Source organism: Coregonus lavaretus (genome assembly GCF_964263955.1).
Source record: "Coregonus lavaretus genome assembly, chromosome: 10".
Classification (NCBI taxonomy): Eukaryota; Metazoa; Chordata; class Actinopteri; order Salmoniformes; family Salmonidae; genus Coregonus; species Coregonus lavaretus.
In genome coordinates this window covers 8,538,619-8,610,707 of record NC_139997.1, presented here as the reverse complement: position 1 = coordinate 8,610,707, position 72,089 = coordinate 8,538,619, and the positions used below count along the sequence as shown (strand labels likewise).

Below are 72,089 nucleotides of genomic sequence, written 5' to 3'. Positions count from 1 at the left end.
TGCTTCACAGTAGGTATGGTGTTCTTTGGATGCAACTCAGCATTCTTTGTCCTCCAAACACGACGAGTTGAGTTTTTACCAAAAAGTTATATTTTGGTTTCATCTGACCATATGACATTCTCCCAATCCTCTTCTGGATCATCCAAATGCACTCTAGCAAAGTTCAGACGGGCCTGGACATGTACTGGCTTAAGCAGGGGGATACGTCTGGCACTGCAGGATTTGAGTCCCTGGCGGCGTAGTGTGTTACTGATGGTAGGCTTTGTTACTTTGGTCCCAGCTCTCTGCAGGTCATTCACTAGGTCCGTGTGGTTCAGGTATTTACCTTTCCATGGTAGCAAGATCTTATCTATTTTTGCTAAATTTCTATTAAAATGCATTGGAGTGAGATCATTTATTTCATTTGGGATATGTATTCCGAGTATATCCACATCACCATCGGACCATTTTATTGGTAAACTACATGGTAATGTAAAAATGTTATTTTTTAGTGATCCAATACGTAATATAGTACATTTATCATAATTTGGTTGTAATCCAGAGAGGTTAGAAAATGTATCTATGAGGCTGTGGAGGGATTCAAGTTGTGGATTTAAAAGAAAACATGAATCATCAGCGTACAATGACACCTTTGTTTTTAAACCCTGGATTTCTAATCCCTTGATATTATTGTTGGATCTGATTTGAATAGCTAACATCTCAATGGCAATAATAAATAGATATGCCGATAGTGGACATTCCTTGTTTCACTCCTCTTGAAAGTTTAAAACGTTCTGAGAAATAGCCATTATTTACTATTTTACACCAAGGGTTACTATACATAATTTTAACCCAATTCATAAGAGATTGTCCAAAATTGAAATGCTCCAGGCATTTATACATTGAGGGGAAAAAGTATTTAAGCTGATTTTGTACGTTTGCCCACTGACAAAGAAATGATCAGTCTATAATTTTAATGGTAAGTTTATTTGAACAGTGAGAGACAGAATAACAACAAAAAAATCTAGAAAAACACATCAAAAATGTTATAAATTGATTAGCATTTTAATGAGGGAAATAAGAATTTAAGTACCTCTCAATCAGAAAGATTTCTGGCACCCAGGTATCTTTTATACAGGTAACGAGCTGAGATTAGGAGCACACTCTTAAAGGGAGTGCTCCTAATCTCAGCTTGTTACCTGTATAAAAGACACCTGTCCACAGAAGCAATCAATCAATCAGATTCCAAACTCTCCACCATGGCCAAGATCAAAGAGCTCTCTAAGGATGTCAGGGACAAGATTGTAGACCTCACAAGGCTGGAATGGGCTACAAGACCATCGCCAAGCAGCTTGGTGAGAAGGTCACAACAGTTGGTGCGATTGTTCGCAAATGGAAGAAACACAAAAGAACTGTCAATCTCCCTCGGCCTGGGGCTCCATGCAAGCCCACCTCGTGGAGTTGCAATGATCATGAGAACGGTGAGGAATCAGCCCAGAACTACACGGGAGGATCTTGTCAATGATCTCAAGGCAGCTGGGACCATAGTCACCAAGAAAACAATTGGTAACACACTACGCCGTGAAGGACTGAAATCCTGCAGTGCCCGCAAGGTCCCCCTGCTCAAGAAAGCACATATATAGGCCCGTCTGAAGTTTGCCAATGAACATCTGAATGATTCAGAGGAGAACTGGGTGAACGTGTTGTGGTCAGATGAGACCAAAATCGAGCTCTTTGGCATCAACTCAACTCGCCGTGTTTGGAGGAGGAGGAATGCTGCCTATAACCCCAAGAACACCATCCCCACCGTCAAACATGGAGGTGGAAACATTATGCTTTGGGGGTGTTTTTCTGCTAAGGGGACAGGACGACTTCACTGCATCAAAGGGACGAGGCCATGTACCATCATATCTTGGGTGAGAACCTCCTTCCCTCAGCCAGGGCATTGAAAATGGGTCATGGGTGGGTATTCCAGCATGACAATGACCCAAAACACACGGCCAAGGCAACAAAATAGTGGCTCAAGAAGAAGCACATTAAGGTACTGGAGTGGCCTAGCCAGTCTCCAGACCTTAATCCCATAGAAAATCTGTGGAGGGAGCTGAAGGTTTGAGTTGCCAAACGTCAGCCTCGACACCTTAATGACTTGGAGAAGATCTACAAAGAGGAGTGGAACAAAATCCCTCCTGAGATGTGTGCAAACCTGGTGGCCAACTACAAGAAACGTCTGACCTATGTGATTGCCAACAAGGGTTTTGCCACCAAGGACTAAGTCATGTTTTGCAGAGGGGTCAAATATTTATTTCCCTCATTAAAATGCAAATCAATGTATACAATTTTTGACATGTGTTTTTCTGGATTTTTTTGTTGTTATTCTGTCTCTCACTGTTCAAATAAACCTACCATTAAAATTATAGACTGATCATGTCTTTATCAGTGGGCAAACGTACAAAATCAGCAGTGTATATTCTCCCTAACATCCTTACCCCCTTGCAACAAATGTGGGATAAACATACACCCACATACTCTAACACACTCAACCCCTTTCCTCCACAATCAACCATAAGATCAGATGCTCAACGGTTGTTACATCCCAGAGCCCAACTCAAGAAAGGACCTGATTTACGAATGCATATACAGTTACAGCTGTTTGAGAAAGCATGCAAGATTGAGCAAAAATTGACAACAATGTGAGATTTGATTAATCTATTTAATCTATGTCAAGTCCTAGGTGATCGAGATCAGATCCACCCTCTTCACAAACACTCTGGTACCCCGTTGTAACCATTTTCCCCAAGCATCTCCGTGCAGACAGACCTTTGATTATTTTGTGCCACTTGGGCCACAATAATAAGCCCCCTCTCTGATTGTCCGAGTGTGACCCCCTCCCCATGGGTTACTCATTAGCAGCTTTGAGAATTTCCTTGTATATTATGCTCTCCCATCAGGGGGCTCTGGCTTTGTAGGACCAACCCTGCCAGGCAGGCTCAGAATCTTGAGGGGGCGGTGCTGCTCAAGTAGGTCTCTGACCACATTTATTTTTCTGTTTAGGCTGCATATAGGCAAGTCACAGCAGGTTCATAAAACAGATGGGGACTTCTCTTTGGTGTATGGGTCACTCAGGTGGGTGTCTAGGATATTTACATTTTTAGTCATTTAGCAGACGCTCTTATCCAGAGCGACTTACAGTTAGCACATACATTATTTTATCGAACCCACAACCCTGGCGTTGCAAACGCCATGCTCTACCAACTGAGCTACATCCCCTGCCGGCCATTCCCTCCCCTACCCTGGACGACTTGTGCGCCGCCCCATGGGTCTCCCGGTCGCAGCCGGCTACAACAGAGCCTGGATTCGAACCAGGATCTCTAGTGGCACAGCTAGCACTGCGATGCAGTGCCTTAGACCACTGCGCCACTCAGGAGAGTATATATGGTTGGGGATCGTTACATCATGATAGGACAAGCCTTATAATTTGTTTTGTGTTTTTAGCCATATTGAATGTTATTACCCTCGAATGTATGAAGTGCTAATATTTAGTCTAACTTACTGATATTGAATATTATGTTTTTATCTTGAGGTGATTTTTACCGCTGTGTATTCAATACGCCATCTAGTCTACCGGAAGCCTCCTTTGTAGGCCTCCTTGCTCGCACACGCTTTTTCAGTTCTGCCCACACATTTTCTATAGGATTGAAGTCAGGGCTTTGTGATGGCCACTCCAATACCTTGACTTTGTTGTCCTTAAGCCATTTTTGCCACAACTTTGGAAGTATGCTTGTGGTGATTGTCCATTTGGAAGACCCATTTGCGACCAAGCTTTAACTTCCTGACTGATGTCTTGAGATGTTGCTTCAATATATCCACATAATTTTCCTTCCTCATGATGCCATCTATTTGTGAAGTGCACCAGTCCCTCCTGCAGCAAAGCACCCCCACAGCATGATGCTGCCACCCCGTGCTTCACGGTTGGTATTTTTCTTTCATCAGACCAGAGGATATTTCTCCAAAAAGTACGATCTTTGTCCCCATGTGCAGTTGCAAACCGTAGTCTGGCTTTTTAATAGCAGTTTTGGAGCAGTGGCTTCTTCCTTGCTGAGCGGACTTTCAGGTTAGGTCGATATAGGACTCGTTTTACTGTGGATATAGATACTTTTGTACCTGTTTCTTCCAGCAGCTTCACAGGGTCCTTTGCTGTTGTTCTGGGATTGATTTGCACTTTTCGCACCAAAATACGTTCATCTCTAGGAGACAGAACGCGTCTCCTTCCTGAGTGGTATGACGGCTGCGTGGTCCCATGGTGTTTATACTTGCGTACTATTGTTTGTACAGATGAACGTGTTACCTTCAGGCATTTGGAAATTGCTCCCAAGGATGAACCAGAATTGTGGAGGTCTACAGTTTCCTTTCTGAGGTCTTGGCTGATTTCTTTTGATTTTCCTATGATGTCAAGCAAAGAGGCACTGAGTTTGAAAGTAGGCCTTGAAATACATTGTCACACCCTGGTTCTGGGACTCTATATGTTGAGCCAGGGTGTGTTCATTCTGTGGTGTTCATTCTAGTTTGTTGTATTCTATGTTTGCCTGAGTGACTCCCAATCAGAGGCAATGAGTGTCAGCTGTTGGCTGGTTGTCTCTGATTGGGAGCCATATTTAAACTGTCTGTTTTCCCTTTGTGTTTGTGGGTTTTTGTTCCGTGTTCGGTCATTGATACCGTTGGACGTCACGAGTCGTTTCTTGTTTTGTGTTTAAACTTTAACTAATTAAAGTATGTTTGTTCATCACGCTGCGCCTTGGTCTGTTCCATATGACGATCGTGACATACATCCACAGGTGCGCCTCCAATTGACTCAAATGATGTCAATTAGCCTATCAGAAGCTTCTAAAGCCATGACATCATTTTCTGGAATTTTCCAAGCTGATTAAAGCCACAGTCAATTTAGTGTATGTAAACTTCTGACCCACTGGAATTGTGATACAGTGAATTATAAGTGAAATAATCTGTCTGTAAACAATTGTTGGAAAAATTATTTGTGTCATGCACAAAATAGATGTCCTAACCGACTTGCCAAAACTATAGTTTGTCAACAAGAAATGTGTGGAGTGGTTGGAAAAACGAGTTTTAAAGACTCCAACCTAAGTGTATGTGAACTTCCGACTTCAACTGTACATCTTGTTCTTGCTTTCTCAAGGGATGCCATTTACGAGGCTCTCCAACCGAATCTTTGTCTAAAGTTACTTCCACCGTACTCCTGGTTCGCACCAGGGGAGTCTGGCATCGCTACCTTTCTCTCAATTTTCTTATTTTGTTTTTGGCTAACTCGTCCGAAAAGTTCTCGCTTCACCACGACGAACGTACAGTACACACTACGTATTTTTCCACATTATGAATTTGATGGTCATTCAGGTTAAATAGGGTGTCCTATCATAATTAAGTAGCTAGCTACGGCCATTAGCTAGCTAGCCATTTTCTGTGCTAATATCTATGGTTGTGGTAAAGTTAGCTAACGTTAGCCTCGGGACCATTCTCGCGATGCTAGCTTACTGAAGTGTTGTCGCGGAATATAACTAAATGTATGTTTTTTGTCTACGTTTGGCTTGTGTCTGTAACGGTACTGTAGCTAGCTAAAGTTAGCTAGCTAGCTACCTCAGCTAGCTAAGTCTGACACGTCTTATGGACTGTCTCGGACACTGTTTCACTCGTTAGCAAACATTAGCTAAGTTACCATAGCTAGATATGACTAATTCTCCACCTGGGTTAATTTAACCAAGTTATTTGGCAGGCTTATCTCATGCTTGCATGGTGATTGAGTTAGCTAGCGTTACTGTACTGGTTTTCAATGCTTTCTGACAGTGGCAGCTTTAGTTGGACTTGTGAAGTTGAGGAGGATGGATGCAAATTCTGCTAGCTAGCAAACATTAGAGTTTACCTTAAATTTGATGTAGCCAAGGTAGTTTAGCTAGCTATGTTTCTAACATGTTTTAATTTCTGTACTTTAATGCTGAGGTTAAGGCCAATGAATGGACAGCTTTGTAAAGATACGCTGAATGAGTGGAACCTGGCCTCTTTGATTCCAAAGTTTGAGGGTAAGTAAAACTGAAATATTCATTGTTGAGAGTGGGGACAGAGCTTTGAGGGGGGGGGGACACTGATCTTCATTGACCCTGTGTGAAACAGAATCTACGTCTTCCACATTGTCGTCGATAACCAATAGTACAACCTTCATTTATTTATTTATTTGTATTTAACTAGGCAAGTCAGTTAAGAACAAATTATTATTTACAATGATGGCCTACACCGGCCAAACCCGGACGACGCTGGGCCAATTGTGTGCCGCCCTATGGGACTCCCAATCACGGCCGGTTGTGATACAGCCTGGAACCATGCAACCACTTTGGGACTAGAAACATTATATGCACAGCTACCATAGATAGTCTGGCCTTCATTTTACCATACTTGCTTTATTGGTCATTTGCACAGATATTCTGTCACAGTGACCAACCTTACAGATAACACACACATCACAGGCTGGGAGCAGCTCATGGGTACTTAGGGGTAAAGTGCCTTGCTGAAGGGCACCACTGCAATAGGTAGTATACAGAGATATTGTAGATAGTAACCCTCTGGCTGACGGATGACTCCCTGCAGATTTCCCCGCAGGCAGCTCAGGGTTTCGAATATCGGCCTGCATTTCTAAGCTTGAAGCTATGGCCGCCCCTGTTCATTTTGCTATTTCCTCCCTAACTTGCATTTGTTCAACCCTTCCCTCCAAGTACATAATTTAGAAATGTGGGTGAAACTATACCTTAATCTCCACCCTAGCGGTTAAGCCTAGCGGTTAAGAGCGTTGGACCAGTAACTGATAGGTCGCTGGTTCGAATCCCAGAGCCAGCAAGGTTGAAAAATCTACCGTTCTGCCATTGAGCAAGGCAGTTAACCCCCAACAACAACTGCATTCCGGGCGCCGAAGATGTCGAACGAACAAATTATCTGTAGCTATTTATAAAAAGAAATTCATACGTGAGGTAATTAATCAGAATGAAATGGTTGGCTGGAAACGTGGTTAGAGTTGTGTAAATGAACCTATGAGCCCCAGCCCCAAATGAACGGAAGATGTAGACATCAAACAGGGATTGGGTGTTGATTGATGTAAACAGATAAAATATACAAAATAAATTGTGTGATGGCATTGTCAGTGTGCTTTGCACAAGTCCTCATATTCTAAAATCAAATGATTTCTCTAACAGGTTGGGACCAACATAGTTGAGTACCTGCACCAGGCGGAGGTGACAAGACCCTACCCATTTGTGTTGGCTCTTGGGGACTGCTCACAGGTGTTTAGTCATTAGCGGACCAGCATTGGAGCAAGGTACACTGCTTGGGACACTGGATGTGTGCTTCAAGTCCTATTATGTTTGATGTCAACTTTCCCACTGTGCCCCAGCATGGGAATTTCTACAGACCATAGTGTATCAGCTGCCAGGAACAGAATCCCCCGCAGTAAGACTGTTGCAAGTGTCTTTTTTTCCACTGAACAATAGTTGATAAGTATCTGCTCTTGTATGTAGTGTGAGAAGTGACAAGGGGAAGCACAGCCCTCCCACTAATGTGTTCCTGTGAATTAATAGAGGAATGGATGGATGAGCCATGAGTGTCTCATTCCAATGCTAATATGCTCTTAAGGCACTATTTATAACTCTGTTAAATTGACTTTTAGTTTTTTAAAGCATTTTAGCCTGCTTTTTGCCTACAGTATGGTATGTGGCTCGTTTGCCTTTAGTTCAACTACTGAAACGCGTTCTGTTATGCTTTCATTCCATCACAACAATTTATTTTAAATACAAATGTTACATTTTGGTGATTGTGAATAGTGCTTTATGAATGAAATGCAGTTAAGTAATGAGTCATTAGTCCATGTCCTTAGTAGTGACCTTCAAATGTAATATTTTATACTTGTTCTGTGTAATAATGTTTTAACTTCACCCAAATGTAGACCATTATTGTATGGCAAAACAGCAGTGTGTGTGTGTGCTGTCACCTAAGATAGCTGAAGTGTGTCAGTGAATGTGAATATCTATTGATTAGCTCTGGCACTGTCTGGTAGACAGATCTGTGTTAATACCACTTAAGACAGACCGTGTCGCACGCATGCTTAGTTTTTTTCATATAGCAATCTGAGTGTGCACATCAAGTTCAACTGAAGCTTTAGTCTGATGTTTGGACTGTTTGGTTCATGAAATAATATAAATACATTTCAGTAATCAATCCAATCTTATGAAATGTTTTCTTGTGAAATAATACATATTTAGACAATAGGGCTTTGTTTCAATGTGCTATTTAAATATATATATATATATATATATATATATATTGTACATTCTCTGAAGTATGTTCTGAAATGCAGGCAATATAAATTATTTGGATTCAACATTAATATCTTGATTGTGTGTATAGGAAAGGGAGGGGGTGCAAGCTAAATTTAAATTAGGATGACACCGTAAATAACCTAAGGATTAAATAAATTACGCAGCTGCTGGGTCAATCCCCCAAACCAATGTGCTGGGTTTGTCACAACCCAACACACTGGGTTGTTTTAACCCAGCAATATAGTTTAATTTACCTAGCAGTTCGGTCAAAAGCTCAACCCAAAGCACTGGGTTAGAAGCACAACCCAAACCCACTGAGTTGAATTAACCCAATGCTGTGTTTGCCAATATTGACACAGTGCTGGGTTGTCAAAATTATCCAAATTGGGTTATTTTTAACCCAGCATTTTTTAGAGTAACATTTTACATTTTACATTTACATAATTTAGCAGACGTTCTTATCCAGAGCGACTTACAAATTAGTGACAGCCAGTGAGACAACCACTTTTTTTTTTTATATATATATACAGTGGGGAAAAAAAGTATTTAGTCAGCCACCAATTGTGCAAGTTCTCCCACTTAAAAAGATGAGTGAGGCCTGTAATTTTCATCATAGGTACACGTCAACTATGACAGACAAAATGAGAAAAAAAAATCCAGAAAATCACATTGTAGGATTTTTAATGAATTTATTTGCAAATTATGGTGGAAAATAAGTATTTGGTCAATAACAAAAGTTTCTCAATACTTTGTTATATACCCTTTGTTGGCAATGACACAGGTCAAACGTTTTCTGTAAGTCTTCACAAGGTTTTCACACACTGTTGCTGGTATTTTGGCCCATTCCTCCATGCAGATCTCCTCTAGAGCAGTGATGTTTTGGGGCTGTCGCTGGGCAACACGGACTTTCAACTCCCTCCAAAGATTTTCTATGGGGTTGAGATCTGGAGACTGGCTAGGCCACTCCAGGACCTTGAAATGCTTCTTACGAAGCCACTCCTTCGTTGCCCGGGCGGTGTGTTTGGGATCATTGTCATGCTGAAAGACCCAGCCACGTTTCATCTTCAATGCCCTTGCTGATGGAAGGAGGTTTTCACTCAAAATCTCACAATACATGGCCCCATTCATTCTTTCCTTTACACGGATCAGTCGTCCTGGTCCCTTTGCAGAAAAACAGGCCCAAAGCATGATGTTTCCACCCCCATGCTTCACAGTAGGTATGGTGTTCTTTGGATGCAACTCAGCATTCTTTGTCCTCTAAACACGACGAGTTGAGATTTTACCAAAAAGTTATATTTTGGTTTCATCTGACCATATGACATTCTCCCAATCCTCTTCTGGATCATCCAAATGCACTCTAGCAAACTTCAGACGGGCCTGGACATGTACTGGCTTAAGCAGGGGGACACGTCTGGCACTGCAGGATTTGAGTCCCTGGCGGCGTAGTGTGTTACTGATGGTAGGCTTTGTTACTTTGGTCACAGCTCTCTGCAGGTCATTCACTAGGTCCCCCCGTGTGGTTCTGGGATTTTTGCTCACCGTTCTTGTGATCATTTTGACCCCACGGGGTGAGATCTTGCATGGAGCCCCAGATCGAGGGAGATTATCAGTGGTCTTGTATGTCTTCCATTTCCTAATAATTGCTCCCACAGTTGATTTCTTCAAACCAAGCTGCTTACCTATTGCAGATTCAGTCTTCCCAGCCTGGTGCAGGTCTACAATTTTGTTTCTGGTGTCCTTTGACAGCTCTTTGGTCTTGGCCATAGTGGAGTTTGGAGTGTGACTGTTTGAGGTTGTGGACAGGTGTCTTTTATACTGATAACAAGTTCAAACAGGTGCCATTAATACAGGTAACGAGTGGAGGACAGAGGAGCCTCCTAAAGAAGAAGTTACAGGTCTGTGAGAGCCAGAAATCTTGCTTGTTTGTAGGTGACCAAATACTTATTTTCCACCATAATTTGCAAATAAATTCATTAAAAATCCAAATATGTGATATTCTGGATTTTTTTTCTTCAATTTGTCTGTCATAGTTGACGTGTACCTATGATGAAAATTACAGGCCTCTCTCATCTTTTTAAGTGGGAGAACTTGCACAATTGGTGGCTGACTAAATACTTTTTTTCCCCACTGTATATATGGGGGGTGGGGGGGGGGGGTAGAAGGATTACTTTATACTTTATACTATTCTAGTAACAATAATACATTTTGGAAAAATAATGAACTGGGTTTGATTTAGTTTTAGTTTAAATTACAAAAATGTTAATTATCTTTTTAAACTTCCATTAGTTAATCTATTGCTCAGTTATTACTTGGCTCATGTAAATAATTATGAAGTCCTTTTAAACATCCTAAGTTCAATATCCCCATAGTGGTCACATTTCTCTCATGTAAATATTGCAGCTACATAAAAATATTAAATAAAAAATGTATTTGGGAAACACCCAGTCTTTGCTCTTTTCTTCATTACCTTGCTGATGATTTCAAGTTGTATTGGATTTATTGTTCTGTTAAAGAGATTGAATACATGTTGTTTAGTATATTTAATACATTTAGGTTTTTTTCTCTGTGAAGTGAGTTCATTTAAAGTTATGTGATTTGGTTTATGGAGACACACAGTAACCAAAAACCTGATCTAATTTACATATTTATACTGAGTTTGCAGAAAACTGAATGTTCGCAACAAGTTTCCCAGAATTGTTTGCCAGAAGTTCACAAGTTGCTGCAAATGTACCACAACAGTTTGCCACAAAACAAAATTGCATGTGAAAATGAACTTTTCGCAAATTTGGCAAAGGTTTGCCACAACTGCACAACTGTTTGCCAGAAGCCTGTTCTTTGGGTAAGGGGAAAAGCTTATTTCTCTCAAGTTTTGTGCACAAATTTGTTTACATCCCTGTTAGTGAGCATTTCTCCTTTGCCAAGATAATCCATCCACTTGACAGGTGTGGCATATCAAGAAGCTGATTAAACAGCATGATCATTACACATGTGCACCTTGTGCTGGGGACACTTAAAGGCCTCTCTAAAATGTGCGGTTTTGTCACCAAACACAATGCCACAGATGTCGCAAGTTTTGAGGGAGAGTGCAATTGGCATGCTGACTGCAGGAATGTCCACCAGAGCTGTTGCCAGAGAATTGAATGTTAATTTGTCTACCATAAGCCACATCCAACCTCATTTTAGAGAATTTGTCAGTACTTCCAACCGGTCTCACAACCACAGACCATGTGTGACAACGCCAGCCCAGGACCTCCACATCCGGATACTGACTGGTTTTCTGATCCACGCCCCTACCTTTTTTTTAAGGTATCTGTGACCAACAGACGCATATCTGTATTCCCAGTCATGTGAAATACATAGATTAGGGCCTAATGAATTTATTTCAATTGACTGATTTCCTTAAATCTTTGAAATTGTTGCATGTTGCATTTATATTTTTGTTCATTGTAGATCACATATTCATTGACTTTGTTGAGTTGTGAAAATGTGGGTTGAATGCTGTAACAAAACAGAATAAAACAATCAAAAGTCCCATGATGGTAGTGATTGCCCATTACTGCTTATCACTTATTAACCATCATTTATTCACATTACTTTAATAAACTATTTCAGTTATGTGTATTACATTTGTTTTATTTGATGACATTATTATTTCATTCCAAGTCATCATCTCATCTCTATAGAGTTGCTGTCTCTGCTATCTGACAAAATCACTATTTTAGTAGTTCTTCAAAGAAAATAAGGCATATTTTTAGGACTGCTGAATACCAACTACCAATCACTTAGATCATGTAATTTCAGGTGGAGATACACTACATGACCAAAAGTATGTGGACAGCTGCTCGTCGAACATCTCATTCCAAAATCATGGGCATTAATATGGAGTTGGTCCCCCCTGTGCTACAATAACAGCCTACACTCTTCTGGGAAGGCTTTTCAGTAGATTTTTGAACATTGCTGCGGGGACATGCGTCCATTCAGCCACAAGAGCATTAGTGAGGTTGGGCACTGATGTTGGGCGATTAGGCCTGACTTGCAGTCGGCGTTCCAATTAATCCAAAAGGTGTTCGATGGGGTTGAGGTCAGGGCTCTGTGCAGGCCAGTCAAGTTCTTCCACACCAATCTCAACAAACCATTTTTGTATGGACCTCGCTTTGTGCATGGGGTTATTGTCATGCTGAAACAGGAAAGGGCCTTCCCCAAACTGTTGCCACAAAGTTCGAAGCACAGAATCGTCTAGAATGTCATTGTATGCTGTAGCGTTAAGATTTCCCTTCACTGGAACTAAGGGGCCTAGCCCGAACCATGACAAACAGCCCCAGACAATTATTCCTCCTCCACCAAACTTTACAGTTGGCACTATGCATTGGGGCATGTAGCGTTCTCCTGGCATCCGCCAAACCCAGATTTGTTGGTCGGACTGCCAGATGGTGAAGCATGATTAATCACTCCAGAGAACAAATTCCACTGTTCCAGAGTCCAATGACGGCGAGCTTTACACCACTCCAGCCGACACTGAGCTGTTGTTGCTCCTAGACGTTTCCACTTCACAATAACAGCACTTACAGTTGACCGGAGCAGCTCTAGCAGGGCAGACATTTGACGAACAGACTTGTTGGAAAGGTAGCATCCTATGACGGTGCCACGTTGAAAGTCACTGAGCTCTTCAGTAAGGCCATTCTACTGCCAAAGTTTGTCTATGGAGATTGCATGGCTGTGTGCTCGATTTTAAACACCTGTCAGCAACGGGTGTGGCTGAAATAGCCACATCCACTCATTTTAAGGGGTGTCAACATACTTTTGTATATATGTTGTACTAAAGTGGGCATTTTTCTGTCTCTTCTGTAGCAGGCATAAAATAAACACAGACCAGTGGCCTCCCGAGTGGCGAGTGGCGCAACTGTGCCACTAGAGATCCTGGTTCGAGTCCAGGCTCTGTCGCAGCCGGCCGTGACCGAGAGACCCATGGGGCGGCCCACAATTGGCACAGCGTCGTCCAGGGTAGGGGAGGGTTTGGCTGGCAGGGATGTTCTTGTCCCATCGCGCACTAGCGACTCCTGTGGCGGGCCGGGCGCAGTGCACGCTGACTCGGTCGCCAGGTGTACAGTGTTTCCTCCGACACGTTGGTGCGGCTGGCTTCCGGGTTAAGCGGGCACTGTGTCAAGAAGCAGTGCGGCTCGGTTGGGTTGTGTTTCGGAGGACGCATGACTCTCGATCTTTGCCTCTCCCGTGTCCGTACGGGAGTTGCAGCAATGGGACAATGAGCAGTAATGGGACAAGACTGTAACTACCAATTGGATACCACGAAATTGGGGAGAAAAAGGGGGTAAAATACCAACAAACAAAAAAAGAAACAGATCCCAATGGATTATGGTCATTGTAGTTAATTACCACATTTTATGCGCTAGACTATGTAGAATATTGGCCTGTTGGAAACTCCCTACTACATCGCACAGTTCAGGCTGGATCTGATCCCCTTAACCCCCTCTCACACTCCCCTCACTCTCAATCAATCACATTTATTTGTAATGCTTTTACAGAAACCCAGCCTAAAACCCCAAACAGCAAGCAATGCAGATGTAGAAGTATGGTGGCCAGGAAAAACTCCCTAGAAAGGCAGGAACCTAGGAAGAAACCTAGAGAGGAACCAGGCTCTGAGGGGTGGCCAGTCCTCTTCTGCCGGGTGGAGATTATAAGAGTACATGGCCATTAAGGCCAGTTCGTTCTTCAAGATGTTCAAACGTTCATAGAGGCTGGCATGCTAGTTGGCTATGGGGTCATAGGATTCGATGCCCTGGACGGTTTTCACGGAAGAATACTGTACCAATTTAGCTAGCTGAATAAACTAAGTTAGAGTCTATTCCTAGAAAACATTGATCCGCTGTAGTTTACAACAATTATAATTTCTAAAGTGGAAGTTGGGAGAGTTATATTTGAGTGTTTCAGTGAAACGTAAGTGAGGGAGGCCCCGCTCTCTCGCTTTCCCAGATGTTTAGTTCATTTCATTCCAATCTCCTTTGCATTATTGTAGCCTTTTTCTGTAGCCTGTCAACTATGTGTCTGTGTATCCCTGTTCTCTCCTCTCAGCACAGGCCATACAAACGCTTCACACTGCGTGGCTGCTGCCACTCTAATCTGGTGGTCCCTGCGAGCACGACCCACGTGGAGTTCCAGGTCTCCGGCAGCCTCTGGAACTACCGTTCTGCCTATGCTACCCTCCAGTCCCTCAACTTCTTGGTGCTGACGGAAACATGGATTACCACTGAAAACACTGCTACTCCTACTGCTCTTTCCTCGTCTGACCATGTGCTCTCGCATACCCCGAGAGCATCTGGTCAGCGCGGCGGTGGCACAGGAATCCTCATCTCTCCCAAGTGGACATTCTCTCTTTTTCCCCTGACCCATCTGTCTATCTCCTCATTTGAATTCCATGCTGTCACAGTCACTAGCCCATTCAAGCTTAACATCCTTGTCATTTATCGCCCTCCAGGTTCCCTTGGAGAGTTCATCAATGAGCTTTACAAGTTCCTTTCCTGAGGATGGCTCACAGTTCTGGGTGACTTCAACCTCCCTACGTCTGCCTTTGACTCATTTCTCTCTGCCTCCTTCTTTCCACTCCTTTCTTCTTTTGACCTCACCCTCTCACCGTCCCCCCCTACTCACAAGGCAGGCAATACACTTGACCTCATCTTTACTAGATGCTGTTCTTCTACAAATCTCACTGCAACTCCCCTCCAAGTCTCCGACCACTACTTTGTATCCTTTTCTCTCTCGCTCTCCTCGAACACTACTCACTCTGCCCCTACTCAAATGGTAATGTGCCATCGCAACCTTCGCTCTATCTCTTCCGCTACTCTCTCCTCTTCCATCCTATCATCTCTTCCCTCTGCTAAATCCTTCTCCCTCCGATCTCCTGATTCTGCCTCCTCAACCCTCCTATCCTCCCTTTCTGCATCTTTTGACTCTCTATGTCCCCTATCCTCCCGGCCGGCTCGGTCCTCCCCTCCTGCTCCGTGGCTTGACGACTCATTGCGAGCTCACAGAAGAGGGCTCCGGGCAGCCGAGCGGAAATGGAGGAAAACTAAACTCCCTGCGGACCTGTCATCTTTTCACTCCCTCCTCTCTACATTCTCTTCCTCTGTTTCTGCTGCTAAAGCCACTTTCTACCACTCTAAATTTCAAGCCTCTGCCTCTAACCCTAGGAAGCTCGTTGCCACCTTCTCCTCCCTGCTGAATCCTCCTCCTCCTCCCCCTCCCTCCTCCCTCTCAGTGGATGACTTCGTCAACCATTTTGAAAAGAAGGTTGACGACATCCAATCCTCATTTATTAAGTCAAATGACACCGCTGGTCCTGCTCACACTGCCCTACCCTATGCTTTGACTTCTTTCTCCCCTCTCTCTCCAGATGAAATATTGCAACTTGTGACGGCCGGCCGCCCAACAACCTGCCCGCTTGACCCTATCCCCTCCTCTCTTCTCCAGACCATTTCCGGAGACCTTCTCCCTTACCGCACCTCGCTCATCAACTCATCCTTGACCGCTGGCCATGTCCCTTCCGTCTTCAAGAGAGCGTGAGTTGCACCCCTCCTCAAAAAACCTACACTCGATCCCTCCGATGTCAACAACTATAGACCAGTATCCCTTCTTTCTTTTCTCTTCAAAACTCTTGAGCGTGCCGACTCTAGCCAACTCTCCTGCTATCTCTCTCAGAATGACCTTCTTGATCCAAACCAGTCAGGTTTCAAGACTGGTCATTCAACTGAGACTTCTCTTCTCTGTGTCACGGAGAAACTCTGCACTGCTAAAGCTAACTCTCTCTCCTCTGTTCTCATCCTTCTAGACCTATCCGCTGCCTTTGATACTGTGAACGATCAGATCCTCCTCTCCACCCTCTCCGAGTTGGTAATCTCCGGCGCTGCTCATTCTTGGATTGCGTCCTACCTGACAGGTCGCTCCTACCAGGTGGTGTGGCGAGAATCTGTCTCCGCACCACGTGCTCTCACCACTGGTGTCCCCCAGGGCTCAGTTCTAGGCCCTCTCCTATTCTCTCTATACACCAAGTCACTTGGCTCTGTCATATCCTCACATTGTCTCTCCTATCATTGCTACGCAAATGACACACAATTAATTTTCTCCTTTCCCCCTTCTGATAACCAGGTGTGCGAATCGCATCTCTGCATGTCTGGCAGACATATCAGTGTGGATGTCGGAACACCACCTCAAGCTGAACCTCGGCAAGACGGAGCTGCTCTTCCTCCCTGGGAAGGACTGCCCGCTCCATGATCTCGCCATCACGGTTGACAACTCCATTGTGTCCTCCTCCCAGAGTGCAAAGAGCCTTGGCGTGACCCTGGACAATACCCTGTCGTTCTCCGCTAACATCAAAGCGGTGTCCCGATCCTGCAGGTTCATGCTCTACAACATTCACAGAGTACGACCCTACCTTACACAGAAAGCGGCACAAGTCCTAATCCAGGCACTTGTCATCTCCCGTCTGGATTACTGCAACTCGCTGTTGGCTGGGCTCCCTGCCTGTGCCATTAAACCCCTACAACTTATCCAGAACGCTGCAGCCCGTCTGGTGTTCAACCTTCCCAAGTTCTCTCATGTCACCCCGCTCCTCCGCACACTCCACTGGCTTCCAGTTGAGGCTTGCATCTACTACAAGACCATGGTGCTTGCCTACGGAGCTGTGAGGGGAACGGCACCTCCTTACCTTCAGGCTCTGATCAGACCCTACACCCAAACGAGGGCACTACGTTCATCCACCTCTGGTCTGCTGGTCCCCCTACCTCTACGGAAGCACAGTTCCCGCTCAGCCCATTCAAAGCTATTCGCTGCTCTGGCACCCCAATGGTGGAACAAGCTCCCCCACGACGCCAGGACAGCGGAGTCACTGACCACCTTCCGGAGACACTTGAAACCCTACCTCTTTAAGGAATACCTGGAATAGTATAAAGCAATACTCCTGTCCCACCCCACATTAAAAATAAAAGGTGGTTGTCCCACTGGCTATCATAAGTTGAATGCACCAATTTGTAAGTCACTCTGGATAAGAGCGTCTGCTAAATGATGTAAATGTAAATGTAAATGACCAGCAGGGTCAACTAATAATCACAGTGGTTGTAGAGGGTGCAACAGGTCAGCACCTCAGGAGTAAATGTCAGTTGGCTTTTCATAGCCGAGCATTCAGAGGTTGAGACAGCAGGTGCGGTAGAAAGGGAGAGGGAGAGAGAGAGAGGGAGAGGTAGAGAGAGGGTCGAAAACAGCAGGTCCGGGACAATGTAGCAGGTCCGGTGAACAGGTCAGGGTTCCATAGCCACAGGCAGAACAGCAGAAACTGGATCAGCAGTGTGACCAGGTGGACTAGGTAGGGCTCATGTCCTCCGGGAGGGGAGAGAGAGACAGAGAGAGAGAGTGAGAGACATTGGATAATTAGATGGAGCATACTTAAGTTCACACAGGACACCAGATAGGACAGACTGACCCTAGACCCCCGGTACATGGAGGTGGAAACATTATGCTTTGGGGGTGTTTTTCTGCTAAGGGGACAGGACAACTTCACTGCATCAAAGGGACGATGGACAGGGCCATGTACCGTCAAATCTTGGGTGAGAACCTCCTTCCCTCAGCCAGGCCATTGAAAATGGGTCGTGGGTGGGTATTCCAGCATGACAATGACCCAAAACACACGGCCAAGGCAACAAAGGAGTGGCTCAAGAAGAAGCACATTAAGGTCCTGGAGTGGCCTAGCCAGTCTCCAGACCTTAATCCCATAGAAAATCTGTGGAGGGAGCTGAAGGTTCAAGTTGCCAAACGTCAGCCTCGAAACCTTAATGACTTGGAGAAGATCTGCAAAGAGGAGTGGGACAAAATCCCTCCTGAGATGTGTGCAAACCTGGTGGCCAACTACAAGAAACGTCTGACCTCTTTGATTGCCAACAAGGGTTTTGCCAAGTACTAAGTCATGTTTTGCAGAGGGGTCAAATACTTATTTCCCTCATTAAAATGCAAATAAATTTATTAAATTTTTGACATGCGTTTTTCTGGATTTTGTTGTTGTTATTATGTCTCTCACTGTTCAAATAAACCTAACTTTAAAATTATAGACTGATCATTTCTTTGTCAGTGGGCAAACGTACAAAATCATCAGGGGATCAAATACTTTTTTCCCTCACTGTATACAGGTAACAAACTGAGATTAGGAGCACTCCCTTTAAGAGTGTGCTCCTAATCTAAGCTCGTTACCTGTATAAAAGACACCTGGGAGCCAGAAATCTTTCTGATTGAGAGGGGGTCAAATACTTATTTCCCTCATTAAAATGAGAATCAATTTATAACATCTTTGACATGGGTTTTTCTAGATTTGTTTGATATTATTATGTCTCTCACTGTTCAAATAAACCTACCATTAAAATTATAGACTGATCATTTCTTTGTCAGTGGGCAAACGTACAAAATCAGCAGGGGATCAAATACTTTTTTCCCTCACTGTATACAGGTAACAAACTGAGATTAGGAGCACTCCCTTTAAGAGTGTGCTCCTAATCTCAGCTCGTTACCTGTATAAAAGACACCTGGGAGCCAGAAATCTTTCTGATTGAGAGGGGATCAAATAATTATTTCCCTCATTAAAATGAGAATCAATTTATAACATCTTTGACATGGGTTTTTCTAGATTTTTTTGATATTATTCTGTCTCTCACTGTTCAAATAAACCTACCATTAAAATTATAGACTGATCATTTCTTTGTCAGTGGGCAAACGTACAAAATCAGCAGGGGATCAAATACTTTTTTCCCTCACTGTATATTCTCCCTAACATCCTTACCCCCTTGCAACAAATGTGGGATAATCATACACCCACATACTCTAACACACTCAACCCCTTTCCTCCACAATCAACCATAAGATCAGATGCTCAACGGTTGTTACATCCCAGAGCCCAACTCAAGAAAGGACCTGATTTACGAATGCATATACAGTTACAGCTGTTTGAGAAAGCATGCAAGATTGAGCAAAAATTGACAACAATGTGAGATTTGATTAATCTATTTAATCTATGTCAAGTCCTAGGTGATCGAGATCAGATCCACCCTCTTCACCTGAGACACAAACGCTCTGGTACTGGTCGAATATTCCACAGCACCAGAGAGAGATAGTAGCCAGTGAGACAGAATATGCACGTTCGCTTGCACGCACACATACAGTGAGCTCCGAAAGTATTGGGACAGTGACACATTTTTTGTAGTTTTGGCTGTGTACACTTTGGATTTGAAATGATACAATCTATGATTGCTTTAACTATGAGGTTAAAATGTAGACAGTCAGCTTTAATTTGAGGGTATTTTCATCCATATCAGGTGAACCGTTTATTCACTTTCTGTGAATAATGATGAGTGAGAAAGTTACAAACGCACAAATATCATACCCCCCAAAATATGCTAACCTCACCTGTTATTGTAATGGTGAGAGGTTAGCATTTTTGGCAAGATATGATATTTGCGTGTCTTTAATTTTCTCACTCATCATTATTCACGATTCAATCAGGATTAGCCATAATCATGGTAGCATCCACATTAATGTAGAAGTGTTTAGAAACATATTATATTCTTATTTACAATAAAAGTGACTCCAAAATGACACTATATATTATTTACCATTCATTTCTATTGGGCACAAAATAGTCTGAAACACAACCAAAACAAACAGCAAATGTATCCAACAAGCTTGATGTAGTCATTGCATGCTATGAATATGGGACAAAATACTTAACTTTTTACTACTTTAATACACATAAGTGAATTTGTCCCAAAACTTTTGGTCCCCTAAAATGGGGGGACTATGTACAAAAAGTGCTGTAATTTCTAAACGATCACCCGATATGGAGGAAAATATCCTCACAAATTACAGCTGACAGTCTGCACTTTAACCACATAGTCATTGCATCATTTCAAGGTGCTGGACTACAGAGCCAAAAAATAATAATATGGTCACTGTCCCAATACTTTTGGAACTCACTGTATGTACTGCACGCATACACGTGTCAAGGAGTTAAGAACGTACCATAAACTCACTCCACAGCTAGCTTGAAATGTTGCGGAAGGAGCCATCCAATTGGTACCTTTTGGGAGGCTCAACACATTGGAATGTTGTCAAGGAGGGCGGGCGTGTGTGTTGGGAAGCAGACGATCACTGGTTTGAGTCCAGTATGGGGCAGTCGGACAGTGAAGGAAGCTAAACTGTTCGCGGCACACTTACCCCTGTTACACACGCATGCATGGCATGCTCACACACACCTTCCGACACACACATACCTCTTGCATAATGATTGCGGTGTCAGACCCAGAGAGCCCACTACAGGGACATTACCACGTGTTTGTGATCTGCTGATTTCTAAAAGGAGATAGAGGCTATGTACCTCCCTGAATATTTGATCCTGCACACTCCTTTTTCTACTGATTAATAAAGCATAACTCCAGAGAGCTCGCAGAATGGACCGCTTTTATATTTTTTTTATTCTGAAAAACTGAATCTCTTTTTCCCCATTGATATTTGACCATTGAACCATGAGGTAAGAAGACAGCTTTTTCCACTCCAGGGGCCTCATTTATAACAATTTAGTCCATTTCACACTAAATATCTTCCTGGCCATTTCTGAAAACACTGCAATGGTACAAAAATATTGAGATTTATAAACTTGGCGTACGCTATACTGTTTACAGTTATAAATTCGACCCCTCCTGAAATTGTGCGTGCGTGAACAAGCATTAAAACTCCACCTGAAAAACGCCCATAATTCACTTTTTATGGTGACAATAATGCCCTTATTTACTGTATACTTTGGAAGTATTGGAATTAGGACAAGACAGTTTCTGAAAGAAAAATACAATAGAAAATAGTTGTAGACCTGTAAACAAACGCTGACACTACACATCCAAGTATATCTGACCAAATTATGAAAGACAAGCATTGTAATTTTGAATTCCGTAAAGTGAGTGTGGAAGAGGTGAAAAAATGATTGTTGTCTATCAACAATGACAAGCCACCGGGGTCTGACAACTTGGATGGAAAATTACTGAGGATAATAGTGGACGATATTGCCACTCTATTTGCCATATCTTTAATTTAAGCATACTACAATGTGTGTTGCCCCCAGGCTTGGAGGGAAGCAAAAGTCATTCCGCTACCTAAGAATAGTAAAGCCCCCTTACTGGCTCAAATAGCCGACCAATTAGCATGTTACCAACCCTTAGTAAACTATTGGAAAAAATGGTGTTTGACCAGATACAATGCTATTTTACAGTAAACAAATTGACAACAAACTTTCAGCATGCTTATAGAGAAGGACATTCAACAAGCACAGCACTTACACAAATAACTGATGATTGGCTGAGAGAAATTGATGATAAAAAGATTGTGGGGGCTGTTTTGTTAGACTTCAGTGCGGCTTTTGGCATTATCGATCTTAGTCTGCTGCTGAAAAAACGTATGTGTTATGGCTTTACTCCACCTGCTATATTGTGGATACAGAGTTACCTGTCTAACAGAACACAGAGGGTGTTATTTAATGGAAGCCTCTCCAACATAACCCAGGTAGAATCAGGAATTCCACAGGGCAGCTGTCTAGGCCCATTACTTTTTTCAATCTTTACTAATGACATGCCACTGGCTTTGAGTAAAGCCAGAGTGTCTATGTATGCGGATGACTCAACACTATACATGTCAGCTACTACAGCGACTAAAAGGACTGCAACACTTAACAAAGAGTATTTGGGACAAACAGCACTGTCAACAAGGCAGGTCCTACAGGCTCTAGTTTTGTCACACCTGGACTACTGTTCAGTCGTGTGGTCAGGTGGTACAAAAAAGGACTTAGGAAAATTGCAATTGGCTCAGAACAGGGCAGCACGGCTGGCCCTTGGATGTACACAGAGAGCTAATATTAATAATATGCATATCGATCTCTCCTGGCTCAAAGTGGAGGAGAGATTGACTTCATCACTACTGGTGTTTATGAGAGGTGTTGACATGTTGGGTGCACCAAGCTGTCTGTTTGAGCTACTGGCGCACAGCTCGGTCACCCATGCATACCCCACAAGACATGCCACCAGAGGCCTCTTCACTGTCCCCAAGTCCAGAACAGACTATGGGAGGCGCACAGTACTACATAGAGCCATGACTACATGGAACTCTATTCCACATCAAGTAACTGATGCAAGCAGTAGAATCAGATTTTAAAAAACAGATAAAAAAACACCTTATGGAACAGTGGGGACTGTGAAGCAACACAAACATAGGCGCAGACACATGCATACACACACACGATAACATACGCATTATACACACACGTACACATGGATTGTACTGTAGATATGTGGTAGTGGTGGAGTAGGGTCCTGAGGGCACACAGTGTGTTGTGAAATTTGTGAATGTATTGTAATGTTTTTAAAATTTTATGAACTGCCTTAATTTTGCTGGACCCCAGGAAGAGTAGCTGCTTCCTTGGCAGCAGGTAATGGGGATCCATAATAAATACAAATACAAAAACAGATTGTTTCAATTGAATAATGTTTTGTGTTAACTTTTTCTCAAACTTAAATATGCTGCACTGCTTGCAAAATGTTAAGCATTGTCTAGTTTGTCTACTCGAAAAAAAGAATGAATTACCGTGGTAGCCTACACTTCAAAGCAAAATATCAACTGTCTATTCATCTGTTAAATTCCACTGTACACTGCATTCGGAAAGTATTCAGACCCCTTGACTTTTTCCACATTTTGTTACGTTACAGCCTTATTCTAAAATTGATTTCAATGTTTTTTTCCCCTAATCAATCTACACACAATACCCCATAATGACAAAGCAAAAACAGGTTGCTAGAAATTTTTGCTAATGCATTAAAAATAACAAACTGAAATCACATTTACATTAGTATTCAGAACCTTTACTCAGTACTTTGTTGAAGCACCTTTGGCAGCGATTACAGCCTCGAGTCTTCTTGGGTATGACGCTACAAGTTTGGCACAGCTGTATTTGGGGAGTTTCTCCCATTCTTCTCTGCAGATCAGGTTGGATGGGGAGCGTCGCGGCACAGCTATTTTCAGATGTTCGATCGGGTTCAAGTCCGGGCTCTGGCTAGGCCACTCAAGGACATTCGGAGACTTCTCCCAAAGTCACTCCTGCGTTGTCTTGGCTGTGTGCTTAGGGTCGTTGTCCTGTTGGAAGGTGAACCCTCGCCCCAGTCTGAGGTCCTGAGCGCGCTGGAGCACCTTTACATCAAGGATCTCTCTGTACTTTGCTCCTTTCATTTTTACCTCGATCCTGACTAGTCTTCCAGTCCCTGCCACGTAAAAACATCCCCACAGCATGATGCTGCCACCACCATGCTTCACCGTAGGGATGGTGCCAGGTTTCCTCCAGATGTGATGCTTGGCATTCAGGCCAAAGAGTTCAATTTTGGTTTCATCAGACCAGAGAATCTTGTTTCTCATGGTCTGAGAGTCTTTAGGAACTCCAAGCGGGCTGTCATATGCCTTTTACTGAGGAGTGGCTTCCGTCTGGCCACTCTACCATAAATGCCTGACTAGTGAGAGTGCTGCAGAGATGGATGTCCATCAGGAATGTTCTCCCATCTCCACAGAGGAACTCTGGAGCTCTGTCAGTGGGACCATCAGGTTCTTGGTCACCTCCCTGACCAAGGTCCTTCTCCCCCGATTGCTCAGTTTGGCCGGGCGGCCAGCTCTAGGATGAGTCTTGGTGGTTCCAAACTTCTTCCATCTAAGAATGATGGAGGCTACTGTGTTCTTGGGGACCTTCAATGCTGCAGAAATGTTTTGGTACCCTTCCCCAGATCTGTGCCTCGATACAATCCTGTCTCGGAGCTCTACGGACAATTCCTTCGACCTCATGGCTTGGTTTTGCACTGTCAACTGTGGGACCTTATATCGACAGATGTGTGCCTTTCCAAATCATGTCCAATCAATTGAATTTACCACAGGTGGACTCCAATCAAGTTGTAGAAACATCTCAAGGATGATCAATGGAAACAGGATGCACCTGAGCTCAATTTCGAGTCTCATAGAAAAGGGTCAGATTAAGATTTTCATAATTAAACAAGGGTATGACTGTTGTTTTTTAAATAATTGTCATTGAGCCCTTATGACTTGAAAAAGCTGTTTGGATGTGTACTGGTGAAATAGATTGGTTAATGCCGCCGCCTTGTGGTCAAATATTAACATCACACCTAGTGTAGCTGGAAACGGAAGCTTTCTGAAGTCTTTGGGGCTTTCACCAAATTGTGCCGGAAAACGGTTTTATCACAATGCAGATTAGTGACATCTTCTGGTCAACAATGAAAAGCAGCGTGTGATGTTCATGTATACATTGTTCCACAATATTCATCAAATCTCCTTTGCGTGGCGGCTAATCGCGGAAGCCTTGTTCACACTGCAGGCCTTAATGCTCAAATCAATTTAGTTTTTCAAATCCGTTTTGGATTACTGACTGTCCAAACAGCAAGTTACAAGTGACCAAATCGGATTTGTGTGTGTTCTGACAGCAGTCATTTGCTGACAAGGCTAAGCTAGTTGTCATAGGTTGATTGGTGGTGGTGGTTGTGCTTCTGATCACGCAGAAGTTATGTAGCAGTGGAGGCTGGTGGGCAGAGCTATAGGAGGACTGGCTCATTGTAATGGCTGGAATGGAATCAATGGAACAGAGTCAAATGTGGTTTCCATATGTTTGATAGCATTCTAGCATTTCCACTGTTATGTAACAAGCTAAAGTGACAACAATGCCTGCCAAGTTTCCCAGTTGCTTTGAATGTTCAAAATCATAGGGTAAGAACACTTTTAAAGCCTCAAAGGATAAGATGATCCAACTTTCAAAACGAGTCCTATAGGTAGCTGTTTAGCTTTCTAGCACGTTCACCAATTTGTAAACAATTAATAAGCTAGTTAGCTACCACATGTTCTTGTCAAACTGTCAACTGAGTAGTAGCTAGCAAGCAACAAGATATGCCAAATACTGTAAGTCTAAAAACCACTTGCAGGCAAATAAATCAGATTTGACCATTCAGACACAAGTCACATAGCCAAGAATCAGATTTGTATCTGACTTCAAAACACCTACAAATATCAGATTCCAGGTGCTTTTTGGCTGTTCAGACTGCAGGAAAAATAATCTGTTTCGAATCGGATATGCAAATAAATTTGATTTGAGTCACTTCAAACTGCCAATGTGAACACGGCTTTAGTACCCTACTATCAGTTACCATACAGGTTGGCACCTTCCATCATGCTTCCCTTTTTTCCTGTGAATCCTTTTTTTTTGCTGTCAAAAACAGTGAATCTATGGCATTATTTAGGATGCTTAAGACAGAAGCTTCTACTTTACTAAATAAAACTAGTTATTTGAACAACAATGTGCAGAAAGTGTGGTTTCACATTAAACGATTGTGAAAATAATGTTTCGCCGGAAATCGACCACATTCCCTGGTTCTGGTTCCTGAGACCCCGACTCTACCTGCTGAGCTACCATTCAAGCAGTGGCGGTCAGTGCCGTTTAAGATGAGGGAGGACAATTTTGTTTTCATGAGCATGACCTTATTTATATTACAGCATATTGGATGACTCTCATTCATATTCCATTCACCAAGTTCAATGTAACAGCGATAGGTTTAGGCTACTACATGATACTCAAACTTTCCCTTTACCCATCATGAGGTTGCTACAACCTAGCCTATGAATGGAAGTTTACAACGTAGGTGCACACAGGTTGAGAGTCCTCTGTAGCTCAGCTGGTAGAGCATGGCGCTTGGAACGCTAAGGTAGTGGGTTTGATCCCCGGGACCACCCATACACAAAAAAAAAAAAAAATATGCACGCATGACTGTAAGTCGCTTTGGATAAAAGCGTCTGCTAAATGGCATATTATTATTATATTTGAGGTGACAGACAGTGAAATTCAATACCGCCTTGCACACTCTTGCCTGTATTTAGCTGATATAGGGTGTAATCATTAGTCTAACAGTTGCAAACGAGAGTTTCTATTGGACAAATTCAGGTATGTTTATCCCCGTTTTGTTCCATTTGCTTTCGTTTAAGAAACGTTTTTCAACAAGAATCTGCAGAATGAAGTTATTCTCGCATCTATGCTCTCTCCTCTCACCTCTTTCCTTCGCTTGTGGACTTCAATGCACAACACATCAGCTGTATGTGACCAGGTGAAAAAACCTTTCCAAGCCAAACCGCTACACACGGCCTACATCGTTGTCACCATATTAGCTAAAGTAACGTGATAGTCAGCATAGCTAATAGAACTAGCGTGTTAGTAAACCCGCTACAATCATGCAGTAACGTTACAGTGTACAGTCAGTAAGCAGTTACACAGGCGGGCCCCGGTGGCAATACATTTGTAATACCAAAAGCTTACCTTGACTTGGAAGAGTTCCAGTGTTGTGTTGGAAAGTCATCACCAGCTAGCTAACATAGCATCCCTCTGTTTGAGCAGGGTGTTTCAGTAGGCTAAACTAGCTAGCTGCATTTGCTAGCTAAGTAACTGAAACTGAAAAAAAATGACATTTACATTTATGTCATTTAGCAGATGCTCTTATCCAGAGCGACTTACAGTTAGTGCATACATTATTATTTTCATACTGGCCCCCCGTGGGAATCGAACCCACAACCCTGGCGTTGCAAACGCCATGCTCTACCAACTAAGCTACCTCCCTGCCGGCCATTCCCTCCCCTACCCTGGACGACGCTGGGCCAATTGTGCGCCGCCCCATTGGTCTCCCGGTTGCAGCCGGCTACAGCAGAGCCTGGATTCGAACCAGGATCTCTAGTGGCACAGCTAGCACTGCGATGCAGTGCCTTAGACCACTGCGCCACTCGGGAGGCGTATGACATCTCTCTATCTCTATTTCGCTCTTGCTTCTCCTTAATTTTTGAATAAATTAATTTGTTCAAAACTGTTAAACTATTGTCTTTCTCTCTCTTTGAGTCAACCACTCACCACATTATATACACTGCAGTGCTAGCTAGCTGTAGTTTATGCTTTCAGTACTAGATTAATTCTCTGATCATTTGATTGGGTGGACAACATGTCAGTTCATGCTGCATGAGCTCTGATAGGCTGGAGAATGTCCTCCAGAAGTTGTCATAATTACTGTGTAAGTCTATGGAAGGGGGTGAGAACCATGAGCCTCCTAGGTTTTGTATTGAAGTCAATATACCCAGAGGACGGAAGCTAGCTGTCCTCCGGCTACACCATGGTGCTTACCCTACAGAGTGCTGTTGAGGCTACTGTAGAACTTATTTGAAAAATAGTGTGTTTTAATCAATTATTTGGTGATGTGATTATATTTAGTATAGTTTTACCATTTTCATTTTTATGAAATTCACTTAGGAGGATGGTCCTCTCCTTCCTCCTCTGAGCCTCCACTGCATTCAAGTGACTCTACATGAAAAAAATCCCGACTAAATTGTAATGTGTCCATAGAGGTCGGTGTTTGAAAGCAACTTGGAATCGAAGAAAGCACCTGAACCACAGCGAAATCAGTGGGATCTCGCATTTTGAAGCACAGGCTGCAGTCCAAACACTTTATTTGTACCCCCTCAGCCCTTGTGCTACATTTACATTTACATCATTTAGCAGATGCTCTTATCCAGAGCGACTTACAAATTGGTGCGTTCAACTTATGCTAGCCAGTGGGACAAGCACTTTTTTTTATTTATTTTTATGGGGGGGTGAGGAAGGGAGGGGTAGAAGGATTACTTTTCGCCACTTTTCCTCGGGGGTATCCCTGTTGAAACCTGATGCAGTTTGATTGCCATCTTAAGTGGAGGTAGCGAGTGAACAACTTTGGTCACTTGCGGGGTTATGACCCACAATTCAATGCAATCTGTAGTCACATGTCAAACTGATGGCCGTGAAGTGTCAAATTTAATCAACAAGGCTGCATTTTCGGCATGTCAGAAAAAAGTATGAAGATTCATAAACATATTTTTTGGAATTCTGAAATGTATTGGAATAAATGACAACTATAAAACTAGCTAGCCAGCTACAGGTAACTGTAGCTAGCTACCTGAGAGGAGTGCTAGCTAGATATGTTAATAGCTTTAGGTTGGTTGTTTTTAAGATCAACTACAACATTTCCACCAAGGACGTTGCCTCTCCGATCATCACTCTCCCTCGCTTTGGCAAGGGACATTTAAGGTACACTCGGATTTGACGACGTAAAACTTCATTAGGGCCGAGGGCTGTCCACTTTGAGTTTGAAACCCAACTACACAAGTTGAAAAACCACGTGATCAAACGAAGCTTCGGCTGTCATTGATCACGTGATAATATTACTTTGAAACGAGCACGTGTCGGATCAGTAGCGCTTTGAAGACTGTACTGGAGCGTCGGTAACTATCACCCCTCGACCCATAATATGCTGAGGGCCAATGAAAATGCCGTGCGTATAGTGATGTACGTTTTCTGAGCGCGAGAACGAGAGAATTAGAAAACTACTGGGAAATTGAGACAAACACTCCAATAAATACTTTTTACGTCTTTCTCCCATATGCTTAATTTGCCTTTTTATGTGGCCAATTCTGTACTTCGAGTGGTATGGCGACAGAACCGAGCACTGAAATCTGTGGCAATTTCCCGGATGTAAAATTGTCAACACCAAAGGGGAAGTACTTCTCGACAGCTAAAGGGGCTCATAAAAGGTACGAAAACAGTGTTCCACAAAATCACTAATGAGATGTGTACTGGGCAGGTTCATAACTACCTCTGTTGTAACTCGGGTGACACCGTGTTGTAATTGCTCCAAATTCAAGCTTCTTCTTTCACGCTATAGCTAACTAACGTTAGCTTTCATTCAGTTAGCTGGAAGGTTGTTGTTATGTTACATTATCCGTGGCGGTAGTGTAGCGTTACTGAAACGTTATCAACAAAATGGTTACGGGTTTGAAAACTGTCAGAAGGTACTAGCACAGATAGAACAATGAGCACATCTTTGGTATTAGTGCACTTTCATCAAGGTACTATGGACTTTGTTTTGCCACAAACAGAGGTTACTAGTGCAGTAAGGCACCTTAATTAAAGTGCACTAGTACCTTCTGCCAGGTAATTTGTGGCAAAGCAAAGTCCAAAGTGTGGCACCATTCAATATCTAGGTTTATTCAAAATGTATATCATTCCCACTCTAACACAACATGGTGTAACTCGGTGATGGTATCTTGAAAGTAATCTACCTGCCTTATCTCTAGGCCTAGATGCCTGATAACCAGACCAGACTCTTATACAGACTGAGCTGTGGCATGTGGAAATATTCCAGATAAGTTATAGGTCAGTGATTTTACTGAATAGGATATTACAAATATTCTTCTTGTTTTATTTTTTCCCCCCTTAGGACCCCATACTCAGGATACAAAAACATCAATTCCAGCTTCAAGTCACCTGTAAGTCTACTGATGTAGAATTGCTTTTGCATATCACTTACACACACACACACACACACACACATCATAGTCCTTGTGTCTTTCCCTAGGTCCAGACCTCAAGTACTGGCCATGCCATCCCTGAAGAGGAGATAGAGGAACTGAAGAGGAGACGGGCAGAGTTAGACTCAGAGATTACACTGCTGGAGAAAAAGTGCGTACAAGTGGAGAATTAGTAGAATAGAGTCTAATAGTAGAATAGAGTTGAAATTAGATCATGGTCATTCATTCAGATGTCCTTCACTATGGTTATTCTACTGAATGGAAGGAAAATATTTTACTTCTATCAAAGCTGATTAGATTGTGGCAGAGTAGTTAGTGTGTGTTTTATCTGATAGTGTCCAATATTAGTAATAACATTAACACGTCGTTTTCATACTGTTATCTGTTATGACCAACCATATACTTGGCAGTATAGGTGAAACCGTGTGTGAGATGAACTGTGTGTGTCTTTTATAGATGGTTCACAGTTGTTGAGTTGGAGCAGCACATTGACCTGCTGCATGAGTACAACGACATCAAAGACATCGGACAGTCACTAGTAGGCAGGATAGGTAAGGCCTACACACACACACACACACACAGGCGTATACAGTACACAAGGGCATACACACTACACACACAAATCCCCATCTCTCTATCTTTATCTCTCACACGCTCATACACACTAGGTACTAACTACTCTGCCATAATCTTATCAGCTTTGGTCAAAGGAGATATATTTTCCATCCAGTAGGTTAGCCACAGTCCTTAAAGGGCATTTAAATGAACCAATGACTGTGATCTAATTTCAAATCATTCAACCCTATTCTACTATAGTAATTCCCCAGTGGAGTCTTGTCTTATTCAAGGCCAGGTATTTGCAAAATATTGTTGAATGACTGTTGGTATCTGTCGGCTGACACTGAGGAAGTGTGTTAAGGTTCACAGGGAGGGTGTACTAATCACAGCAGAGCTGTCATATATCTATCTTTGTCCCAGGTTGGTTATGAGTTCATATTGAATATTAAAAGTCAACTGTTTTTCCCCAGTTGATGTTACTGGTGGAAGAAAGTCAACTGTCTTTTCCTATCAGTTTATACATATCGCTTCTTAGAAAATAGTCAACTGTCTTTTCCTATCAGTTTATACAGTGAGGGGAAAAAAGTATTTGATCCCCTGCTGATTTTGTACGTTTGCCCACTGACAAAGACATGATCAGTCTATCATTTTAATGGTAGGTTTATTTGAACAGTGAGAGACAGAATAACAACAAAAAAATCCAGAAAAACGCATGTCAAAAATGTTATAAATTGATTTGCATTTTAATGAGGGAAATAAGTATTTGACCCCTCTGCAAAACATGACTTAGTACTTGGTGGCAAAACCCTTGTTGGCAATCACAGAGGTCAGACGTTTCTTGTAGTTGGCCACCAGGTTTGCAGATCTTCTCCAAGTCATTAAGGTTTCGAGCCTGACGTTTGGCAACTCAAACCTTCAGCTCCCTCCACAGATTTTCTATGGGATTAAGGTCTGGAGACTGGCTAGGCCACTCCAGGACCTTAATGTGCTTCTTCTTGAGCCACTCCTTTGTTGCCTTGGCCGTGTGTTTTGGGTCATTGTCATGCTGGAATACCCATCCACGACCCATTTTCAATGCCCTAGCTGAGGGAAGGAGGTTCTCACCCAAGATTTGACGGTACATGGCGCCGTCCATCGTCCCTTTGATGCGGTGAAGTTGTCCTGTCCCCTTAGCAGAAAAACACCCCCAAAGCATAATGTTTCCACCTCCATGTTTGAAGGTGGGGATGGTGTTCTTGGGGTCATAGGCAGCATTCCTCCTCCTCCAAACACGCGAGTTGAGTTGATGCCAAAGAGCTCGATTTTGGTCTCATCTGACCACAACACTTTCACCCAGTTCTCCTCTGAATCATTCAGATGTTCATTGGCAAACTTCAGACGGGCCTGTATATGTGCTTTCTTGAGCAGGGGGACCTTGCGGGCGCTGCAGGATTTCAGTCCTTCACGGCGTAGTGTGTTACCAATTGTTTTCTTGGTGACTATGGTCCCAGCTGCCTTGAGATCATTGACAAGATCCTCCCGTGTAGTTCTGGGCTGATTCCTCACCGTTCTCATGATCATTGCAACTCCACAAGGTGAGATCTTGTATGGAGCCCCAGGCCGAGGGAGATTGACAGTTATTTTGTGTTTCTTCCATTTGCGAATAATCGCACCAACTGTTGTCACCTTCTCACCAAGCTGCTTGGCGATGGTCTTGTAGCCCATTCCAGCCTTGTGTAGGTCTACAATCTTGTCCCTGACATCCTTGGAGAGCTCTTTGGTCTTGACCATGGTGGAGTGTTTGGAATCTGATTGATTGATTGCTTCTGAGGACAGGTGTCTTTTATACAGGTAACAAGCTGAGATTAGGAGCATTCCCTTTTAAGAGTGTGCTCCTAATCTCAGCTCATTACTTGTATAAAAGACACCTGGGAGCCAGAAATCTTTCTGATTGAGAGGGGGTCAAATACTTATTTCCCTCATTTAAAATGCAAATCAATTTATAACATTTTTGACATGCGTTTTTCAGGAATTTTTTTTCTCTCACTGTTCAAATAAACCTACCATTAAAATTATAGACTGATCATTTCTTTGTCAGTGGGCAAACGTACAAAATCAGCAGATCAAATACTGTTTTCCCTCACTGTACATATCGCTTCTTAGAAAATAGTCAACTCTCTTTTCCTATCAGTTTATACATATCGCTTCTTAGAAAATAGTCAACTGTCTTTCTTCCCCAGCTAGCTATTGCACAGGACCCCTCAGACAGACAGTACAGTAATGTCAAGAGTATGATAATACCATCCTTCTACACCACAGTGTGGAGCAGCAGTGGGGCTGTTTCCCTCTTCACAAAGAGAGCCTTTCAGAGTGTCAGATTCTACTCTGCTCTTTGACTGTGGGCTGAAGGAGCTGTCTGGGGGTAGGGATAGCCTGTTGCAGGCAGTCGCAGAGGTCAGAGTCTAGAGCAGATGGCGTGCTGGCCCTGGGTCGGTCTGGCTGGGAAGACAACTATGCCTCTGTGTGTGTTGCAGACCTGGGTTCAAATACTATTCTAAATCTTTCAAATACTTCTAGCATATATATTTTCCTGCCTGGAGTGTCGTATGACAGGGTTTCCAGATTTCGGACTATTCTATTGGTTCCGTCAAGCCAGGCAAGCGCAATCAAGTACAGATAAAGTATTTTACATTGCCTTCACTCTCACCCATCTACACACAATACCCCATAATGACAACTTGAAAACATGTATTTGTTTTTATTTTTGCAAATGTATTGAAAATGAAATACAGAAATATCTCATTTGCATAACTATTAATAATAATAATAATAATAATCCCTGAGTCAATACTTATAGAAGCACCTTTGGCAGCAATTACAGCTGTGAGTCTTTCTGCGTAAGTCCCTAAGAGCTTTCCACATTTGCCCATTATTCTTTTCAAAATTCTTCAAACTCTGTCAAATTGGTTGTTGATCATTGCTAGTTGATCATAGGTTGTTGATCATTATACCCTGATGAAGACAGCTTGTCTGTCAACGAAGGTTATTCAATTATTGCATCTGAGCTCCTAGAGTGTGACTCTCTTTTTCAAGTGTTCTACTCCACTAGCCAGCACCTCTCCTAAACAGGTGTTCTACTCCGCTAGCCAGCACCTCTCCTAAACAGGTGTTCTACTCCGCTAGCCAGCACCTCTCCTAAACAGGTGTTCTACTCCACTAGCCAGCACCTCTCCTAAACAGGTGTTCTACTCCGCTAGCCAGCACCTCTCCTAAACAGATGTTCTACTCCGCTAGCCAGCACCTCTCCTAAACAGGTGTTCTACTCCGCTAGCCAGCACCTCTCCTAAACAGGTGTTCTACTCCGCTAGCCAGCACCTCTCCTAAACAGGTGTTCTACTCCGCTAGCCAGCACCTCTCCTAAACAGGTGTTCTACTCCGCTAGCCAGCACCTCTCCTAAACAGGTGTTCTACTCCGCTAGCCAGCACCTCTCCTAAACAGGTGTTCTACTCCGCTAGCCAGCACCTCTCCTAAACAGGTGTTCTACTCCGCTAGCCAGCACCTCTCCTAAACAGGTGTTCTACTCCGCTAGCCAGCACCTCTCCTAAACAGGTGTTCTACTCCGCTAGCCAGCACCTCTCCTAAACAGGTGTTCTACTCCGCTAGCCAGCACCTCTCCTAAACAGGTGTTCTACTCCGCTAGCCAGCACCTCTCCTAAACAGGTGTTCTACTCCGCTAGCCAGCACCTCTCCTAAACAGGTGTTCTACTCCGCTAGCCAGCACCTCTCCTAAACAGGTGTTCTACTCCGCTAGCCAGCACCTCTCCTAAACAGGTGTTCTACTCCGCTAGCCAGCACCTCTCCTAAACAGGTGTTCTACTCCGCTAGCCAGCACCTCTCCTAAACAGGTGTTCTACTCCGCTAGCCAGCACCTCTCCTAAACAGGTGTTCTACTCCGCTAGCCAGCACCTCTCCTAAACAGGTGTTCTACTCCGCTAGCCAGCACCTCGCCTAAACAGGTGTTCTACTCCGCTAGCCAGCACCTCGCCTAAACAGGTGTCCGTTTCTTTCACCTCCAGATCATTGCTAGCCAACCATTTTCAGGTCTTGCCATAGATTTTCAAATAGATTTAATTCAAAACTGTAACTCGGCCACTCTGGAACATTTGTATTCTTTACAGGCTTCCTTCTTTTCACTCTGTCAATTAGGTTAGTATTGTGTAGTAACTACAATGTTGTTGATCCATCCTCAGTTTTCTCCTATCATAGCCATTCAACTCTGTAACTGTTTTAAAGTCACCATTGGCCTCACTGTGAAATCCCTGAACGGTTTCCTTCCTTTCCGGCTACTGAGTTAGGAAGGACGCCTGTATCTTTTGTAGTGACTGTGTGTATGGATACACTATCCAAAGTGTAATTAATAACTTCACCATGATCAAAGGGATATTCAATGTCTGCTTTTTTATTTTCACCCATCTACCAATAGCTGCCCTTCTCTGCGAGGCATTGGAAAACCTCCCTGGTCTTTGTGGTTGAATCTATGTTTGAAATTCACTGCTCGACAGAGGGACCTTACAGATAATTGTATGTGTGGGGTACAGAGATGAGGTAGTCATTTAAAAAATCATGTTAAACACTATTATTGCACACAGTGAGTACATGCAACTTATTATGTGACTTGTTAAACAAATGTTTACTCATTAACTTATTTAGGCTTGCCATAACAAAGGGTTCAGCTTATTGACTCGACATTTCAGCTTTTCATTTTTAATTAGTACACATTTCTAAAAACATAATTCCACTATGTGTAGGCCAGTGACAAAAAAAAATCACCATTGAATCTATTTTCATTTCAGGCTGTAACACAACAAAACGTGGAAAAGGTCAAGGGGTGTTAATACTTTCTGAAGGCACTATAAATTAATTCAAACGGTTTTTGAACCTGTGTGTGTGCGTTTTGCAGATGCCCTGAGAAGAGTGACCACACAAGACCTGTACAGCCAATTTAGCCTTGAGCTGGACGACTGAGGGAGGAATAGTGGGTACCCTACTCATCCTACGCTCCACCCCTCCAGAGAAGAAGAGGGATGAAGGGATGAAAAGAGAGGAATGAGGAAGCTGGATTGGAATACAGCCTATACATGAAAGATTCTACATGAGTAAGTTAGAGGCTGGTGGCCTGGCCAATACATTGGCAGTTAGTCTCATGCCAAAATGATCAATGACACATTTTTATTTTTATGGAGTTATTGTAGTGTCACTTATGACAGTAATGTTTCTGAGCCAGGAAAAACTCTGGGCCCTAGTTATAGCCTACTTATAGACTAGTTATAGACTTGAAGGGCATGGAGTTTTTCCTGCTCAGGTCACATGAGGACAAACTGGTCAGGGTTAAAATATGTATTTGTTATGCAAATGAATGTGTTGTGTATGTAAAGAGATTTACACTGGAGTTTATATAAAGCAACTGCACCTGCTTTATGTCAGACTGACAGAGTCTGGAGGAAGTGTTTATGCAGAATTAAGAGAACTTAATGGAGGAATCTTTGTTTTAAACATGCTCTCCTACATTGCACTCATATAAGAGGGTTATGCATTTAATTCCTTTGCTTTTAGTGATGCCCACATTTAGTATGTAAATATAAAAACCTGTCTCTGAAGTTCCAGTGAAAATTAAGCTCTGCTCTGTTTCAAAATTTAGCGCTAGCAAGTTTATGGGTCCAATACAAACATAGGCCTAATACAAAAAACATAATTTGAGTATATAACAACTTTATAAAAACATAATGTTGGAGTAGAAATGTGTTATTTTCTAATTAAGTTATTCTGGAAGGTTGAAAAATCCAATAAAAAGAAAATACTTTTGCTGTATAAATGTCTATATTTGCATTATCAGATGCTTTCATTTTTGACTGCAAATGATGTCATGGGTGCATGTACAGAGATAAAATGAGATGTCCTCTTGTCTATCTACACTCCCACACTGTTAGTCAAAAAGGTGATATCTAGAACTTAAAAGGGTTCTTCGGCTTTCCACAAAGCATAACTCTTTAAAGAACCCTTTTGGGGTTCCATGTCAAACCCTTTTTTCCATAGAGGGTTCTACATGGAACCCAAAAGGGTTCTTCCTAGACCAAAAAGGGTTCTACCTGGAACCAAAAAGGGTTATCCTATGGGGACAGCTGAAGAACCCTTTAGGAACCCTTTTTTTCTAAGAGTGCAATGTCTTCAGAGGTTGTCTACTTTATTGCTAGTCTAATTTCACAGCCACAGTGGCCCCTATCACCGAAGAGAATGAGGCGTTGCCCGTAATCTATGTGGAAAACACTGATAATGTTTTGTCTTGGGCAGTTAGTGACTGTTAAGTGCTGCTGCACGGCCCAGATGATCCAATGATTAGTAGGCTAGGCCTACTGGTGTCTTAGTTTATTATCTGATCTTCTGCATTTCTCAAAGATGGGCAAAATAGAACTGCCGTTATGCGCAGGTCTGGTACAGTTCCAACGCTTACCAGCAGCTCCTCGAGATGGCTGTATACGCAAATCTCCCCTAACCATACGATTTGTAGCTGTGTAGGTTTAATGCGCGTCTCACAGTCCCGCAGCAGGCCGGTGTCGGTGTCACTACCGGCTGGAATGAGGCGTGCACTCACTCTTCGGAAGAAGGGCCGCATTTCCTTGATAATAGAATTGGTGCTGCAGCAAGCTCCACCTCTATGGGATACAATTGTAAACTATGGGTCATTTGATTGGTCCTAGTGCTAGTCACTCATCGCTGCTTACACATAATGCCGGTGGATACGGATGGGACGGTCTCAACTAAGAAAATTATAAGGCCATTCGAATTACGGTAGTGAGCGAGTTTATGGTTACAATGAAGCTGAAAAAATTGAACCGGCGATAAGAATGAACGGATGATTTAGATAGGGGCAAAGTCGAACCAAGGAGGTAGGCAAATTTGATATAACCCCGACGGAGTAAGGGCAGTGCGCTGTTATCGGAGACCCTGGTGTGTGTCAACGTGCAAGGAGACGCCAGAGCCGTGGAAGGCTTTGCTAAACCAATCAAGGTGGAATTGTGCAAAACGGGTTCCACGTCCGGTGTAATACGCACTTTACTGTGTTTGTGGAGGACGTGAAACAAGGTAGGCATCATAACACTTGTCATTTTTATATCCCTCAATGGTCTAGTTTCCGGATCCATTATTAGCCTATTTAGCAGCCTAGCCTAGTGAGGTCTGAATAGCGCAGGCTTCACCCAACTGTCCTTTAACAACCTTGCCAGTGTATGTATTAATGTATGTATGGAAGGAAGCCTGCGTTTAAATGGACCAGGTTTGAATCTGTTGGACCATTATGTTATGTTATGTAGGCCTACCCTAATGTTATACAGCTGTCAGTGCCAAGAGTGCGGGTGGCAGACAACGGGATACAGTCAGCAGCGTTGACACAATACATAGAGGCTACAGAATAGCCACCACTCCAATCCAGTGTGCCGTTCGTTGCGCGCCACTATCAGTTTATAATAAATAGACAGCGGGTACGTTCGATCGAATGGAGATGTAACGGTTCTGATTAGGCTATATTTGGTGGGGTCGCGCACATGGCATAGCTGCTGGTGATGGGTCGAGCTCTTTATTTTATTTCCGATCAGCAGTGAGCCTGCCTCTCTCTCTCTCTCACCACTACCGCAGTACTGCTGCTTCAATGGTGCTACGGCGCGTTAAACCATCGAGTTTATAGATTTATTAGGTTATTAAACATTCAAATATTTCAACGCCCTTCCCATTTTTGTGATGTTGGATGATTTATAGCCAAGTAAATAGTAATATTATTTAATCGCAGCAATATTTCACCCTCTATTGAGGGACAAAGCCTAAACTTCATTATACATGTATGTATTGCCATATTGGCCAGAGCATGTAATATCCCTCGTGCGGCAGAGTGGGTCTTGATGATGAGCACTTTGACGCACGCGATCATATCTAATCATGGTCCCCCTTCATAACGGAAAATGTATATCGTAAGTAAGAATAATGTGCTCTTGTTGACGCCTATGGCTTTAGCGTTAGCTAAATCTTCCAATCTCACACTGGCAATATCAGGTAGCAACTATTGTTACCGCTTGTGTCCTCTGGCTCTGTGTTGGTTCTGGTCTCTGTGTCCGACAGTAAACAATCAATTTTAATGTAATCTGTGAGCCCAAGCTTGTTCTGTAAATGGACAGGATGTCCCCAGACAGGAACCATAATAAACAACATTTCTCTCTGGTGCTGCATACCGACATGACGCTATTGGTCCATAGCCAATTTTATAATTCTTTGCTACCAAAATATGTTGTACCTTTGGCCTAGTTTTTACATCGAATGTGGTACTGGCCTGGTACCTGGCCAGGAAGACCCGTTTGGTCAGGACAGTCACAAACTGGACCTTGCCGAGACAGACAAGCATAGGGCCTATCCATAATTGCATGTAGTGGTCTAAATCTGGAAGTGATAAATAAATAGGAACACCTTTTAAAAGGGAGGAAAATTAATGTGGAATAGAGAGAGAACCACTGTAGAGATTTAGAACAGCGAACATTTGAGGCCCCTTTCCCCTGATGGAGAAAAGCCTGGATGAACAGAACAAATCTACTAGACCCCACCTAGCTGTGATTGCTGCTCAGGAAAGGCTTGGAGGTAGCTAATGTCAAAAGTTGTGTTTTCAGTTACCCTCCGTAGACCTTTCCTGTAGTCAATGACCAAAAGCACCCCCTTTGGCCTCATGGGTGGGATGTTATTAATATTTTTCAGAATTGCTTTTTTCTTTTTTATTATCCAGTGTTTCTATAACAGTTGTTATATTTCAGTCTTCTGTTATGTATATAAAGTGTAATATTGGGATGCAAACTCAACATGTTATACATTTCAACTCTATATCTGACATGGTACAGGAGTCTTCTTTTTTCTTTTAAGCCCATAACCATGTGTTTGAAGTGTATACTTTTGTTTCAAAGTTGATTTGTTTAAGACTACCAAGAATAACTCTGTGTGACCCTGATTTGGCCCACTGCAGTAAAAGGTTCAATGAGTTACCGTACCTGGTGGTGACACTCATCTAGTGCAAAAGGTCAGACTGTAAGTTATAGGCCTATTTAAGGGTACACTTTACATATTATTGTATTATTATATTAGCTAGTAATTCAGTAGACACTCCTACCCAGAGAGCACTACAAGTGCTTTCAACTAGGAAGTAGAGAAGACCACACACCACACACCACAGGTTCATCGCGAGTGCAACCTCTGGGCTAGAACAGGGAAAAAAATTAAAAATAAATAAAGCTTTAGAGCTTGTCAGCGTTTGTTTCCTCCCACAGCCTGTGGGGGGAAACAAGGAAGCGAGGTGTCCTTTGCAATAGGATAGCATTAGCCAAATTGACTAACTCGTTTTCAGAAATATGGAAACATTGATCAAGACTCTTGTTCATTATAAGTCTAGAAAACAGATATAACATGATGACATGAATTGTGACATGTTTTCCTTTCTCTCCAGGATGATGCGCCTGGCATGCTGCACCGTCCTCCTCTTCCTGCTACGTCTCCTGGTGGGCCTGCCCTGGTTCCAGGTCCTCCCTTCCATCCTCATCTTCTACCTGGGCTCTGGAGGCTGGAAGTTCGTACTCATTTTCGCCAAGACCATCGGCAGAGATGTACAGTGAGTGGAAGTATATTATGGGATGTTTGATGTGTGTCTGTGTGGGCACCCGTGTGGACCTGTCTGCACCTGTCTGCAAGTCAATCAGAAGCACGTTTTACAGAAATGTGTGCGTCAGTGCTCCTCTGGTTTTAATGACGTTAAACAACCGATACCTTTTGAACAACAGATACCTTCACCATGGTTAGGACTATAGGAGTTTAATTGTCTCCAACAAGAAAAGCAGCACATTCCTGTAAGACAAGGAGGGATGTGCCACAGAGGAGACAAAAGCTCACGTGTTACAGAAGGGAGTGTTGAGTTAGTCAGGTATGGAGGAATGTCCATGGACAAACGAGAGACTGAACGTGAGAGAGAGCAAAGACAAAGCAGACGAGAGATGCTGAGGTTTCTCTGTGTTACCAGAGTTCACATTCACAGCTAGCTAGTGTTGTGATCTGTTCACCATGGTGACAGGTACTTCCCCTTGCACCCACGTAAAGCTTCAATGTTCTGATCTGAAGGGTCTGGATTGGGGAAGGGGAATCAGTTGTTACCAAAATACGAACCCTTTGCGCTGACTGACTTGGAGTGAAGATTGTAGTGCGTCAACCTGCTAAAGTCAGACAGGGAAAAAAAAGTATGTTCCGCACTCACTTGCAATAATAAATTTTTATTCCATTAGGGACAAAGTTTTGGCCACACAGGTTTCATCAGTGTCATAGAGTGCATTCGGAAAGTATTCAGACCCCTTGACTTTTTCCACATTTTCTTACGTTACAGCCTTATTCTAAAATTGATTTGTATGTATTTATTTATTCCCCCCTCATCAATCTACACACAATACTTCATAATGACAAAGCAGAAACTGTTTTTAGACATTTTTGCAAATGTATTAAAAATAAGAAACTCTCACATTTACATAAGTATTCAGACCCTTTACTCAGTACTTTGTTGAAGCACCTTTGGCAGCGATTACAGCCTCAAATCTTCTTGGGTATGATGCTGCAAGCTTGGCACACCTGTATTTGGGGAGTTTCTCCCATGCACAGCTATTTTCAGGTCCAGAGATGTTCGATCGGGTTCATGTCCGGGCTCTGGCTGGGCAACTCAACGACATTCAAAGAATTGTCCCGAAGCCACTCCTGCGTCGTCTTGGATGTGTGCTTACGGTCATTGTCCTGTTTGAAGGTGAACCTTCGCCCCAGTGTCAGGTCCTGAGCGCTCTGTAGCAGGTTTTCATCAAGGATCTCTCTGTACTTTGCTCCATTCATCTTTCCTTCAATCCTGACTAGCCTGCCACTGAAAAACTTCCCCACAGCATGATGCTGCCACCACGATGCTTCACCGTAGGGATGGTGCCAGGTTTCCTCCAGACGTGACGCTTGGCATTCAGGCCAAAGAGTTCAATCTTGGTTTCATCAGACCAGAGACTCTTGTTTCTCATGGACTGAGAGTCTTTAGGAGCCTTTTGGCAAACTCCAAGCGGTCTGTCATGTGCCTTTTACTGAGGAGTGGCTTCTGTCTGGCCACTCTACCATAAAGGCCTGATTGGTGGTTCTGCAGAGATGGTTGTCCTAGAAGGTTCTCCCATCTCCACAGAGGAACTCTGGAACTCTGTCAGTGACCATCGGGTTCTTGGTCACCTCCCTGACCAAGGCCCTTCTCCCCCGATTGCTCAGTTTGGCCGGGCGGCCAGCTCTAGGATGAGTCTTGGTGGTTCCAAACGTCTTCCATTTAAGAATAAAGGAGGCCACTGTGTTCTTGGGGACCTTTAATGCTGCAGAAGTTTTTGGTACCCTTCCCCAGATCTGTGCCTCGACACAATCCTCTCTCAGAGCTCTACGGACAATTCCTTCGACCTCATGGCTTTGGTTTTTACTCTGACATGCACTGTCAACTGTGGGACCTTATATAGACCGGTGTGTGCTTTTCAAAATCATGTCCAATCAATTGAATTTACCACAGGTGGACTCCAATCAAGTTGTAGAAACATTTCAAGGATGATCAATGGAACAGGATGCACTTGAGTTCAATTTCGAGTCTCATAGCAAAGGTTCTGAATACTTATGTAAATAAGATGTTTTCGTTTTGTCATTATGGGGTATTGTGTGTAGATTGAGGATTTGTATTTATTTAATCAATTTTAGAATAAGGCTGTAACGTAACAAAATGTGGAAAAAGTCAAGGGGTCTGAATACTTTACGAATGCACCGTAAATCACATAAATACATTTTATTTATAGGGTGGTTTATTATGTGTGATTCATTTATGACACTGATGAAACCCATGTGGCCGACACGTTTGTCCCTAATGGAATAAGTCTTATCATTTATTATTGTGAGTGAGGATCATACCTTTTTCTGAATCGGTTGTTACTGAAATACCCCACTACTTAGCCGAACCGAGGTGAGCTGTGCTACTCTAGTCTGGTTAGACATCCACCATAGTTGCTGGAACCATGCAGGATAGGACAATGAAAATAAAATATTTGAGCCAGCACAGTACAGTTTGGATCCGCACAATAGTGTTAAGAGTACTGGTGGTGACTGGCTTATTGTCAGACTCATGTGGGTTTCCCTTTCCCCTACTATACCGTTTAGTAATAAAACTTAAGAAGAGGAAGTAGTCACCGGTTGGAGAGATGCCTCGAACCCCTTGAGTGACTCACCCCAAAGGAATGGTTTCAGTTTAACCTGTCTGTTCAGAGGGACAACCTCAAACCTTGATGGACCTGTATAGCTTATGAATATAAATAATTACAAAGGGTACTTGCACTCCTTGATGGGAATGTATAACTTCTATACAGTAAAATACAAAGAGTGCTACTCTCACTCAAACCATACAGGAAATAGTTGCAGGAGGCATGTATAGCTTTATGAAAATGTCACCTATAGTCTATCCTCATGAAAATGATGTTTTTATTGCTTATTCAGACTTTGTCCTGGTGAGTGAACCAAGCCTCTGTGTTGCAATATTTTACATCTCCAAGCCCCTGTTGCACTAACTAATGTATTTTTAAATGGACATTTAATGTGTTTGCTCAAGAATTGCCACAGTTGCAAAATGTACATGCTACAGTTGGTTGATGTTTTATCAGCTTATTTGTTTCTCAATGTCAATTGGAAGCTTTTTCTGGATTTGAACTTTGAGCCCAGAAATAAAACCTTTTATTGCTTAATCATAGATTGCTTAATGGAGTTTATTGCTTCATCACACTGTACTTCATGTCAGCTGCTATTTAGTCAGGAAAACCATGAAAACAACGTCAGGGTTGTGTTCATTAGGGCGTGCAAGTCCGGCTAGTTTACCACCATGTCTCTTTAGGCTCTTAGTTCTCTTTGAGTTGTTGTGATTCTCACCCCTTCTTTAACCTCCCTCTCCTCCACAGTGCGGCAGGCGTCCTCCTCAAGGTGAAGTCGAACGTCAATCGTCACCTGAAGGAACGAAACACCCTCCCTAAGATCTTCGCCGAGACTGTGCGTCGCCATGGGGACAAGACTGCACTCATTTTCGAGGGCACGGGCGAGAAGTGGTCCTTCCGGCAGCTGGACGAGTACTCCAACCGCGTGGCCAACCTGCTGCTCCAGAGGGGCTTCGTGGAAGGGGATGTGGTTGCTCTCTTCATGGAGAACCGCTCCCAGTACGTGGGCCTCTGGCTGGGCATGGCCAAGATAGGAGTGGAGGCTGCCCTGATCAACTTTAACCTGCGGCTGGAGGCCCTGGTGCACTGTGTCACCATCTCAAACGCTAAGGCTGTGGTGTTCGGCAGCGAGCTGACCGAGGGTGAGGACCGGGGGGGGGTTAGTGGAAGGGTGGAGGAATGGATGGCTGGAGTGGGTGGCTGGAGGGAGGGAGTGATTGGTTAAGTGACAGGTGGCTGGAGGTAGTGGATGGATGGAGGGAGGGAGGGAGAGGGGGCTGGAAATCTTTGTTTAAGGAAATTGTACATGCTGAAGGCCCGTTCCCCGGACATACTGTAGATTAAGCCTAGTGCTGGACTAAAAAGCTATTTCAATGGATAGTCTTCTTTGAGCATGCTTTTTAGTCCAAGACTAGGCTTAATCTGGGTCTGGGAAACTCTCACTGAATGTTCCTTGAATTGCTAGTTTTAATCTTGATTTGTAACTTCAGATTATGTTTTATCTATAATAAGCAGAGGAAGGACACATGACTATTGACTTCATGGAGATGTGGGGTCCGGTTCAGAATGATGATAGAGCATTTGTATCAAGTCTATATTGATCCTTTGGTTTATGTCTTTAAGTAATTGGAAACCCTACATCCCTCTGACTAACCTGCGTCAGTCATCATATATTCCTGCTGAGAGAACTGTCTGAGTATAAGGGTTTTATTTGATTCTTTCTTTCTTTCTTTCTTTCTTTCTTTCTTTCTTTCTTTCTTTCTTTCTTTCTTTCTTTCTTTCTTTCTTTCTTTCTTTCTTTCTTTCTTTCTTTCTTTCTTTCTTTCTTTCTTTCTTTCTTTCTTTCTTTCTTTCTTTCTTTCTTTCTTTCTTTCTTTCTTTCTTTCTTTCTTTCTTTCTTTCTTTCTTTCTTTCTTTCTTTCTTTCTTTCTTTCTTTCTTTCTTTCTTTCTTTCTTTCTTTCTTTCTTTCTTTCTTTCTTTCTTTCTTTCTTTCTTTCTTTCTTTCTTTCTTTCTTTCTTTCTTTCTTTCTTTCTTTCTTTCTTTCTTTCTTTCTTTCTTTCTTTCTTTCTTTCTTTCTTCCTTCCTTCCAGCGGTGTGTGAGGTCCACAGTTCCATGGGGAAGACAGTACAGATGCTGTGTTCAGGGGACTGGGACCCCAAATGTGTCCCTGCGGGGACAGAGTGCCTGGAGCCTCTACTGGACGCCGCCCCCACCCACCTGCCCATCCGCCCAGACCGCTGCTTCACTGGTCAGTCAATCAAACAATATGTCCAATCACACTCAGTCAGTGTATAAGAAGCCAGACCTGGACTCATAGTATTTTAGTTTTCTTTCAAAAACTTTTGATTGAACCTGTTTGAATTTGCAATTTCGGGAGTATTTCAAGATCAAGCCCATAGTTTTACTGCTTTCTCCGCTGTTTGCTATTGTATGTCTGTTATTTTTACAGGGTTTTCCCTTGTCTGTTGTATGTGTATATTGATTTGTCCCAATCTCTCTGTCTTCCAGATCGTCTGTTCTACATCTACACATCTGGGACCACTGGGATGCCCAAAGCTGCCATCGTGGTGCACAGCAGGTAGGAGCTCCTTCTCTGTCTCTGTCTCTGTGTGTGTCTGTCTCTGTGTCTCTCTGTCTCTGTGTCTCTCTGTGTCTCTCTGTCTCTGTGTGTCTCGTCTGTGTCTGTCTCTCATGAGCTCTTCTTCAAAGATGAGTGTTTGTCTATTTATCTCTTTCACTCTTCCACTCCTTTCCTCTCTCTTTTCTCCTGTCTTCTAATTCTCTCTCTCCTGGGTTCGACAGGTACTACCGCATGGCAGCGTTGGTGTACTATGGCTTCGGTATGACGTCTGATGACGTTTTGTACGATTGCCTTCCACTCTACCACTCCGCAGGTAACACTGGTGTGTGTGTGTGTCTGATCTCTGTGTCAGTGTTTGTATGTATGCCCATTGTAATTGTTTCTGGAACACGTGTGCATGTCTTCTCCAGGTAACATAGTCGGAGTGGGGCAGTGTCTAATCCACGGCATGACGGTGGTCATCAAGAAGAAGTTCTCTGCCTCCCGATTCTGGGAAGACTGTGCCAAGTACAACTGCACAGTGAGCCACAGACACACACACACAGACAGTGCTAGCTGACTCCCAGTAGCTCAGAGACTGTAAGATACAGTGAGGGAAAAAAGTATTTGATCCCCTGCTGATTTTGTACGTTTTCCCACTGACAAAGAAATGATCAGTCTATAATTTTAATGGTACGTTTATTTGAACAGTGAGAGACAGAATAACAAAACAAAAATCCAGAAAAACGCAAGTCAAAAATGTTATAAATTGATTTGCATTTTAATGAGGGAAATAAGTATTTGACCCCCTCTCAATCAGAAAGCTTTCTGGCTCCCAGGTGTCTTTTATACAGGTAACGAGCTGAGATTAGGAGCACACTCTTAAAGGGAGTGCTCCTAATCTCAGCTTGTTACCTGTATAAAAGACACCTGTCCACAGAAGCAATCAATCTATCAGATTCCAAACTCTCCACCATGGCCAAGACGAAAGAGCTCTCCAAGGATGTCAGGGACAAGATTGTAGACCTACACAAGGCTGGAATGGGCTACAAGACCATTGCCAAGCAGCTTGGTGAGAAAGTGACAACAGTTGGTGCGATTATTGGCAAATGGAAGAAACACAAAAGAACTGTCAATCTCCCTCGGCCTGGGGCGCCATGCAAGATCTCACCTCGTGGAGTTGCAATGATCATGAGAACGGTGAGGAATCAGCCCAGAACTACACAGGAGGATCTTGTCAATGATCTCAAGGCAGCTGGGACCATAGTCACCAAGAAAACAATTAGTAACACACTACGCCGTGAAGGACTGAAATCCTGCAGCGCCCGCAAGGTCCCCCTGCTCAAGAAAGCACATATACAGGGCCGTCTGAAGTTTGCCAATGAACATCTGAATGATTCAGAGGAGAACTGGGTGAAAGTGTTGTGGTCAGATGAGACCAAAATCGAGCTCTTTGGCATCAACTCAACTCGCTGTGTTTGGAGGAGGAGGAATGCTGCCTATGACCCCAAGAACACCATCCCCACTGTCAAACATGGAGGTGGAAACATTATGCTTTGGGGGTGTTTTTCTGGTAAGGGGACAGGACAACTTCACCGCATCAAAGGGACGATGGACGGGGCCATGTACCATCAAATCTTGATTTGAAGAACCTCCTGCCAGGGCATTGAAAATGGGTCATGGATGGGTATTCCAGCATGACAAAACACACGGCCAAGGCAACAAAGGAGTGGCTCAAGAAGAAGCACATTAAGGTCCTGGAGTGGCCTAGCCAGTCTCCAGACCTTAATCCCATAGAAAATCTGTGGAGGGAGCTAAAGGTTCGAGTTGCCAAACGTCAGCCTCGAAACCTTAATGAGTTGGAGAAGATCTGCAAAGAGGAGTGGAACAAAATCCCTCCTGAGATGTGTGCAAACCTGGTGGCCAACTACAAGAAACGTCTGACCTCTGTGATTGCCAACAAGGGTTTTGCCACCAAGTACTAAGTCATGTTTTGCAGAGGGGTCAAATACTTATTTCCCTCATTAAAATGCAAATCAATTTATAACATTTTTGACATGCATTTTTCTGGATTTTGTTGTTGTTATTCTGTCTCTCACTGTTCAAATAAACCTACCATTAAAATTATAGACTGATCATTTCTTTGTCAGTGGGCAAACGTACAAAATCAGCAGGGGATCAAATACTTTTTTCCCTCACTGTACATCTGTACAGAATAGGAGATCAGTAGAGAGAAGATGCATGTTTTGGGTTACTGCGCTGTTGAAAGTAGTGTTCAACTGTGTTGATGTTTATCTACAGCGATAGCTCAAGGATATTTGGGTTTACGATTAGGGTTTTGGGAAAAATCTGTTCAGGTGGTGAAAGTAGTCAAATCTGATAAACCAGAAGTAATGCTCTGCAGAGGGTAGTAGACGGCATTAGAAGACCGTGTTCTGTTTTTCTTCAGAAGTACCCAAAGATTTTATTTATTTCACCTTTATTTAACCAGGTAAGCCAGTTGAGAACAAGTTCTCATTTACAACTGCGACCTGGCCAAGATAAAGCAAAGCAGTGCGATTAAAAACAACAACACAGAGTTACAAATGGGGTAAACAAAACATAAAGTCAAAAATACAACAGAAAATATATACAGTGTGTGCGAATGTAGTAAGTTATGGAGGTAAGGCAATAAATAGGCCATAGTGCAAAATTGTTACAATTTCATATTAACACTGGAATGATAGATGTGCAAAAGATGATGTGCAAATAGAGATACTGGGGTGCAAATTAGCAAAATAAATAACAATATGGGGATGAGGTAGTTGGGTGGGCAAATTTCAGAAAGGCTGTGTACAGGTGCAGTGATCGGTAACTGACTCAAGTAGATTTGGGGCATAATAAAATAAGAGTTAGATCTGTAGATTGGTGTGGGTTCCTCACTTATACGCCCTCGTCTCATTGTGCTGGTGACTGTCTGACTCACTGACTGGCTCACTGACTGGCTGTCTGACTCACTGACTGGCTGTCTGACTGACTCATTGACTGACTCACTGTCTGTCTGACTGACTCATTGACTCACTGATTGATTGGCTCACTGACTGTCTGTCTCTCTGATCCCCAGATTGTCCAGTACATCGGGGAGATCTGCCGGTACCTGTTGAACCAGCCGATAAAGGACATAGAGGGGAAACACAAGGTCCGTATGGCGCTCGGTAACGGCCTGCGCCAGTCCATCTGGGAGGAGTTCACCTCTCGCTTCAATGTGCCACAGATAGCAGAGTTCTACGGAGCCACAGAGTGCAACTGTAGCCTGGGAAACTTTGACAACATGGTGAGGCACTAGGAGGACATTTTGGATCTCACAGCAAAGAGCTGAAAGCCAATGACGACGCTCTCATAGTTTATCTTATGGTGTTGGCAGACATTTTGGCTCTGAGGGCCTGCTTTTTCTATAGTGTGTGGTCCCAGGGAATCAACACCATCTGTGTAGTGTTAATCTTTATTATGGCTCTCAATTCAATTCTCAAAGCACATAAAAACACACAGTATTTCATCCTCAGGAGTAAAAGTTAGGGTATTAGTGGTCAGTGATGTCACTTTGTATTGAATTTGGACTGCATGCTGTATCCGAGCTATGGCGTGAAACAGTTGCTGTAAAGCTGAACAGAGTTTTAGTGCTGTTAGTTGAGGTGACATTACAGTATTATATTGTTGTCATATCGTTGTCTCTGTTTTATTTACGTGAACGTGTGGCTTCACCAGCCACATCCTCCCTTTCATCTACCCAATCAGACTGGAGAAGGGTTAGTTGGGTTAGTTGGGGTCAGGGTTAGTTGGGTTGACGTTAACAGTATGGTATTGTCTCTGTGTTACAGATAGGAGCGTGTGGCTTCAACAGCCAGATCCTCCCCTTCATCTACCCCATCAGACTGGTGAAGGTAGATGAGGAGACCATGGAGCTAATCAGAGGCCCCGATGGCGTCTGCATCCCCTGTGGCCCTGGTACGTCACTACTAGTATACCTATAGAATACTCTCTCAGGCCTGGTCAGTTTTAGTATACTATAATATACCTATAGAATACACTCTCAGGCCTGGTCAGTTTTAGTATACTATAATAATACTCTCTCAGTCCTGGTCAGTTTTAGTGTACTATAGTATACAGTGAGGGAAAAAAGTATTTGATCCCCTGCTGATTTTGTACGTTTGCCCACTGACAAAGAAATGATCCGTATATAATTTTAATGGTAGGTTTATTTGAAGAGTGAGAGACAGAATAACAACAAAAAAATGAAGAAAAACGCATGTCAAAAATGTTATAAATTGATTTTCATTTTAATGAGGGAAATAAGTATTTGACCCCCTCTCAATCAGAAAGATTTCTGGCTCCCAGGTGTCTTTTATACAGGTAACAAGCTGAGATTAGGAGCACACTCTTAAAGGGAGTGCTCCTAATCTCAGCTTGTTACCTGTATAAAAGACACCTGTCCACAGAAGCAATCAATCAATCAGATTCCAAACTCTCCACCATGGCCAAGACCAAAGAGCTCTCAAAGGATGTCAGGGACAAGATTGTTGACCTACACAAGTCTGGAATGGGCTACAAGACCATCGCCAAGCAGCTTGGTGAGAAGGTGACAACAGTTGGTGCGATTATTCGCAAATGGAATAAACACAAAATAACTGTCAATCTCCCTCGGCCTGGGGCTCCATGCAAGATCTCACCTTGTGGAGTTGCAATGATCATGAGAACGGTGAGGAATCAGCCCAGAACTACACGGGAGGATCTTGTCAATGATCTCAAGGTAGCTGGGACCATAGTCACCAAGAAAACAATTGGTAACACACTACGCTGTGAAGGACTGAAATCCTGCAGCGCCCGCAAGGTCCCCCTGCTCAAGAAAGCACATATACAGGCCCGTCTGAAGTTTGCCAATGAACATCTGAATGATTCAGAGGAGAACTGGGTGAAATTGTTGTGGTCAGATGAGACCAAAATCGAGCTCTTTGGCATCAACTCAACTCGCCGTGTTTGGAGGAGGAGGAATGCTGCCTATGACCCCAAGAACACCATCCCCACCGTCAAACATGGAGGTGGAAACATTATGCTTTGGGGGTGTTTTTCTGCTAAGGGGACAGGACAACTTCACCGCATCAAAGGGACGATGGACGGGGCCATGTACCGTCAAATCTTGGGTGAGAACCTCCTTCCCTCAGCCAGGGCATTGAAAATGGGTCGTGGATGGGTATTCCAGCATGACAATGACCCAAAACACACGGCCAAGGCAACAAAGGAGTGGCACAAGAAGAAGCACATTAAGGTCCTGGAGTGGCCTAGCCAGTCTCCAGACCTTAATCCCATAGAAAATCTGTGGAGGGAGCTGAAGGTTCGAGTTGCCAAACGTCAGGCTCGAAACCTTAATGACTTGGAGAAGATCTGCAAAGAGGAGTGGGACAAAATCCCTCCTGAGATGTGTGCAAACCTGGTGGCCAACTAGAAGAAACGTCTGATCTGTGTTAGCCAACAAGGGTTTTGCCACCAAGTACTAAGTCATGTTTTGCAGAGGGGTCAAATACTTATGTCCCTCATTAAAATGCAAATCAATTTATAACATTTGTGACATTCGTTTTTCTGGATTTTTTGTGTTGTTATTCTGTGTCTCACTGTTCAAAAAACCTACTATTAAAATGATAGGCTGATCATGTCTTTGTCGAGGGGGGGGGGGGCACTAGTTGCCCATCCCTGCTCTGTAGTATACTATACAGTACTGAAGCAACACACGGTAACTGGGTATCAAGTGACCCCAGGCTAAACTACAGGGGATCTCTGAGCAGTAGTGGGCCCCAGAGACGAGGTGTGCAGACCCGCTGGTGAGCAGACACGCCCTGGCACCCGTCAACCACTACCCCACCTATGGGTTAAATAGCAACAATGCAATGTGCAGTGCAAAAGGGCAGGACACACGTGTCCCTGGCCATCCACTGCAGCTGAAGAAGCTTCCAGCCGTAACGTTTACCGTGCCTCTGGGCCCTAGTTTCAGACGCCGAGAGAGTGGGACTGTCCCAGTGCAACAGCTCTCCCACTATAAGCAACTCACGCAGGGGTAACTTGTGCTAACACCACTTCTCCCCAAAAAAAGCCCTACAGCGATGGGGGAATGGCGACGCGAAATGTGGAGATGATCACTGGCGGTTGTAGCCACGAACCTGCATGTAGTCGATCCAGGATATTGGCCACTCATCTTCGTAACCAGGACAGAGATGATGTTCGGCAGCACCCTGGATGTCTGAGCAGCCCTTTTTAGGACAGCACTGCTCACCCTAACCTAGGGAAGGGGCTAGAAAAAGTGCCCTAGAAATAGCCTGCCCTACTGAATCTGGCCAGCTTACCGTGGTTGGCAGATCATCTCCTAAATGGTAGAAACACAAGCAATATAAACAAAAAATGAAAAACCAGACAAAAAGCAGCTCGTAATAGCTGCGTACAACGTTAGAACAATGATGGACAAAAACTCTGTCCCATGTCCCGAGAGAAACTGCCTTGCTGTCCAGGGAACTGAGCAGATGTAAGATCGACATAGCAGATCTGAGTGAAACAAGGTTAGCTGACGATTGCACCATCACTGAACCAGTAGGTGGCTATAGGTTTTTATGGAAAGGCAAACCAAACGATGAGGACAGAGTACATGGTGTGGGCCTTGCCATAAGAACCAACCTTCTCAGGCACCTGCATGACTTACCATCCGGCATAAATGAGAGGCTTAAGAAAATCAGGATTCCTCTCAACAAGACCAGGCACGCCACAATAATTAGTGCCTATGCACCTACATTACCAAGCCCTGACAATGTGAAAGAACAGTTCTACTCCGAGCTAGACAACATCATCCAATCAACTCCCCAGAGTGACAAACGAATAATTTCTGGAGACTTCAATGCCAGGGTTTGATTGATTTGAATTTATTAGACCATTTTTAAAATCCATACATAAGGGTGAACCAGCTAGTGATGCCTCCACATACAATTTTAAGAAAATCATCAAGAATAACACAATAAAGCTTAAAAGTGTATTTCCATTGTGGGCAAAGATGGCACTAACTGACAAAGAGTGATTTGGCAAAGATGGAGTGGGAACCATGGGCTCCTACTCAGAGCATAGCCTCGCCACCACCAACACCTGCTTCAGGCAAGCAGACAAGTACAAAACTACATGGACGCACCCAAGATCCGAGCACTGGCAGCTGATAGATCATACACTGCTCAAAAAAATAAAGGGAACACTTAAACAACACATCCTAGATCTGAATGAATGAAATAATCTTAAATACTTTTTTCTTTACATAGTTGAATGTGCTGACAACACAATCACACAAAAAGTATCAATGGAAATCAAATTTATCAACCCATGGAGGTCTGGATTTGGAGTCACCCTCAACATTAAAGTGGAAAACCACACTACAGGCTGATCCAACTTTGATGTAATGTCCTTAAAACAAGTCAAAATGAGGCTCAGTAGTGTGTGTGGCCTCCACGTGCCTGTATGACCTCCCTACAACGCCTGGGCATGCTCCTGATGAGGTGGCGGATGGTCTCCTGAGGGATCTCCTCCCAGACCTGGACTAAAGCATCCGCCAACTCCTGGACAGTCTGTGGTGCAACGTGGCGTTGTTGGATGGAGCGAGACATGATGTCCCAGATGTGCTCAATTGGATTCAGGTCTGGGGAACGGGCGGGCCAGTCCATAGCATCAATGCCTTCCTCTTGCAGGAACTGCTGACACACTCCAGCCACATGAGGTCTAGCATTGTCTTGCATTAGGAGGAACCCAGGGCCAACCGCACCAGCATATGGTCTCACAAGGGGTCTGAGGATCTCATCTCGGTACCTAATGGCAGTCAGGCTATCTCTGGCGAGCACATGGAGGGCTGTGCGGCCCCCCAAAGAAATGCCAGCCCACACCATGACTGACCCACTGCCAAACCGGTCTTGCTGGAGGATGTTGCAGGCAGCAGAACGTTCTCAACGGCGTCTCCAGACTCTGTCACGTCTGTCACGTGCTCAGTGTGAACCTGCTTTCATCTGTGAAGAGCACAGGGTGCCAGTGGCGAATTTGCAAATCTTGGTGTTCTCTGGCAAATGCCAAACGTCCTGCACGGTGTTGGGCTGTAAGCACAACCCCCACTTGTGGACGTCGGGCCCTCATACCACCCTTATGGAGTCTGTTTCTGACCGTTTGAGCAGACACATGCACATTTGTGGCCTGCTGGAGGTCATTTTGCAGGGCTCTGGCAGTGCTCCTCCTGCTCCTCCTTGCACAAAGGAGGAGGTAGCAGTCCTGCTGCTAGGTTGTTGCCCTCCTACGGCCTCCTCCACGTCTCCTGATGTACTGGCCTGTCTCCTGGTAGTGCCTCCATGCTCTGGACACTATGCTGACAGACACAGCAAACCTTCTTGCCACAGCTCGCATTGATGTGCCATCCTGGATGAGCTGCACTACCTGAGCCACTTGTGTGGGTTGTAGACTCCGTCTCATGCTACCACTAGAGTGAAAGCACTGCCAGCATTCAAAAGTGACCAAAATATCAGCCAGGAAGCATAGGAACTGAGAAGTGGTCTGTGGTCACCACCTGCAGAACCACTTCTTTGTTGGGGGTGTCTTGCTAATTGCCTATAATTTCCACCTGTTGTCTATTCCATTTGCACAACAGCATGTGAAATGTATTGTCAATCAGTGTTGCTTCCTAAGTGGACAGTTTGATTTCACAGAAGTGTGATTGACTTGGAGTTACATTGTGTTGTTTAAGTGTTCCCTTTATTTTTTTGAGCAGTGTATCATTGTGTGACATTATGGATGTCAAGATTACAAGAGCCATGCGTGGCACAGAGTGCTGAATGGTCGGAGCGATCCTTGGCATGCACATCGTGCCAAACCACCCAAGGCGACACGAAAAATCTAGACCTTCCCCAGATGTCCGGAAGCTGCAAGATGCACACCTCAGGGCTCAGTTGCAAGGCAACTTGCAAACTGCATGATCCCCTCAGATACGCCTTCGGAAGAATTTGAGAAGTTCAAAGAGACTGTGTACAGGAATCGGCAACAAGAATCCTTGGCACTAAAAAGAGAACCCATCAAGACTGGTTCAATGACAACAACGAAATTATGATGCTCCTGAAAAAAATAACGCTGCATTCCTGTCTTTCCAAAACAACCCCCTATCTGCCTCCAAGAGAGAAGTTCAAACACTTGCAGCAAAGAGTGCAGAAACTGCTCCAATCAATGCAAGATCAATGGTGGGAGGGACTAGCAGAACGCACACAAATGTATGCAGACACACACTGCACCAAACCATCTACGGACCGGTGAAGTCTTGCACATCACCTCTGAGATCAGCAGATGGCAAACCCCCCCTCAGAGACAAAACAAGTATTGCAGAGAGGTGGGTGGAGCCATTCAGCAATCTCCTGAACAGGCCATCCAGTGTCGACCCCTCAGCCATAAACCTGATGCCCCAAAAAGCCATCCAACATCACTTGGACGAACCACCTACACTCGAGGAAACTGAAAAAGCTATCAGCATGAGCTCGGGGAAAGCACCATGCAAAGACGGTATCCCTACTGAACTCTATAAGACAGCTGGCCCAATTGCGACAGAAGTACTCCATGACATCTTTACCAGCATCTGGGAAACCGAGGAAGTGCCCCAGGACTACAAGGATGCTACCATTGTTGCCCTGTATAAAAACAAAGACAGCAAAGCAGACTGCGGCAACTATAGAGAAATGTCACTTCTCTCCATAGCTGACAAGATCCTTGCCCAAATCATCCTCAATAGGCTAACCTCCATCTCAGAAGAGAACCTTCCAGAAGCGCAATGTGGATTCAGGCCTGGTCGCAGAACAACGGACATGATATTTACCATCAGGAAGATACAATAAAAATGTATTGAGCAAAACATGGACCTCTACTGCATGTTCATAGATCTCACCAAGGCTTTTGATACGGTAAACAGAGAGGGGTTATAGAAGATCCTCCACAAATTTGGCTGCCCGCAAAAACTAGTCAACATCATCCGTCTACTTCATGATGGAATGCAAGGCCAGATCCGCTGTGGTGGTGATATCTCTGAAGCTTTTCCCATCTCTAACGGCATCAAGCAAGGATGTATCTTGGGCTCGGTGCTGTTCAACCAAGGCATCTACATCAGATACAGGGATGATGGTTCAATCTACGATCTGCGCAGGCTCATAGCAAAGACCAAAACACAAGAACATCTTGTCCGTAAGGCCCTCTTTACTGATGACTGTGCCCTACTTGCGCACACAGAGGCAGACCTCCAGTCTTTGGCAGACAACTTTAATTAAGCTTGCAAGAGTTTTGGTCTTACCATCAGCTTGGAAAAAAACTGTAGTCCTCAGTCAACAATCACCCCTGTTCAACCCATTGCTCCCCGGCATCTGGGGAGCACCATCTCCAAAGATGGCTCACTCGCACAAGAAATAACTAGCAGAATTCAGAAAGCAAGCCAGTCATTGGGAAGGCTGAGGAACAGGATACTAAACCATCACACCATCACTCTTTCCACAAAGATGAAAATCTGCAATGCGGTCGTCATCACAACTATGTTGTATGGCTGTGAAAGTCACTACGTCAAACAGCTGGAGACATTCTATACACGATCTCTGAGATCTATTATGGGTATAAGGTGGCAAGACGAGGTATCCAACAAGGAGGTACTACAGAAAGCTAACAGCACCAGCATTGAGGCTAAGATCATTAAGGGACAGCTCAGATGGATCTGCCACACCATCAGGATACCCCAACACCGTCTCCCAAGAAGGATCTTCTTTGGGGAGCTGCAGCAGGGGCACCAGAAGACAGAACGACCCAAAATGCTCCTCAAAGACAACCTTAAACACAACCTCAAGTTCTGCAATGTCCAGCCCAGCCAACTCACAGACGTCGCCTCTACCCGATCCACCTGGCACTCCAAAACCCTCACCGACAGTACTGAATATAGCATACTGTACCTATAGAAAATATACTGTATACCTATCAGAGGCCCAGATGGATTCTGCATCCCCTGCAAAACCAAGGAAACATTTTGTTATTTTTGCTGACGTTGTATTGGTCAGGCCTTTTGTTTTATGTAATAGACTCTCTCTCTCTCTAGGTGAGCCCGGCCAGTTGGTAGGCAGGATCAATCAGAAAGACCCCCTGAGAAGGTTTGACGGCTACGTGAACGAAGGAGCCAACAGCAAGAAGACGGCTAACAGTGTCTTCAAGAAGGGAGACACTGCCTATCTCTCAGGTGAGAGGCTACTAAACTTTATAGACTTTTATATTTCTGTCTGGCTGTCTGTCTTTCTGTCTCTCTCTTTCTCTCCCTCACACATTCTGACAGTGAGGTGTTGAGGTATCTACTACTGAGTTTAACCTTGGCCCAGTCAAAGCTGACTCTCTGTCTGGAAAACAGTGGTATTTGTTACTGAGTGGACTGTCCTGGCTAAATAAATAAAGAATGGCGGTCCTCATCATGGACCAGTATGGTTACATGTACTTTACAAACGCACAGCTTTGTTACTGATCTGTTAGTTTTCTCCCTCCAGGCGACGTCCTAGTCATGGACCAGTATGGTTACATGTACTTTAAGGATCGTACAGGGGACACGTTCCGTTGGAAGGGAGAGAACGTGTCGACCACCGAGGTAGAGGGAACCCTGAGCCGTCTGCTGGATATGAAGGACGTGGTAGTCTATGGCGTGGAGGTGCCAGGTACAGTGCCACCCCAGGCCATCACACAGCTCTTTTTCCAGCAATGTCTTTATGGATTTTCAATTTACAACAATGGGGACATAGTCTTTGTTATCATGGCACCAAAACCAATCAAACAACTGCGCAAACTCATCCCCTCCCCACTACCCAAACGGATACAATAGCACTCATCCCCTCCCCACTACCCAAACTGATACAATAGCACTCATCCCCTCCCCACTACCCAAACTGATACAATAGCACTCATCCCCTCCCCACTACCCAAACTGATACAATAGCACTCATCCCCTCCCCACTACCCAAACTGATACAATAGCACTCATCCCCTCCCCAAACTGGTACAACAGCTCAGATACACAGAGCATTATAATTTCCCCAAAGAAAGGTTTTTAGCTAACCTGGCACCACGAGAGTAACAATTGATGTTTCTTCTGTGTGAACAAACGAAATGCATCAAATGAAGCCCTTTGCTGTTTTACGAGTGGTGTGGGACGGCGTGGTCGAGATTAAATAAAGTACCACGTTAGCTACAAAGCTTAAGGGAAACTCACCCCAGATCCCCAGTTTTGGTGAGAGGAGGAGAGGAAAGTGCCTAAGAAGAACTATCCCACTGGGCACAGACGTCAATTCAACGTCTATTCCACGTTGAAACAAAGTTGATTCAACCAGTGTGTGCCCAGTGGGATAGTGTTGTAAATTTCAATGGATTATCAAGGGTGTGTGCTTTGCTTTGCATTTTCTATTTCAAGGATGTTGTTAACCGTGTAGCCTACTGGTCGTAATGTGAAGAGCACTGAGCAGCAGCAGACCGGGTTTGGGATGTGTGGCCCATGACGTCATCACTACAGCATGTTTTCAAGGCAAATCCAACTGTCTCCTTGATTCTTACAACAGTTGTGAATTACTTGATGGATGTAGATAATAATAATAATAATAATAATATGCCATTTAGCAGACGCTTTTATCCAAAGCGACTTACAGTCATTAGATGCCAGTTACCATCAACTAATTGTCTAATTGTCAGTGATAAATGTATCACAAATCATCTAAAATGTTTTCTGGTGCATCATGCGCTGAGGGGACTATACCACCTTCTTACACTGAACAAAAATATAAACGCAACATGTAAAGTGTTGGTTTCATGAGCTGGAATAAAAGATCCCAGAAATTTTCCATATGCACAAAAAGCTTATTTCTCTCAAATTTTGTGCACAAATTTGTTTACATCCCTGTTGGTGAGCATTTCTTCTTTGTCAAGATAATCCATCTACCTGACTGGTGTGACATATCAAGAAGCTAATTAAACACCATGATCATTACACAGGTGCACCTTGTGCTGGGGACAATAAAAGGCCACTCGAAAATGTGCAGTTTTGTCACACAACACAATGCCAGAGATGTCAAGTTTTGAGGGAGCGTGCAATTTGCATGCTGACTGCAGGAATGTCCACCATAGCTGTTGCCAGATAATGTAATGTTCATTTCTCTACAATAAGCCGCCTCCAACGTGGTTTTAGAGAATTTGGCAGTACATCCAACCTGCCTCACAACTGCAGACCACGTGTATGGTGTCGTGTGGGATAGCGGTTTGCTGATGTCAACGTTGTGAATAGAGTGTCCTATGGTGGCGATGGGGTTATGGTATGGGCAGGCATAAGCTATGGACAACGAACACAATTGCATTTTATTCATGGCAATTTGAATGCACAAAGATACCATGACAAGATCCTGAGGCCCATTTTGAGGCCCATTTTTATTTTTTAAAGCTATCTATGACTAACAGATGCATGTCTGTATTCCCAGTTATGTGAAATCCATAGATTATGGCCTAATCAATTTATTTCAATTGACTGATTTCCTTATGAACTGTAACTCAGTAAAATCTTGAAGTTGTTGCATTTATATTTTCTTCAGAATATAAAGGGAAGGCATTTACTTTTCACAGGATTACCGTAATTTGTCTAGTAATGGCACCTCCACTCTATTACATACAGTGCCTTCAGAAAGTATTCACACCCCTTGACTTTTTCCACATTTTGTTGTTGCAGACTGAATTACATTTTTTAAAATAAAATGTAGATTTTGTGTCACTGATCTACACACAATACCCCACAATGGGCAAACCTAAATAAGTTCAGGTGTAAACATTTGCTTAACAAGTAACATAAGTTGCATGGACTCACTTTTTGTGCAATAATAGTGTTTAACATGATTTTTAAATGACTACCCCATCTCTGTACCCCACACATACAATTATATGTAAGGTCCCTCAGTCAAGCAGTGAATTTCAAGCACAGATTAAACCACAAAGACCAGGGAGGTTTTCCAATGGTTAGCAAAGAAGGGCACATATTGGTAGATGGCAACAACAACAAAAAGACATTTGAATATCCCTTTTGAGCATGGTGCAGTTATTAATTACACCTTGGATGGTGTACTGATACACCCATTCACTACAAATATACAGGCACCCTTCCTAACTGTAACTGATTTTAAAACAGTTACAGAGTTTAATTGCTGTGTTAGGAGATGACTGAGGATGGATCAACAACATTGTAGTTACTCCACAATGCTAACATAAATGACAGTGAAAAGAAGGAAAATATTCCAAAACATGCATCCTAAGGCACTAAAGTAATAATGCAAAAAATGTGGCAAAGAAATGAACTTTTTGTCCTGAATACAAAGCGTTGTGTTGTGTTTTCCCCAAACATATCACTGAGTACCACTCTTCATATCTTCAAGCATGGTGGTTGCATCATGTTATGGGTATGCTTGCCATTGGCAAGGAGTAGGGAGTTTTTTAGGATGAAAATAAATGGAATAGAACTAAGCACAGGCAAAATCCTAGAGGAAAACCTGGTTCAGTCTGCTTTCCACCAGACACTGGGAGACAAATTCTCCTTTCAGCAGGACAATTACCTAAAACGCAAGGCAAAATATACACTGGATTTGCTTACCAAGACGACGTTCAGTGTTCCTGAGTGGCCTAGTTAAAGTTTTGACTTAAATTGGCTTGAAAATCTATGGCAAGGCTTGAAAATGGCTGTTTAGCATTGATCAACAACCAATATGACAGAGCTTGAATATTTTTTATTTAAAGAATAATGGGCAAATATTGAACAATCCAGTTGTGCAAAGCACTTGGAAACTTACCCAGAAAGACTCACAGCTGTAATGCTGCCAAAAGGTGATTCTAACATGTATTGACTCAGGGGTGTGAATACTTATGTAAATTAGATATATTAGTGTTGTATTTTAATTTGTTTTGTTTGAATTTTTCTTCCACATTGACAGAGTATTTTGTGTAGATCATTTACAAAAAAATTACCATTAAATCCATTTTAATCCCACTTTATAACACAACAAAATGTGGAAAAAGTCAAAGGGTGTGAATACTTTCTGAGGCACTGTATGTTTTCTGATGCGTGTGTCAGGTGGCAGAGGGCACTGTGTGACTTTCTAACTCTCAGACCCCTATAGCAGGTTGGGGTCCATTGTTACAGGCTGAGTGCTTTATACAATCATAAATGTATGTATCTTTCCGTTGCATGTCTGTCTCAGGCGCTGAGGGGAAGGCTGGGATGGCCGCCATAGCAGATCCAGAGAGATCTACAGACCTGGAGAAGTTTGGGAAGGATCTGGAGAAAGCCCTGCCACCCTATGCACGACCCGTCTTCCTACGCTTCCTCAAAGAGGTCAACAAGACAGGTGGGTTCAGTTGGACATGTATCAATTATACAGTATCTGTTACTTCCATTATATACTGAGTATATAAAACATTAGTTGCATCCCCCTCTCTTTTGCTCTCAGAACAGCCTCAATTCGTCCGGGCATGGACTCTACAAGGTGTCGAAAGCATTCCACAGGGATGCTGGCCCATGTTGACTCCAGTGCTTCCCCCAGTTGTCAAGTTGGCTGGATGTCCTTTGGGTAGTGGACCATCCTTGATACACACGGGAAACTGTTGAGCGCGAAAAACTCTGCAGCGTTGCAGTTCTTGACACAAACCGGTGCGCCTTGCACCTACTACCATACCCTGTTCAAAGGCGCTTAAACCTTTTTGTCTTGCCCATTTATCCTCTGAATGGCACACATACACAATCCATATCTCAATTGTCTCAAGGTTAAAAAATCCTTCTTTAACCTGTCTCCTCCCTTTCATCTACACTGATTTTAAGTGGATTTAACAAGTGACATCAATAAGGGATCATAGCTTTCACCTGGATTCACCTGGTCAGTCTGTCATGGAAAGAGCAGGTGTTCCTAATGTTTAATACACTCAGTGTATATTGTATCCTCTCCTCAGGGGGAGGTCAGGGACTCTATTCAAAAAAGTGATGGAGTAGGAGTGCGGATCTAGAATTAGGTCCCCTCTGTCCATATAATCTTATTCATAGTGATCTAAAAGGCAAAACTGATCCTATATCAGCAGTCCTATTTTGAGTCTCTAATTCAACCCTCTATGACTATGTGAATATGAGCCCCAAAGTAGCCCATTCTCTAATACATCCCTCTTCTCTCACTCACTCCTCCTCCTTAGGCACCTATAAATTCCAGAAGACAGACATGCGGCGGGAAGGTTTTGACCCCAGCATGGGATCAGACAAGCTGTACTTCCTGGAACCCAGCAGGGGGGGCTACGTGGCACTGCACCAGGAGCTCTACAGCAGCATCATCTCAGGGAAGCAGAAACTGTAACTGATCACTCTTGCCCCCCCCCCCCCCAACCCTGCACACACAAACACCCAATTCCTGAAGTCACTCTCCCTCCCCCCTCCTACATCCCACCTCTCTGCTCTCGCTAAGCCCACACCCCTCGTTACCTCAGTGACCACAGTGAGGGGCAGCTGGCTCATCCGGGTCACATGAAAGCCAATCTGACACCATATCCCATGATAGACCTAGAGCGACCTTTGACCCCTAAAGGCACCTCCCCTGACCCTTCACCCCAGAGTTTGACCTTGACCTGACCTGGAGCTATAGGAACGCTCGCTGGAAGGACACAGCTCTCTGGCTGAGAGAGGCGTGTGGCATCTCCAGAATGCAAAATATTGTTATTTACTCCAAATCTAAGAGTCCAAGCTATAGGAACTTGGCACAATGAAATAACTTTAATTGAATGAAGGAAACACTCCTATTGGTTTGTCTGTCTCATGTTGATGAGGTCACTCCCTCATAGGCCCAACCTGCACAATGCCCAGTCAGTGACCAGTGGCTTCTGTTGTGACACAAAATGGCCGATTTTAGTTTTAATGGTGTAGACTCTGCTCATCCATATTAGACATACAGTACAGCTAACCTGAAACTGATGGATTTAAGTGCAATAGGGCTCCAGCAGTGCAATAATCAGCCAGAAGTAGAATTGAGAAGAAGCTTTCTAATATATTTAAATATGCCTGCATTATACCAAATATATTTAATTTTTAGAATAGTCTTTACACATTTTAAAACAAAAGAATGATTGTATGTTCAAGTTTCTGATAGTATTCAAATTCTAATCATGTTATGCTATATCCACGATTGCGCTCGGCTTTCTCCTGCCCAGTCTTCAACTATAGAATCTACAGACCAACTACCAGCCGCTGGAACACCAATAACTCTCTTACAGTTTCAAACCTGATTCTGAACGTTTTTTATTCTGGATAGAAGATTCTGATTCTGAATGTTCTGATTCTGGGTCAATATTTATTTTTTTGTCTGTGTCAACATTGTGCAGGTTGGGCCCAAAGGGCTGGCTTCGTCTTGTATGGCATAGTGGACATTTTAAAGCTGGAAGAAGAGCGAGCTGAAGTGAAAAGCACTAACCTCCATCTGTCTCTGTTGAGGACTCGATGTGACGAGAATAATACTCTGGTGCTACAGAAGGAAGGAGACTGGCACAGCGGTGCAGCAAACCGAACAATCTAAATCGTGGCTCTCCAACCCTGTTCCTGTAGATTTACCGTCCTGTAGGTTTTCACTCCAACCCTAACCTAGCGCACCTGATTCTAATAATTAGCTGGTTGATAAGCTGAATCAGGCTAGTTAACTGGGGTTGGAGCGAAAACCTACTGGAGGGCAGCTCTCCAGGAACAGGGTTGGAGAGACCTGATCTAAAGACGGTCCTTGCTCTAAGGGGGAAGAGGAGAGGAAAGAGAGGAGAGGAGATATACTTATTTTCGGCATTGTTGTTTGTTCTTCTACTTTGTTTCATTTTCTCAGCAGCATGAATGATCAACACAGAGTACTGTACCTTTACTGTGAGTTTACCATCTCAGATTCACAGGCCCTGTCCCCCATCACCCCCTACCCTAACCCTCCACTCCCTACTGTCCCATAGCACCCAAACCCATCACCCCCTACCCTAACCCTTCACTCCCTACTGTCCCATAGCACCCTACCCTAACCCATCACCCCCTACCCTAACCCTTCACTCCCTACTGTCCCATAGCACCCTACCCTAACTCATCACCCCCTACCCTAACCCTTCACTCCCTACTGTCCCATAGCACCCTACCCTAACCCATCACCCCCTACCCTAACCCTTCACTCCCTACTGTCCCATAGCACCCTACCCTAACTCATCACCCCCTACCCTAACCCTTCACTCCCTACTGTCCCGTAGCACCCTACCCCATCACCCCCTACCCTAACCCTTCACTCCCTACTGTCCCGTAGCACCCTACCCTAACCCATCACCCCCTACCCTAACCCTTCACTCCCTACTGTCCCATAGCACCCTACCCTAACCCATCACCCCCTACCCTAACCCTCCACTCCCTACTGTCCCATAGCACCCTACCCTAACCCATCACCCCCTACCCTAACCCTTCACTCCCTACTGTCCCATAGCACCCTACCCTAACCCATCACCCCCTACCCTAACCCTTCACTCCCTACTGTCCCATAGCACCCTAACCCATCACCCCCTACCCTAACCCTTCACTCCCTACTGTCCCGTAGCACCCTACCCTATCCTATTGCTCCCTTGTCTGTCCTCTGTCCCTATCATCAGGTATTACCCCACATTTTCCCCTCACTTTCATTCAGCACCCCAATCATGTTGTACCCTAACCCGTGATCACTCCTGTTAGGCATGTCTCCCACCCACTCAGACCCTCACCCTCTCTCATTCTCACCCAGTCCATCACCCAGTCCCTCACCCTTCCCAGGCACCTCTGTTTGATCCTTGCTTCTCTTGTTATGGCTAGACATTTCTGTCTGTCATGCTGTTATTCCCTCAGCTCAGAGGACATTGCATGTGACTAACGACAGTCACCTCCCCAGCTCTCGTACCTTCGGCGAACATCGGTAGTACTGTACGTTATTACATTTACATTTCACCATGTCCTCTCAAAACAAACAAATCATGAGCCAGTTTCGTCAGCCAAATATCCTGTCTGTTAAATCAAAGGTGACAATGGGCATTGGGAAATATTCTGAAGTGGCTTCCTTTCCTTGTCTCCTTTCCTCCATCTGCACTGATCTGAAAGGAGTGGAGAGGTGAAAAACAACCATAGCCATATTGTTTACACATTTTACATTTTAGTCATTTAGCAGATGCTCTTATCCAGAGCGACTTACAGTTAGTGCATACATTTATTTTTCATACTGGTCCCCCGTGGGAATCGAACCCACAACCCTGGCGTTGCAAGCGCCATGCTCTACCAACTGAGCTACACGGGACTACAACACCTATGCTGTTGTGTTGCAGGAGAGGAGACAAGTAGAGGAGACAAGGAGAGGAATCTGTTTTAGACTATTGAGATGCATCCCCTGTCTGCCCCAGATGTTTCCATTCCCCCTTTTTTTGTAATTTAATTTAAAAGTATTATTCATTCTTTATTTGATTGTGCATTGACTGTGTCACGGCTATGCGTTGCATTTGTTTGTTATATTCTGTGTGTGAAATCAAAGCTTTGATGTCTCAGGATTCTGGAAGGGAGTGAAGGGTTTCTGTGAGTTATGTGTACCTGTTTGACTGTGACCAGGACCCAGACCTATGACCGCACCAGCCCACTATCTTATCACACTGAATAGAGAGAGACATACTGTTGTGTCTTTGGGCCGGTTTCCTGGACACAGATTAAGCCTTGTCCTGGACTGAAACGTGTCTCCATTGAACATGCTTTTTAGGGAATTCAACTCCCTAGATCTGTCAAACCAATGGGAGCTATAGTAGTGTGAGTGTGTGACAGGGTGTTGGTCACATCTTTAACCAGAGGGAGGCGGTGTTTCCCAGAAAAAAAAGCATAATGGCTGCTGCCTACTTCTACCCATACAGATAGATAAAGGACTCATCTTTGTATCTGCGCCATTATAGTGTCTGTGACAGCATGGGCAGAGCCATCGAGGCTATCTCCACTTTGAAGTTGTCAATTTTCTTCTTCACGATTGGCCGATCCCTCCTGATGACCCGGTTGGACAGGACTCCAGCAGGGTCACCAGGATGGATCAGCCAATGAAGTTGGAAGTCCCACCCAGTTGACTAAAATGGTGGAGGCCCTCAATGGTGCTGCCCATGGTAATACGGCCTTTTGGCCACTAGAGGCCTCTATCGTTCTCAAGTGTAGTGGTCACCAACCATTTCTGAGTCAAAATGCAAACCGAGATCTGCCGCTCATATTATTTTTAAACATAAGCCTATGCAACATTAACCAGTTAAAAACAGTTCTGTAGCAATGAGGTTTGTGCAGTAGGATATAGGCCCAATACATTATCACTGCATATTGGCTATGCTTGAATTGCCCTGCCAATGTTGTTCTTCTCAGACCATTTTGAAATTATATTTTTTTTAAATGTGGTATATGATCACACTGGTAATAGATAATTTGTTGTATTAATTGTGAGGCACAGCTAAGTGAGCATAATGTCCTTTTTTATTTTGTATTTTACTGGACTGATGGCCTGCATCTTATGGTCAGTCTGATGGGAGGGAGGGAGCAGCGGTGAGGCTGCCTCTCACCGTCCTTCCTCTCTCCCTCCCTCTACTGAGAAAAGGGACACAGTCCAGCTGATGGCGAAACTCAACTCGCACTGCATGATTTCTGCCTCATGCACCAATTCATGTTGTTACTCCTATGACCAGAGAAAGTGAAATATTCCTCGATATTAAAAAAGACAAGCAGCTAATAATAACAACACAAGCTTATCGGAACACTTTGCTATACTCATTCATTACAGATGCAGTGCTGATTGTAGTGTGAGTGGAAGTAGGGAGCATGTGTATTTTATGGCTTTTATATAAAAGTGCGGAACAAAGTGAGTCTCTCTAGTCATGGTTTTGAAATCTCACAGTATCAACTTTGCTGCGTGTACGAGGCTTCTTTTTACAGCTCGAGGAAACCGTGCAGACATGGTGATCTGAGCTAACTGATTAGCCAGCGGTAGACCTATAGGTGCACTTGATTTGTTCTCTAGGCCGGCCGGGTAGGCGGCGTTCTACCTTCAGACACATGAAATGGTTCAAAATGGGAACACTTTGCCTTCCTGGTGCTAGGGCTGCTGAATCAAGTGCACCTACCACCAACAGCCCCAAACAAAGAAGAAAAAAAATATAGGAACACAAGGCTTTATCGTTGGGTTTTTTACAGAAATGTTTGGTGATCGACTAGGAATGCCTTGGAGATCAACTAGTCGAGCGCAATCGACCGGTTGGTGACCACTGCACTGGTGCTACCATACCAGTGAACCCTCATTCCATAGGAGTAAACATTATTATTATTATTATTATGTCCTTAACTAACTGTATTAAAGAATGTCTGATGTATTTTATAAAATATAATATCAATGCATTGCTCTTCTATAGTACTGGGATTATGGATAATGAATAAAACAGATTGATGAATGGAAACAGTATGTTTATCCACTGTGTTGTATTGAAGTGAAGAGTTCCAAATGGCCTGTAAATAATGGTCTGTACCATGCTTTTTTATGATTGTGCACATCAGTTATATGGTATGCTTGAGCCAATCGTGAGGCCCGATGCTATGAGAAACAGGAAGTAGGATGTAGCACTAGAAGCCTGCATTGAATATGTTAGGTGTTTTTTATTTTTTACTCCTTGTTCTCAATGCACTCTAGCCCTTGATCTGTCAAGAAAACTGCATCAGACACCTGAACTTATTGTGTGGAGAGCAAAACACCAATCTCCTAACTGATGATTGATTGGGGCATAATTCTGTAGCTCTGGTCAGAAAGAATCACTCCAGTTCAGTAATAATAATAACCTCTTCTTCTCACCGACCTGGCCACATGATGCACTTTTTTATTTGTCTTGTTCTGTTCTGTTGTGGTACTCAGGAACAATAAGCAATGGCAGAGAAGGGGAGGGAAGGTGTGTGTTACTTTGTTGGACAGGCTGCCATTGCTTAGCATGTCATACAAAGTGTGTGGAGGAGGTGTGTGCTGTCTGCGACACACTGATGTCCTCTTGTCTCTAAAAGACTAGCTGGCTGTAAATCATGCATTAAAAAAAACATTGGCAACGGCAAATCCATATTAATGAAAAGTATTTAAATTGGTGTCTTTTGGGTTTTCAGTTCTTTGTTTTTTTAATATTGTAAAAGGACATTTTGCTGTTCTGACTGACAATGTTGCCCAGTGTATGACTCAGTCAAAAACAAATGCTTCTTGGTTGGTAGAAGGACAAACAGTGAATTGAATAATTGTTTAAAAAAGCACAAATGTCCCTTCGTCTATCTGAATTCTACAGTATGACTGATGTATTTTAAGCAAGGTCTACTCTGCTCTCCTTTCTTTAAACTGCAGTAAAGAATTTTCAGGAATTACATATTGTTCAGGAATTCCGGAAGCAACTTATCTATCATTCCCACTATACCTGCTACAGCTGAGCACTGTCCTTGGCTTCTGATCAATGATTAGCATTGGTATTGCCACTCTAGTCCAGGTCCAGTCCAGCTTTTCCCTCCTTTACAGTTCAGTTTGGTTCCAGAACAGGGTACTTGTCTTCCTCTCCTCCTCTTCCTTGGCAACAATGAGGATCACCTTGGTGACAGTGGCCATGGCGATGTTGTGTTTGATGGGTGTCCATGGGAACGTGCAGCTCATACATGTCATCATGCCACTTCCTCCATTCTTTCATCTACTTGCTTTCATTACCCAGGGTGCATCAGTGAAGGGCCTGCTCCGCTTCCACAAGCTATTTCACATCACACAAAGTGCTGTTTGTCTGTAATCTCTCCGCTGGCGTGAATAAACACAAATTCATTTAAGCTTGACTTTGGGGTCCTTAGTGGTAATTTCCACGACAGTACTAACAGGTCCATGTAGAATAAACAGCCCTTTACATAATACCATAGAAGCAGTGTTCTGATAATATAACAATGTGAACCTTTCATCTTTCATTGTCATTCCCAGCCGATACAGATACTGTGTCTATTGGCATTTTGTCTGTTGATAATGGGGCTACCTTGGCAAACAGAGTGGTCATACCTTCCTGTGTGGTGTCCCGTATACAACCGGAGTTCCCTGATCCTGGTGCAGAATACACAGGGTTTCTCCCTCCCCATATTGACTGATAACATTCAATTCAATAATAAAAAAAGACAATACAAGTAAAAGTTGTCTAGTAAAATGTTAATGCCGAGTGCCAGGTCTCTCTCCATTTAGAGACATCAGTATCAAGCCCTTCTGTCAGTCTGGACTTCATCACATCATCTTGGAAGTCTCCATGTGCTGGCACCATACATGTTTCTGTGAACACATACACACATAGTCACTGTTCTATTACCAATGGCAGTTAGGATAAGTGATATCTGACACACAAACGGGTAATATGTTGTAGTTTGATCAGGTCAGATAAAACCTACCCAATTATGGTCTCCCCATCAAATGACAGTTTTGCCAGATGGCAGCCTCAGTCTCCAGTCCATCTGTAGAAATAGGCAGGGTTGAGGCAGAGTTCATCAGTAATCACCTCATTGTGGATGTACTGAGTGCCAGGTCTCTCTGCATCTCATGCATCTGTGACAGTCACTGTTCTATTACCAATGGCACTAAGCGATAGGTGATATCTGACACACAAACATATACTATGTTGAGGTTTGAACTGGTCAGACTAAACCTACCTAATTCTGGTCTCCCCATCGACGACCGTTGGTGATCAGGCAAGAGGTGAGGCTGGAGGTAAGGTCTTTACCAGAGCCTCATTGATGGGCATAGCAGTGTAGATCAGCTTCTGGCCTCTCATCAAAGATACTGGTCGCCCACACACACACACACACACAGAGCACTGATTACATGATCAATGGTGGTTATGATTAGCATGGTGGAACCAACCTGATCACTGTGTTCACCTTTCTATTTCACTTCAGATATCATAAAATGTGAAGTGAAATGGAATGGTGAACACAGCGATCAGGCTGGTTCCACCAGGTTAGGTTATACCCTGGACATTATATGCATCTAAGAAGTAGAAAACAAGCAACAAATAATGTCAGTGTCCATAAATGATATTTCCCAATTGGGTTATCAAATGTATCAAAGTAATGAAGTGGGTTACCTTCTGTATTTGTACAAATGTTGAGCCTGTGAAAGCTGTTGCCGATGACTGGTGAAGGTTTGTCTAACCGGATACTTGCCAACATGTGGCTGACTGATCCATTCATAGGAGTGCTCACAGTGAGGTCAAGTCTGCATGATGCTGATGAAGGTCTTCTCTATGCTGCATGTTCGGATGCAAACTGGACATCTCTCCAACAACTGCAGCAGGCAATCTGATGAGGTGGTGTTGACTGGGAGGGTCTGTGACAGGGTGATATATTAGACCGCCATGTGGTAAATAGCATATTGTTCTAAAGAAAGGACAAAGCTTTTTGATAATGCACTTCACAATCAACGTGACTCTACTAGTGGTATCTGCTTGGCTGGGGAATTAGCCTACTAGTTTATCAAGCCAGGTATTTTTTAATACAACTTTTCACATTTCACATAACACACATTACCTGTCGTTGATAAAGCCGTCTGTGTCATCAGGGCAGTAACTCGGGTCACAGTCAGAGGCTTCATGATGTCCTTTTCATAGGAGTCGAGAGAGACTGGCAACAATGGAGGAAGTGGCACAAAGGTATTTGTGTTGCATGACACATTTTTATTCTGAGGTCCTGCCTGACAAGCTGTGAAAATAACAAGCAAACAGTGAATTAAATTATTTTCGGAGGTCACTAAACCATTGCAATCACATTGCTGGACATGTTATGGTACCCACCTTTGCTCCTTCTGGTAAGTCCCGGCATCTGTTCATAACCAGGGGATCTGTCTGGCACCCAACTGTTCATAACCAGGGGATCTGTCTGGCACCCAACTGTTCATAACCAGGGGATCTGTCTGGCACCCAACTGTTCATAACCAGGGGATCTGTCTGGCACCCATCTGTTCATAACCAGGGGATCTGTCTGGCACCCATCTGTTCATAACCAGGGGATCTGTCTGGCACCCATCTGTTCATAACCAGGGGATCTGTCTGGCACCCATCTGTTCATAACCAGGGGATCTGTCTGGCACCCAACTGTTCATAACCAGGGGATCTGTCTGGCACCCAACTGTTCATAACCAGGGGATCTGTCTGGCACCCATCTGTTCATAACCAGGGGATCTGTCTGGCACCCAACTGTTCATAACCAGGGGATCTGTCTGGCACCCAACTGTTCATAACCAGGGGATCTGTCTGGCACCCAACTGTTCATAACCAGGGGATCTGTCTGGCACCCATCTGTTCATAACCAGGGGATCTGTCTGGCACCCAACTGTTCATAACCAGGGGATCTGTCTGGCACCCAACTGTTCATAACCAGGGGATCTGTCTGGCACCCATCTGTTCATAACCAGGGGATCTGTCTGGCACCCAACTGTTCATAACCAGGGGATCTGTCTGGCACCCAACTGTTCATAACCAGGGGATCTGTCTGGCACCCAACTGTACACTTTGTCTAATAGAGTCAACGATTGTCATCATCCCTCAATAGCTTAAGAAATAACGTAATCACGTTTGGAAGCTAATTCTATGCTTTACGGATGTAGACTGACTGGCTCCCGATTGGATTAGATTCAGGCCGGTGATGCCGTTACGCTATGCAACCAGCTGTGACATGTTTTGCTATGGCCCTGGGTTGGTTTGAGTTTGTTGCTGCTAGTTAGTACACTTTTGTAGTCAGACATGAGTTAGCTGCATCCAATATTTATTTGTGCCCTAGACATGGGTGGCACCTCGGAGGCTAATGTGACTGTTTCTTGTAAATTACACTGACTTAGAGTGGCATGTAAATACAATGACATTGCTTAAGTAGGAAAATTATTTGTAGGAAACACCTTTGCCATATTATGATTTCGTCGAATGTAATCATAATTAGGTGGGTGCTTACATTTGTCCTATTTCACAGAAGTACAAATTATGCACATGTGCATTGGACATTTGTATATCCCACTCCCCCTGAGAGACCGGGGTCATGGATCAGCCATTATTGACAGTGACCCTGGAGCAATTAGGGGTAAGTGCCTTGCTCAAGGGCACACAGACAGATTTTACACATAGTCAGCTCAGGGATTTGAACCTGCAACCTTTCAAATACTGGCCCAACACTCTTAACCGCTAGGCTACCTGTCGCCAACCACCTATTCTGCACAATAGGGTCCTTCGGCAGGGCACGCAAACCATAGTTGTTGGCTGTGCGTGCTGCTGGAAGCATGCATTGCATGGTCAATCCGTAAAGGGCGTTTCAGTGTCAAATGGCCATGATCCTTTGAATGCGTTGGGGGCGATGAAACAACGGAGCCCCATTCAATGAAGGGAAGCGAAGTGGGCGGAGGGGCGATTTGCACATGGAGTTTGGCAAAAGGCGGCATGATTTGTTGACATAATTGTAATCCAAACCCAACCTTCATTTACTTGTTGTGACGCACTGAGGTTCCAAACTCCATTTTAGACGAGACTGACCTTATGACCAAAATTACCTTATTTACACTTTGTATAACATTTTGACGCCATAATAAAACGTTTGACTCATATCGATGCCACATAGGCCGTTTTCAAAGGGATTAGTTGGGTTTTAGGGGCAGTCGCTCTTTAACTTTGATCTCTAG

General features: G+C 43.7%; 2 protein-coding genes and 1 long non-coding RNA gene across 4 annotated transcripts; 2 read left to right on the top strand and 1 right to left on the bottom strand.

The window, feature by feature from the left end:
• Nucleotides 1–28,704: 28,704 nt before the first annotated feature.
• On the top strand, nucleotides 28,705–36,257 carry LOC311135521 (DNA repair protein SWI5 homolog). Its single transcript, XM_084169531.1, has 5 exons — nucleotides 28,705–29,066; nucleotides 29,753–29,801; nucleotides 29,891–29,994; nucleotides 30,300–30,394; nucleotides 35,342–36,257. Exons 1-5 carry the CDS (start codon nucleotides 28,963–28,965, stop codon nucleotides 35,404–35,406), a joined length of 417 nt encoding a protein of 138 aa, XP_084025657.1. The 5' UTR covers nucleotides 28,705–28,962; the 3' UTR covers nucleotides 35,407–36,257.
• Nucleotides 36,258–37,229: 972 nt separating this feature from the next.
• LOC311136634 (long-chain fatty acid transport protein 4-like) lies at nucleotides 37,230–61,779 on the top strand. Of its 2 annotated transcripts, XM_084170829.1 has the most exons (13): nucleotides 37,432–37,521; nucleotides 39,911–40,072; nucleotides 43,443–43,837; nucleotides 44,788–44,946; nucleotides 45,207–45,276; nucleotides 45,501–45,592; nucleotides 45,690–45,799; nucleotides 48,362–48,571; nucleotides 49,116–49,242; nucleotides 56,408–56,545; nucleotides 56,844–57,008; nucleotides 60,573–60,719; nucleotides 61,552–61,779. In XM_084170829.1, the coding sequence occupies exons 2-13, from the start codon at nucleotides 39,912–39,914 to the stop codon at nucleotides 61,707–61,709; spliced, it is 1,932 nt and encodes a 643-aa protein (XP_084026955.1). In that variant the 5' UTR covers nucleotides 37,432–37,521; nucleotide 39,911; the 3' UTR covers nucleotides 61,710–61,779. The 2 variants fall into 2 exon arrangements, with proteins under 2 accessions (XP_084026956.1, XP_084026955.1); XM_084170830.1 differs by lacking the exons at nucleotides 60,573–60,719; nucleotides 61,552–61,779 and adding an exon at nucleotides 57,758–58,188 and having other exon boundaries at nucleotides 37,230–37,521.
• Nucleotides 61,780–69,085: 7,306 nt separating this feature from the next.
• LOC311135883 lies at nucleotides 69,086–71,251 on the bottom strand. Its single transcript, XR_014613819.1, has 3 exons — nucleotides 69,956–71,251; nucleotides 69,514–69,755; nucleotides 69,086–69,209 (listed from the first exon to the last, which is right to left on the bottom strand). It is a non-coding gene; the product is annotated as an uncharacterized lncRNA (long non-coding RNA).
• Nucleotides 71,252–72,089: the final 838 nt, after the last annotated feature.

Excerpts from the sequence above, each read along its gene's own strand:
- LOC311135521 (XM_084169531.1), top strand. The coding sequence starts at position 28,963 with ATGGCGACAGAACCGAGCACTGAAATCTGTGGCAATTTCCCGGATGTA. Across the intron at positions 29,067-29,752 it reads GCTAAAGGGGCTCATAAAAG|GACCCCATACTCAGGATACA; the intron begins GTACGAAAACAG and ends TTCCCCCCTTAG. Across the intron at positions 29,802-29,890 it reads ATTCCAGCTTCAAGTCACCT|GTCCAGACCTCAAGTACTGG; the intron begins GTAAGTCTACTG and ends GTCTTTCCCTAG.
- LOC311136634 (XM_084170829.1), top strand. The coding sequence starts at position 39,912 with ATGATGCGCCTGGCATGCTGCACCGTCCTCCTCTTCCTGCTACGTCTC. Across the intron at positions 45,277-45,500 it reads GCCATCGTGGTGCACAGCAG|GTACTACCGCATGGCAGCGT; the intron begins GTAGGAGCTCCT and ends TGGGTTCGACAG. Across the intron at positions 60,720-61,551 it reads CAAAGAGGTCAACAAGACAG|GCACCTATAAATTCCAGAAG; the intron begins GTGGGTTCAGTT and ends CCTCCTCCTTAG.